This window comes from Pleurodeles waltl, chromosome 9 (assembly GCF_031143425.1).
Source record: "Pleurodeles waltl isolate 20211129_DDA chromosome 9, aPleWal1.hap1.20221129, whole genome shotgun sequence".
NCBI lineage: Eukaryota > Metazoa > Chordata > Amphibia > Caudata > Salamandridae > Pleurodeles > Pleurodeles waltl.
In genome coordinates, this window is record NC_090448.1 from 680,204,864 (window position 1) to 680,276,952 (window position 72,089).

Sequence of the window (72,089 nt, forward strand, 5' to 3'; positions counted from 1 at the left end):
AAACATGGCCTTGGATGGTTCTACTTTAATCTCCCTATCAGATGCACATTGCTAATGTAGTTGTCCACATAGCAATGTATGGACATTTTGTCTGGCAAGTCCAGACAGGATGTAAGGATTTCTACCTCAGTGCAGACAGAATAGGTATGGCTAGATGGGGCACTTGTCAGCAGTCCACACAGCGTAATGCCGTTAAAGGTCTGCCTCATGCTGTCATAGACCCCATGTACCATGTCTGACATATGCTGATATCTCTGAGGTGTTTTGTTAGAAAAATGGCCAATATGTAAAGGACCACATGCATGTCTGCACTGTGTTGTCACCATACAGCCCATTACACAGTCCACCTAATGGTGGCATTACCTATAATGGCTCCCAAAAAAGCTATCACCCTTGATTCAATTTTGGGAAAGACCTGCAAGATACAGCACATGATGCTTGTACATAAGAGATCTACAGCTTGCATGCACACGCTCATCACATGTATATGGCTTGAGGTGATGTGCATCAAGGTGACATTACTTGCTGACATGTATGGACAGACACTAGGATATATAAAGGGCCACATGCTACTGCTTGAATTACATGAAATGAGCCATGTAATTGTCTCCCTGGTATTCCCAATAGTCAATATAGAGTGACCAACAGGTCTGTTTGATGTGTGGCAGCTGGACACCCTCGATCCATGTTTCAACTACCTCACACAGAGTCAGTCTATGTAGCAATGTGTGTGGCCTTGTGTTTTTGCCATATCAGTTATGCAATGCTGAGGCACAATACATGTACTTGCTAGACATTACTCATTTCACATAGGTTAATGGCCATGGATTTTACCCCGCTGTATGCAGTATAATAGGCCCCAGTGAGCCCTAGAAGGAACATGTGTTCCATTCCATGTGGACACAAGCGCACAGCTCCTAATCAGCCTCAGTATTAATATGGTTCCACATTGATTTGAGCAGAGACTGCAATTTCATATACCTACAATGGCAACACCTGAGTACCATTGCTTTGTTACATTAGGTTAAATATATGTTTATTATGATGGATGGGCATTTTTCAATCAAAACATAATTGTTTTGGATACAGATGCCACATGTGATGTTCTCAAACATTTAAGCCTAATATTGATTAAAACAAGTTCTAGTTCTGCTTTTTCTGATACATATTTCCTACCTCTCCAACAGACATGACACCTGACCAGCAAAAAGCCCACATGACACATTTGGAGAGATAGCTCCACACCAGGCACGTTGCATGGGCCTATTGGCACATGGTTCATCAGTACTTAGAACGGAAGGCAGATGGGGCTTGGAAGTCTACATCTCAGGGCCCACAAGACAGGACAAGGCAGGCACCAGCCAGGATGTACCAGTAGACCATGGTGATGGATCTGTTCCTGTTCCTGTTCCTGCCCCTGACTGCTCAGTCAGCTGTAGCACCACAGCCCGTGCCCACAACCACCGGTCAGTCTAGAGAATTTGAGAAGCAGACCCTTTGACCCTGAAGGACTTCTCAGACTTAAAACTTAGTGTGGCAGGATTGGAACTCCAGGTTGCCAATCTTATGTGGATGGTCCAGACATTGCAGCAGTCAGTGGACAGGATTGCGTGCCAAATATAGGCCTCCCCCTGACTTTCTGTCCTACCCCTGTTTTTTAGATATTGTTATTATGGAGTAGTATTTTAGCATAGGTTAGAATAGGTTTTAGTGTAGGCTTAGGTTAGTTTAGTTTAAGTAATCTGTACATTTAATGAGTGAATTGTTAGTTGGGGATGTGGGTGGATAGGTTTTTAAGTAGGTGAGGGGGTTGATGTGTAGGATATGCATTCTTAAAAAGAAAAAAAAAATATTATATACATTTGTTTCACTTTCAGTGTTTAGGCAGTTTGTGTACAGGTGTAGTTTATGTTATTATTGTGTACAAATGTGTATTAATGGTGGTAGGGGTTGATGTTTAACATGACTGTTGTGTTATATGTGTAGAGTAGTATACGTTAAGGTTAGGTAGGTTAAGATAGATTTTAGTTAAGGCATGTAGTCATAGTTTAGATTATATAAGTAAGGCAGTGTAGTGTAATTAGTTTTAGGTTTGATAGATTTTCTGTAGCCATTGGTAAACAATGTTTTCTACTTACACAACTGCTTCATGATTTACTGCATAGGAGTAGTCATATATGCTTAGGTTGTGTCAAGCACATGCAGGATTCCCAGGCAGTACTTGTCTACATGTGTAACTAGGTGAAACACCTATGGAGAAGATCCTATCAAGTTTTCCATGGGGTCATTTAAGGGATCTTCAAAGATGATTGTGCACTGAAATCCACTCTTGGTTAGAATGGATACATGGCCCGAAACAGGTATTCGCATACTGTTGCACTATGCGTAAGGTATGCTACATTCATTGAATGGATGTTTATGTAAAAAAAGGCACTATTCAAGGATATGTTTGGTCACACACTGATGCCAGCCACTTACACACTTACCCATGCACTATTTTATTTTCACAGCAGTGTTGTTTGCTGGTTAGTATCCATGGAGGTGCTCCCCACATGTGCTGTAGCTTCATTCACCCTTACCATTGACTGAATGCTATTTGTTGCACTTCATGCTTGTGACCTTGGGTAACTACTTGCTAGTTTAGATGCACATAGGGTTCACATAAACTATTCCCCTTGGTTTGTGTAGATCTGTTTATGGCTATATGAAATACAATTTCCTTTAGGTAGTAGGCAGTGCCTTTAGGGTCAGAACATCCACCATGGTCTACTTAGTCAAATCATCAACAGACATACAACACACAGATTGAACATAGTGCATTTATTCACATGTGTGTAAATATGTAGGATCATAGTTGCAGTTATTTCAGCAACAACCCCAAATTGTTTTAGAGCTAAAGGATGTCCAGACAGAGTCCATAGGGGAGATATGACATGAGACAAGTATAGGAGAGGAGTATTCCAGTGAGTAGGAGATCCAAATTGCGGTTAGAGAAGGGAGGCCACATTGACAGTACACAAATGGATAAAAGCAACAGGTGGGCAACCACAAAGTCCACAGTGCCAGATGACAAGGACGATGGCATGTTACTCAACACAGTTCCAATGAGAAACTGGCTAAGGGCAACAGACCAATGTTGCTGGGAAGATATCTGCCTGAAAGTGGGGAAATCCACTTCTTCCTCCACTGAGAAGGGCATGCTGGCTTGTCAGCACAGCAACAACGTCATGGTGGAAGGCACCCATTGTTGTAATATAGGAGTCTTGCTTCCGCTCCATGGATTGAAGGATGTTACGTATAGCCCCCAGCTGGGTAGCAACCTCACTGGTGTCACACTGGCAGGGCTGTTGTTGCCTCTGCCTCATGACCCCAGTGATATCAGCAAGGGACTATTCCAATCTCTGGAGTGGAGGGTAGGTGCCTCTAATTGCCTCAGAGGTGTCCTTATAGAGACTGAGGCACCTACGGACTCCTTCTAGGGTGCCCTCAATGGTCTCCATCCCTGCCCGCACCTCATCCAACATCTGCCGCTGGACTCCTACCGCTTGGCTTTGAAATACACCTGTGGGTCCTTGGCGTCCAGAGCTGGCCTGGGGTTTGCTGATGGGGCAGGTTGGGTTGTAGTTGGTTCCTCTGGAGAACTGATAATGCTGTCAGCCCTTTCCACTCCTGGAGAAGGTGAGACAATGTTATCCAGGATTTGCTGGAAGGTGTCATCATCCATGGGAGGCAGGATGTCTTTGGCAGCAGGTTGGTCTTCCTGGACAGGCAGCTAGTCAGGAGAAGTTGTTTCTTCCCCTGCAATAAAATGGATATATGTCAATGTTGTTCAATGCTTAATGTTGACGTCAGTTATCCTGCTGACATACAGTATTTAAACACATTCACTTTCAACTTAACATTGATGTGTGGTACCTATGTGACGTGTATGTATTCAGGGGAAGTAGCAATATATATCTGCCTTTCAGATGGCAGTATTTTTGCATTGTTCACATGCCACTGTGTGACAAGGGTGTTTTGTTTGTGCCATACCACACATTGCAACACAGTTACACAGCTTGCTGGCCTGCCCTGCCAGTGCGGATATTGTGAGTTAAGGTAGACATTCAGATTGGTGATGGGCACTTCTTTTCATGTTGGCTATGTCTATTTTATTGTGTATTCACAGCACTACTGTGCACATTTCACAAACACTGTCCCAAGTCAGCAGTGTACCTAGCATTCCCTGTGGCCACTACTCAGGCCACAGCTTCTGTGAAAGTCAACAGTGCTTGTTGATATATTCAATTTGATCCTGCTCTCAGCCTTACACAAGCTCCATCATGGCAGTCTGCCTTGCTGTGCTATCGGGCCTGTACATTGTGCATACATGTGGCCAAGGTTCATATTGATCAGGCATCCACAATACTCTACACAGCTAGCAACCAGCTACACTGCTGAAATGTACGTGCATTTACTTGTCATTGGGGTGCGACTGTCGAAACAGTGGCCACTATGTGTGAAATTTGAGGGGATATATACAGTGAAACTAGATAGACAGCTAGCACTAACACTCAGCCCATTTCATCATTGCAAGAGTTGATTATCTGCTGAGTATCACACATTGATAGACTCATCCACACTCACCAGAACGTGTACATGATTCCTCTAGCAATCCACATTTAGGCCCAGTGACTCAGCTTACTGTCACACACAGATGGAAGCCTGATCATACATTGACTCACATGTGACGCCAAAGCCTAAATTTACATCCACCACTTTTGATTGCCTAACATGACTGTGTGTATGTGTGAGCTATGTATCAGGCTGGACACACACATGCTAGTATGTTTGATAATCTTGGTGTGCATCTACCCTGATTGGCCACACAACTTTACCCATATTTCAAAGCCTGAAACCATCACAGCTTCATGCCAATAGTTATGGCACCCTAGCTGATCCTGTCACTTCTAAAGTAATTGTTTGTCATCCTCCTGCTTTGACACATGTATCCTGGTTAGATTTTTCTTCTTCCGTCCCCTTCCTGGCACATGCTATATTTTACCTCTGGTGCACATCACATGTTTGATGTAGTATACCTATGCCCTCTTCTATGTCATCACTTTCCAGCTGGAACAGATGCGTGTCAATATCAAACACAGCAATGCGTATGTATAGCTCAGGCTACCTTGCAGTACACACATGCCATTTCTTACCTCCTTGCTATGCAATGTGCCTCCATTCAAACACAGTGACAGTTCAATGTGCTCAGCCACACTTACATTAAAAAGCACTACAGGGAACAACATATCATACACACCATCTACTATTTGACAAAACACACAGCTCACTATTCTATGCAACTCTTGCTTCAGTTCCCTGAGATATTTTATATACCAGGATTGACTATCATGGTAAGCTACCCCTGTGTGCGTACACCCACACATCATGACATCTGTGTGCAAAGCAGTTTAATACTAGGAACTAAGGGACATATTTACAACCTGCATGCACCACAAGTGCAACACTTGTGTCACACACACCAGCAGTACAGATTGCAGGCCCATATGTATGAGGCCAAGCAAAGGCTATTTGCATGCCTTTGGATGGCCTCATAGATCTGAGTATAGCAAGGCTTTGAAAAATTGCTTAGTTGCCTTAGGTTGTGTCAGGTGGTCATTCCATGGGTGCTGTGTTGGGTTTTCCAATGCAACCCCTATGGCTTTTGACTAATTCCCAGATTTTCAAAAACGGGTAAACATGAAATTGCGTAAAAACATATGCCTACCAAGGGCAGGCATGACAAGGAGAAATAACTTTGTTTCTCCTCCTTTTTTCCCCTTTTTTCCCCTTTACATGTGTGCTGCATTCTGTTGCACAGATGGGAAGAGGGAAATGCCTTCATGGATAGTTATTGTGAAGGAAGGTATGCCTTCCTGCACAAAGACAATCCTGCATGCAACACAGGCACCCTTGCAACATGTTGCAATTGTTCCTGTGTTGACTCTAGGCAGCCGTAAGGGCATCAGCACTGGGGGAAGGAACAGGAATGCACTGTTTTTTTAACATGCATAGCATTTCTGCCCCTTCACTTTGGCGCAGGGCAGCACTGCATGGTCACTTGCCGTGCTGCCCTGGGCCAGTATTGTTGTGCTTATGCCCTTCTGGACATGGCTCTGCATATGGTCCTATGTGGTGGCATTTCACATGCCCAACACGGAACACTCCTCTCAGGTGAGGAATTGATCTTCTAACACCCACATTCCAATCCTTTGCTTTGCAGTCCAGATTTGGCTGCATGGCCCTATGAGAAACCCACTAACCTCATGGTGCAAGGGGGCATGCATTATCCAAATCAAGGTGGTCAGGGTTCCTGTGTCCTGCCATGTTGAAGTTTTTCAGTCCAGATCATTTGCTTGGTATTGTGGGACATGTAGTCCTGGACACTGATGTTATACATTGCACAAAAATGACAAAGACCCAACGTTGAAGCTGAACTAGTGCAGCACATCACACATGGACTGAACAAACTAGACGGATGTGGATTGGGCTGTGCAACATGTGAGTGTTTTTCTTAAGTTGCATTTCTATGATATGCGACTAGACATGTGGCCATTTCCAGCCCTTTCCCTTGCACTCAGCGAAGACATACTGCGCTGCAGAACCTCACATATTTGGTGCAATTGTTCCTTCTTACCCCGGGTGTCTTGTTGGGCCTCATAGGCTTCACTGTCATGTCCGTCCACTCCTGCCACTAACTCGGCTGGGATGACTGATGCCACCTGCTCCTACAAGGAAGTCAGCTCTTTCTGGACTTCAGGTCCTCTTCCTCCGGTGTGCATGGCTGCCTTCAAGTTGCTGGACAATTTCTTCTTGGTCCTGCGCTTGTAATCATGCCATCTCTTCTGGCAGTCTGTCACAGTCCTCGTCTTGCCTTACTCTGTTGATTTTATACCCTATGGACTTCCATATGACCTCTTTCTTCCCTAGTGGAAATTTAAAGGTGACAAAGAATTGATGCTCATGCTTTGTCACCTCTATTATTAGTATTTGATTGTCCTCTTTGGTAAAATTCATCTTCCTCTTCCCCTGGGACTCTCCCTGGACATCCTGGCTGGTGCTGGGGTTGTTGGGGTTACCCTGGATGCTGCTGTCTGCTCCATATTTTCCTTTCTGTGAATGGGGAAAACTTTTTTTTTTAAATGCGTCACTTTTTGAAGGATTTCTAAAGCATTACGCACTCAAAAGTGCTGCACGGCGGAATTGCTGTGCTTTACCTGCCACAAGTCAATTGTGCGTCAATTCTGCAGCACATGCATCAGTTTTCCTTTCAACATCCCTCCAACTAAATGTGTCATTTTTTTTAACGGTGCATGGTGCACTGTGTTGTAAATACAACGCATTCATGGCGTAAGAAACTGTTGTACCAAAGCACATGTTATTTTGACGCATTGCTGATGCAACACACCGATGGGTCACTTCTTGTAAATATGTCCCTAAGTATTGTAAGCAGCCTATAGTTTCTAAACAGAATTGTCGTAGCATGTCAATTTCAACAGATGACTGTGTGCACCATGTACTAATCCATGTATGTGTGCTTGTTTAGCTTTAAAAGATGGGCTACCTGTAACTTTATCTCCACAGTATGATGGCTGTAGGTAGTATGGCCTTTGGCATCTTCAGACCTTGGGTATTTCTTAAGGAATAGTGTTTCTTTGGACACATTTAGCATAGGGTGTACACTGTTCTAAGGAGATACTTTTTGGTAGTCTGTGGTGTATTCTCATGAGAGTTTCATTGTCGGAAAACAGTGTGGTCATGAGCAAACTCTCCCCATAGAGTAAGTTAAACAGGTAGGTAGGTGACTGTGAAGGGTTTGACATAGATAAAGGTTGTTGTAGTAGGACATTAGTTATATAACAGAAGTTCAGTATCTGGAGGAATTTGGCTTTCTCTGAACAGATTAAACACTGTGTGCATAAGGGGTCTATATGTATTTGATTGTTAATGTGGACTCGGCTACCCATGAAGTGTATGGTATAGGGTCAATGTGGCACATGACGCAGACTTGCTACACTTAAGGGATCTGTATGCATGATGGCATTACTGGTGCTTCACATTACTTATTTTTATTAGTTGCTTACTTTTAGACCTCTAATGCCACGCTCTGTTATAGAGTAATGTGTTCAAAAGCTTAGATTATGTCATCAGTGTTGTTATCAGTGAAATGTAATTTTGGACCTCAAGAGGGATGTCATAAATGATGTCACAGAACATGTCATGAGTGATGTAATATGAGAGGTCATTAGCAATGTATGGCAGGTCGTAAATTATTGTAAGTCAGAAAACTATAACGTTAATCTGTTTTTTCAGTGTTTATATATATATATATATATACATATATATATATATATATATATATATATATATATATATATATATATATATATATATATATATATTCACTTTAAAAAACAAAAGTTACAGGAACGTTATAGTTAGGTTCTGAATTCAATCATACAAAACCTTAGAAATTCATAGAATGTAAATCTGTTCAGTACTTTTTGAGATATTAAAGGAAAAAGAAATATAGATATCTATAGGAGCGAAGGGTTTGCGAACAATAATGAGCTTGTGCAAGGAAATGCAGAGCTCTGATTGGCTGCCAATACTTCAACCAGGAAAAAGGTCACACAAAAAAAGAAAAAAAAAGAAAAGGGACCAGGATAGGGACACTCTGACCCTTGAGTTCTGGTGCTGGGGTCCCAGAGGAAACCCCCCAAGGCAAAAAAGCATTTTTTGGATCTACAAATCAGCAGCAACCTTTTTTTGAAAAAAACAAGAGTGGGTTCCTGCACTTATTTTAAATAAAGCCCCCGGTTGAGCCATTTGCAAGCAGACAGAGACAGGGTAGAACAAGAGATTTCTGGTTATGGTCATAGGATTTACATTCGACTAACAAAGGACTGTGAAAATATGGAAATCTCATTAAATTGGGAAACACCGGATTTAATATTTAGACGCATTTTACACACTAACTTCTAGACAAGAACATTTAGCTCCTACTTGACTTTCATTTGTTGATGGAAGATATGTCAAACTAATATCAGTGGCTAGTCGTTCAAACGGTACGAATCGCAGAATTCAGCCGTTTGCGAATGCAAAAATGCCTTTTATGATGCATGAAAAGCATTCGCTGTGCAATTTTAAGGAATCGCTAAAATAGCAATTCCTTAAAATTGCGACCCCGCTTAGAGAATCCTAAATTGCGATTCTCTAAATAAGAAATCGCAAATAAGTATTCCTTATTTGCGATTTCTTAAGCACATGTATCAAGCTTTTCCTTAATGCGAATTATGCATTAAGGAATCGCAATTACACCAAATTCAATTTGGTGGTAACCATCTGCAAATTTAAAAAATGCATTATAAATGCATTTTTAAAATTGACATGTAACGCACACATGCCCCTTTGGCATGTGTGCGCCTTACATGTTCTCAAATATTTTTTTGGGGGTGCAGCAGTGGGGGCCTTAGGCCCCCAGCACCCTGAGGTTTGCATTTCCTAATTTGCGAATTCCTAACTGGAATTCGCAATTTGGGAAATGCAAAAAATTTGCACCTATGGGCCTACAGGCCCTTAGGTGCGAATGGGGTCAAAATGGCTATTTGCGATTCGGTTATAGCTTTTGCGATTTTTAAGAAATAGCTATTACAGAATCGCAAATATGATACATACCACTTTGCATTTCTTAAATAGCGATTTCTTAAAAATCGCTATTTGAGAATCGCAAAACGGATCCTTGATACATCTGGCCCATGGTCCTAACTATCACTACCTACTGTGTATTTATATATATATAAATATATATATATATATATATATATATATATTCACAAAAAAACTAAGATTACAGTGATGTTATAGTTAGGTTCAGAAGTTGACACACACAAAAGCACAGAAATTCAGCTTTTATAGTTAGTTATTTCAAATAACTATAACTTGTGCCCTAAAGTAACTATAACCAACGCCCACACCATGCATAGTTTTCTCATCAATAATTTTACTGCACGTGTAGGAGGCTGGTCTGGTTTGTATTGGGTACCTTGGGTACTTACACCTAACACCAGGTCCAGTTATCCCTTATTAGTGAAATGTAGTAGTGTTCTAGAAACTTAGGAGGATAGAGGTAGCTATAGCAGAGCAGCTTAGGCTGAACTATGAGACATGCAAAGCTCCTGCAATACCACTTATAGTTACACAGTACTTATACACAAGTAAAGACAATACTCAGTGTTACCAAAAATAAAGGTTGTTTATAGGGTGACAAAGTACCAAAAATATCTTAGAGGCAATACTCCTTCTGGAGGTAAGTATTATATACAATATATACACTAGACACCAAAATAAGGTAAGTAATTAGACATAGGATAGTGAATGTAATGGGAAAAAATAGGTCTAGGGACAACACAAACCATAGACTAAGAAAGTGGAATGCGAATCACGAATTCCTCCCTAGACAAGTGTACTGTGTAGAGAATCACTAGGAGAGTAAGAATACAGTAAAGGTAAGTAAATTACCCCACCCCAGAGTCCAGAAAAGCAGAAGTAAACTACTGCAAGTTTCCTTAGGACACACTACAAGTTGTGATTAGAGTTATTGCAAGAACCAAGCAAGACTGCAAACAACAAATGATGGATTCCTGGACCTGAAGACCTGCAAAGGATGGAGACTAAGGGGGTCATTCTGAGTCTGGCGGGCGGCGGAGGCCGCCCGCCAGGCTTCCCCCCTCCAAAATACCGCTCCGCGGTCGAAAGACCTCTGAGGGTATTTTGGCTTTTGCACTGTGCTGGCGGGCGACCGCCAAAAGGCCGCCCGCCAGCCCAGTGCAAAAGACCCTTCCCACGAGGACGCCGGCTCAGAATTGAGCCGGCGGAGTGGGAAGGTGCGACGGGTGCAGTGGCACCCGTCGCGTATTTCAGTGTCTGCAATGCAGACACTGAAATACAAAGTGGGGCCCTCTTACGGGGGCCCCTGCAGTGCCCATGCCATTGGCATGGGCACTGCAGGGGCCCCCAGGGGCCCCACGACAACCCATACCGCCAGGAACAGGATGGCGGTATGGGCTGTCAGAATCCCCCATGGCGGCGCAGCAAGCTGCTCCGCCATGGGGGATTCCCAGGGCAGCGGAAAACCGGCGGGAGACCGCCGGTTTTCCGCATCTGACCGCGGCCAAACCGCCGCGGTCAGAATGCCCTGCGGGGCACCGCCAGCCTGTTGGCGGTGCTCCAGCCGACCCTGGCCCCGGCGGTCAAGAACCGCCGGGGTCAGAATCACCCCCTAAGTCCAGAAGTCGGAAGAAGTTCCAGGAAGGACAAGAGCCCCTGCCAACCTAGAAGAGGATGCAAAGGAAGAGACCCCGGTTGGACGAAGACTGCAGAAATGCACCGAAGGAAGATGTCAGCGGGTTCCTGCATGATGCTCTGGATGTCCCACGAAGAGGAGTTGGATGCAGGTGAGTTTTGGTGCTGGATTTCTCCAACAAGCCATGAGTCCGGCAAAGTCGCATTTTGCAATCAAAATGGCGCTGTCTGGACCCATGAGCAACCTGGGGGCCTCAATTCCTTGTGAGGAGGAAGAGGGGGCTCTCAGCACTTCAGATAGCCCTCAGAACACCAGATAGCACTCTCTGGAGTCCCAGGTCATGGGGACAAAGGAGGTGCAAAATGCAGTTGGTGCTGCACTACAAAGTAAGGTCCCACGCCACTGGAGAACAAGTCAGCGAGTTGAGCGTTGCAGGAGAGAGTCCTGGGGACTGGGGCCAGGCTGTGCACGAAGGAATTTTGCAAAGAATGCACAGAGGCCCCAGGAGGTGAAGAAGATGCAGTGCACAGCAGTACTGTGGTTCTCAGGGAATGCAAAATCTTACCTCCTCCAAATGGGGACAGCAGGACCTCAGGACAGTTGGTGTCGATAGGGTCCACCCTCTCTGTTCCAAGGAGCACGTTCATCGCCAGGAGAGGAGTCCAAGAGAACCAGTCGTCGACTTAGAAGGTGCCTGCTTGAGCAGGGAGGGGACTCTGTCACTCCACAGAAGATTTCTTCTATCCTTCTGGTGCAGGGTGAAGACTGGGAGTCCCCAGTGCGTGCACACCGGGGAAACTGTTGCAGTTGCTGGCTGGAGATGAAGTTGCAGATGAAAAGTAGCCCATCTGGATACTTTGTTGCAGTTACAGCGGTTCCTGGAGCAGTCTGCGTTCGATCCGAGGTCAGGCAATGAAGTAGTAGTTGTAGAGGATTCCTGATGGAAACTTGCAAGCAGAATCTGAAGAGAAAACCACACCAGAGAGGGGGATTAGCTACCTTTATCAGGTATGGACCTATCAGGAGGGGTCTCTGACGTCATCTGCTGGCACTGGCCACTCAGAGGCCTCCAGAGTTTCCCCCACACCTTGCAAAGCAAGATAGCAGAAGTCTGGGACACACTGGAGAAGCTCTGTGCACCACCCCTGGGGTGGTGATGGACAGGGGAGTGGTGTAGGAAAGTACCATCTTGCCTGGCATGTTACCCCCATTTTTACTTGTGTGTCAGTTTGTTTTTGCCTGTCTCACTGGGTTCCTGCTAGCCAGGACCCCAACTGCTCATAGTTGTGGCCTGAATGTGTTCCCTGTGTGGTGCCTAACTGTGTCACTGAGGCTCTGCTAATCAGAACCTCAGTGCTTATGCTCTCTCTGCCTTTAAAATTGTCACTGCAGGCTAGTGACCATTTTTACCAATTCTGATTGGCACACTGGAACACCCTTATAATTCCCTAGTATATGTGTCCTAGGTACCCAGGGTATTGGGGTTCCAGGAGATCCATATGGGCTGCAGCATTTCTTTTGCCACCCATAGGGACCTCAGACAATTCTTACACAGGACTGCCACTGCAGCCTGAGTGATATAACGTCCACTTTATTTCACAGCCATTTTACACGGCACTTAAGTAACTTATAAGTCACCTATATGTCTAACCCTCACTTGGTGAAGGTTAGGTGCAAAGTTACTAAGTATGAGGGCAACCGGGCACTAGCCAAGGTGCCCCCACATTGTTCAGGGCAATTTCTCCAGACTTTCTGAGTGCAGGGACACCATTACACGTGTGCACTACATATAGGTCAATACCTATATGTAGCTTCACAACGGTAACTCGGAATATGGCCATGTAACATGTCTATGATCATGGAATTGCCCCCTCTATGCCATCCTGGCATTGTTGGCACAATCCCATGATCCCACGGGTCTGTAGCACAGACCCGGGTACTGCCAAACTGCCTTTTCAGGGGTTTCACTGTAGCTGCTGCCAACCCCTCAGACAGGTTTCTGCCCTCCTGGTGTGCAGCCAGGCTTGGCCCACGATGGCAGAACAAAGGACTTCCTCAGAGAGAGGGTGTTACACCCTCTCCCTTTGGAAAAAGGTGTTAAGGCAGGGGATGAGTAGCCTCCCCCAGCCTCTGGAAATGCTTTCATGGGCACAGATGGTGCCCATTTCTGCATAAGCCAGTCTACACCGGTTCAGGGACCCCTCAGCCCTGCTCTGGCGCGAAACTGGACAAAGGAAAGGGGAGTGACCACTCCCCTGACCTGCACCTCCCCTGGGAGGTGTCCAGAGCTCCTCCAGTGTGCTCCAGACCTCTGCCATATTGGCAACAGAGGTGCTGCTGGCACACCGGACTGCTCTGAGTGGCCAGGGCCAGCACGTGATGTCAGAGACTCCTTCTGATAGGCTCCTTCAGGTGTTGCTAGCCTATCTTCTCTCCTAAGTAGCCAAACCCTCTTTTCTGGCTATTTAGGGTCTCTGCTTTGGGGATTTCCTTAGATAACGAATGCAAGAGCTCATCCGAGTTCCTCTGCATCTCTCTCTTCACCTTCTGCCAAGGAATCGACAGCTGACCACGCTGGAAGCATGCAAAACTGCAATAAAGTAGCAACGACGACTACTGCGACACTATAACGCTGATCCAGCCGCCTTCTCGACTGTTTTCCTGGTGGTGCATGCTGTGGGGGTAGTCTGCCTCCTCTCTGCACTAGAAGCTCCGAAGAAATCTTCTGTGGGTCGACGGAATCGTCCCCCTGCAACCGCAGGCACCAAAGAACTGCATCACTGGTCCTCTGGGTCTCCTCTCAGCACGACGAGGGAGGTCCCTGGAACTCAGAAACTCTGTCCAAGTGACTCCCACAGTCCAGTGACTCTTCAGTCCAAGTTTGGTGGAGGTAAGTCCTTGCCTCCCCACGCCAGCCTGCATTGCTGGGAACCGCGTGTTTTGCAGCTACTCCGGCTCCTGTGCACTTTCCGAGGAAATCCTTTGTGCACAGCCAAGCCTGGGTCCACGGCACTCTAACCTGCATTGCACGACCTCCTGAGTTGTCCTCCGGCGGCGTGGGACTCTCTTGTGCAACTTCGGGTGAGCACTGTTTCACTCCACTTCGTAGTGCCTGTTCCAGCACTTCTGCAGGTGCTGCCTGCTTCTGAGAGGGCTCCTTGTCTTGCTGGGTGCCCTCTCTGTCCCCTGACGCAATTGGCAACATCCTGGTCCCTCCTGGGCCACAGCAGCACCCAAAAAACCCAACTGCGAGCTTTGCAGCTAGCAAGGCTTGTTTACGGTCTTTCCGCAGGAAAACACTTCTGCACGACTCTCCACGGCGTGGGACATCTATCCTCCAAAGGGGAAGTTTCTAGCCCTTGTCGTTCTTGCAGAATCCTCAGCTTCTACTGTCCAGTAGCAGCTTCCTTGCACCCACAGCTGGCATTTCCTGGGCATCTGCCCACTCTCGACTTGATCGTGACTTTTGGACTTGGTCCCCTTGTTCCACAGGTACCCTCGTCTGGAAATCCATCGTTGTTGCATTGCTGGTTTTGGTCTTTCCTGCAGAATTCCCCTATCATGACTTCTGTGCTCTTTGGGGAACTTTAGTGCAATTTGCACTCACTTTTCAGGGTCTTGGGTTGGGCTATTTTTCCAACCCTCACTGTTTTCTTACAGTCCCAGCGACCCTCTACAAGGTCACATAGGTTTGGGGTCCATTCGTGGTTCGCATTCCACTTTTGGAGTATATGGTTTGTGTTGCCCCGATCCCTATGTGTCCCCATTGCATCCTATTGTAACTATACATTGTTTGCACTGTTTTCTAATACTATACTGCATATTTTTGGTATTGTGTACATATATCTTGTGTATATTTGCTATCCTCATACTGAGGGTACTCACTGAGATACTTTGGCATATTGTCATAAAAATAAAGTACCTTTATTTTTAGTATATCTGTGTATTGTGTTTTCTTATGATATTGTGCATATGACACTAGTGGTACTGTAGGAGCTTCACTTGTCTCCTAGTTCAGCCTAAGCTGCTCTGCTAAGCTACCATTATCTATCAGCCTAAGCTGCTAGACACCCTATACACTAATAAGGGATACCTGGGCCTGGTGCAAGGTGTAAGTATCCCTTGGTACTCACTACAAGCCAGTCCAGCCTCCTACATTGGTTGTGCAGCGGTGGGATAAGTACTTTGCAACTACTTACCACTTTTGTCATTGTACTTTTCATAAGAGAAAAATATACAAAACAAGTTCAGTGTATGTACACCTAACCAAAACGTTTTGCTTTTCTTCTCTCACTTCTTTTCTAATGCTGAAAAGTACCTCTAAAACTTTCAAAAAGTTCTTTAAAAGTTTTAAATGTTTTTTTCCTGTTCTTTAAAAAGTTCTAAAAACTTTTTCTCATTTTTTCTATCACTTAAACACTTTCTAAAAATGTCTGGCACAGGCCAAACTGTTGATCTGTCCAAACTTGCTTATGATCATCTTAGCTGGAAAGGAGCAAGGAGTATCTGCATAGAAAGAGGTTTAAGTGTAGGGAAGAATCCCTCTAGAGAACTGTTGGTTAATATGCTTGTTGAACAGGATAAGGCCAGAGGTGGCACTTCTGTTGAGAAATTAGCTGATGGTTCCCAATCTGACCCTGGGGCACCCCTAGCAAAAGATTTAGAAAGGAAACTTCCTAGCCTGCCCATTATCAGACAACCTAGCATAGCTGGTACTGATGTAGAGTCACATCATACTGATAGTGTTGTCTCACATCACAGTAAGAGTATTCCTTCTCATCATAGTAGAAGTGATGTTTCTGTTAGCCAAGCTGTTAGGGTGCCATTTGTTAGGGACAGGTCTCCTTCTGTTCATTCTCACCATACTTCTGTTTCAAGGCATGCCCCACCCACCCACCCTGATGACAGAGTGTTAGAAAGGGAGCTCAATAGATTGAGAGTGGAACAAACCAGGCTGAAGCTCAAGAAGCAACAGCTGGATTTAGATAGGCAGTCCTTAGAAGTGGAAAGAGAAAGACAGAAATTGGGTTTAGAAACCCATGGTGGCAGCAGCAGTATTCCCCATAGTCATCCTGCAAAAGAGCATGATTCTAGGAATCTGCACAAGATAGTTCCCCCTTATAAGGAGGGGGATGACATTAACAAGTGGTTTGCTGCACTTGAGAGGGCCTGTGTTGTACAGGATGTCCCTCAAAGGCAGTGGGCTGCTCTCCTATGGCTATCATTTAGTGGAAAGGGTAGGGATAGGCTCCTTACTGTGAAAGAAAGTGAAGCCAATGATTTCAAAGTTCTTAAGAATGCACTCCTAGATGGTTATGGCTTAACCACTGAACAGTACAGGATGAAGTTCAGAGAAACCAAAAAGGAGTCTCCACAAGACTGGGTAGACTTTTTTGACCATTCAGTGAAGGCCTTGGAGGGGTGGTTACATGGCAGTAAAGTTACTGATTATGAAAGCCTGTATAACTTAATCCTGAGAGAGCATATTCTTAATAATTGTGTGTCTGATTTGTTGCACCAGTACCTGGTGGACTCTGATCTGACCTCTCCCCAAGAATTGGGAAAGAAGGCAGACAAATGGGTCAGAACAAGGGTGAACAGAAAAGTTCATACAGGGGGTGACAAAGATGGCAACAAGAAGAAGGATGGTAAGTCTTCTGACAAGGGTGGGGACAAATCTAAAAATGAGTCTTCATCAGGCCCACAAAAACACTCTGGTGGGGGTGGTGTGCCCAAATCCTCTTCTAATCAAAACAAAGAAAAGAAACCATGGTGCTATTTATGTAAAATAAAAGGCCATTGGACAACAGATCCCAGTTGTCCAAAGAAAAGCACCAAGCCTCCTACCACTACAACCCCTGCTGCTACACCTAGTGCCCCTAGTAATAGCAGAGGTGGTGGGAGCAAACCTACTAATAGCCAATCCAAGGGAGTAGCTGGGCTCACTTTTGGTAACTTAGTTGGGGTTGGTCTTGTTAGGGAGACCACAGAGGCTGTGTTAGTCTCTGAGGGGGCTATTGATTTAGCCACCTTAGTTGCTTGTCCCCTTAACATGGATAAGTACAAGCAACTACCCCTAATAAATGGTGTTGAGGTTCAGGCCTACAGGGACACAGGTGCCAGTGTTACAATGGTAATAGAGAAACTGGTCCACCCTGAACAACACCTACTTGGTCACCAGTACCAAGTAACCGATGCTCACAACAACACACTTAGCCACCCCATGGCTTTTGTAAATCTCAACTGGGGGGGGGGGTTACTGGTCCAAAGAAAGTTGTGGTTGCCTCAGATTTACCTGTAGACTGTCTACTAGGGAATGATTTAGAGACATCAGCTTGGTCAGATGTGGAGTTGGAGGCCCATGCAGCAATGCTGGGCATTCCAGGGCATATTTTTGCTTTAACCAGGGCTCAGGCCAAAAAGCAAAAAGGACAGGGTGACTTGGATCCTGGAAGAATGGACCAAGTGCTCCCTAAAGCTAGGGTTAGTAGAAGTAAAGCACGACCTACTATCCCTCCCTCTACAGTGGATTCGACTTCTGAGGAAGAAGAATTTCCACCCTGTGCAGAACCTACACCAGAGGAGCTGGAAGCAGACACTGCTGAGCTTTTGGGTGAAGGGGGGCCTGCCAGGGAGGTGCTGAGTGTGGCACAGCATACCTGTCCCACACTAGAGGGTCTAAGGCAGCAAGCTGTCAAACAAGCAAATGGGGATGTCAGTGACTCTCACAGAGTTTACTGGGAGGACAACCTCTTGTACACTGAAGCAAGGGATCCAAAACCTGGAACTGCCAGGAGATTGGTGATTCCTCAGGAGTACAGAAAGTTCCTCCTAACTCTAGCCCACGACATTCCCTTAGCTGGACATTTGGGGCAAATGAAAACTTGTGACAGGCTTGTCCCCTTGTTTCATTGGCCTAGAATGTCAGAGGACACAAAGGAATTTTGTAAGTCCGGTGAAACCTGTCAAGCCAGTGGCAAGACAGGTGGCACTCCAAAGGCACCCCTTATCCCACTGCCTGTGGTTGGGGTTCCCTTTGAAAGGGTAGGGGTTGACATAGTTGGCCCCCTTGACCCTCCTACTGCTTCAGGCAATAGCTTTATCTTGGTGGTAGTGGACCATGCCACCAGATATCCTGAAGCAATTCCTCTAAGGACCACTACAGCTCCTGCAGTGGCAAAGGCACTCCTGGGAATCTTTTCCAGGGTGGGCTTCCCAAAAGAGGTGGTATCAGACAGGGGAAGCAATTTCATGTCTGCTTACTTAAAGGCCATGTGGAAGGAGTGTGGTGTTACATACAAGTTCACTACACCCTATCATCCACAATCAAATGGACTGGTGGAGAGATTTAACAAAACTCTCAAAGGCATGATTATGGGACTCCCTGAAAAACTCCGCAGGAGATGGGATATCCTGTTACCTTGCCTCCTTTTTGCTTACAGTGAGGTACCCCAAAAAGGAGTGGGCTTCAGCCCCTTTGAACTCCTATTTGGACACCCTGTGAGAGGTCCTCTAACACTTGTTAAGGAGGGTTGGGAACAACCTTTAAAAGCTCCAAAGCAAGATATAGTGGACTATGTACTTGGCCTCAGATCAAGGATGGCTGAGTACATGAAAAAGGCCAGTAAAAACCTTCAGGCCAGCCAAGAGCTCCAAAAGCAATGGCATGACCAGAAGGCTGTTTTGGTTCAGTACCAACCAGGGCAAAAAGTGTGGGTCTTGGAGCCTGTGGCCCCAAGAGCACTCCAAGATAAATGGAGTGGACCCCACATAATTGTTGAGAAGAAGGGTGAAGTCACCTACTTAGTTGACTTAGGCACTGCCAGGAGTCCCCTTAGGGTGCTCCATGTCAATCACCTGAAACCCTACTATGACAGGGCTGATCTCACCCTGCTCATGGCAACTGATGAGGGACAGGAAGAAGAGAGTGACCCTCTCCCTGATCTCTTCTCTTCCACAGAACAAGATGCTCTAGTGGAAGGTGTAGTTTTGGCAGATTGTCTTACTGCTGAGCAGAAAGACCACTGCATAAATCTCCTAGGTCAGTTTTCTGAACTCTTCTCTACTGTGCCAGGTACCACTTCTTGGTGTGAGCACACTATAGATACTGGAGACAGCTTGCCTGTCAAAAGTAAGATCTATAGGCAGCCTGACCATGTCAGAGACTGCATAAAGCAAGAGGTGCAGAAAATGCTTGAACTGGGAGTGGTTGAGCACTCTGAAAGTCCATGGGCCTCTCCTGTGGTACTTGTACCAAAACCACATTCCAAGGATGGAAAGAAGGAAATGCGGTTTTGTGTAGACTATAGAGGTCTCAACCAGGTAACCAAAACTGATGTTCACCCTATACCCAGGGCAGATGAGCTAATAGATACACTGGCATCTACCAAGTATCTAAGCACTTTTGATTTGACTGCAGGGTATTGGCAGATCAAATTATCAGAAGATGCAAAAGCAAAAACTGCATTTTCAACCATTGGAGGCCATTACCCATTCACAGTAATGCCTTTTGGATTGAAAAATGCACCTGCCACTTTTCAGAGGTTGGTGAACACAGTCCTGCAAGGGCTGGAAGCTTTTAGTGCAGCATATCTAGATAATATAGCTGTCTTTAGCTCCAGCTGGGATGATCACCTGGTCCACCTATGGAAAGTTTTGGAGGCCCTGCAAAAGGCAGGCCTCACTATCAAGGCTTCAAAGTGCCAGATAGGGCAGGGGAAAGTGGTTTATATGGGACACCTGGTAGGTGGAGAACAGATTGCACCACTTCAAGGGAAAATCCAAACTATTATAGATTGGGTTCCCCCTACAACTCAGACCCAGGTGAGAGCCTTCTTAGGCCTCACTGGGTATTACAGGAGGTTCATAAAGAACTATGGCTCCATTGCAGCCCCTCTTAATGACCTCACCTCTAAGAAAATGCCTAAAAAGGTATTGTGGACAGCTAGCTGTCAGAAAGCTTTTGAGGAGCTGAAGCAGGCCATGTGCTCTGCACCTGTCCTGAAAAGCCCCTGTTACTCCAAAAAATTAATTGTCCAAACTGATGCATCTGAATTAGGGGTAGGGGCAGTCTTATCACAACTTAATTCTGAGGGCTAGGATCAACCTGTTGCTTTTATCAGCAGGAGGTTGACCCCTAGAGAAAAGCGTTGGTCTGCCATAGAGAGGGAGGCCTTTGCTGTGGTCTGGGCACTGAAGAAGTTGAGGCCATACCTGTTTGGCATTCACTTCATTGTTCAGACAGACCACAAACCTCTACTTTGGCTAAAACAAATGAAAGGTGAAAACCCTAAATTATTGAGGTGGTCCATATCCCTACAGGGAATGGTTTATACAGTGGAACATAGACTTGGGAGTACCCACTCCAATGCAGATGGACTCTCCAGATATTTCCACTTAGACAATGAAGACTCATCAGGTCATGGCTAGTCTTATTGTCCTTTGTTTGGGGGGGCGGTTGTGTAGGAAAGTACCATCTTGCCTGGCATGTTACCCCCATATTTCACTGTATATATGTTGTTTTAGTTGTATGTGTCACTGGGACCCTGCCAGCCAGGGCCCCAGTGCTCATACGTGTGCCCTGTATGTGTTACCTGTGTTGTGACTAACTGTCTCACTGAGGCTCTGCTATCCAGAACCTCAGTGGTTATGCTCTCTCATTTCTTTCCAAATTGTCAGGCTAGTGACCAATTTCACCAACTTACATTGGCATACTGGAACACCCTTATAATTCCCTAGTATATGGTACTGAGGTACCCAGGGTATTGGGGTTCCAGGAGATCCCTATGGGCTGCAGCATTTCTTTTGCCACCCTAGGGAGCTCTGACAATTCTTGCACAGGCCTGCCACTGCAGCCTGAGTGAAATAACGTCCACGTTATTTCACAGCCATTTACCACTGCACTTAAGTAACTTATGAGTCACCTATATGTCTAACCTTTACCTGGTAAAGGTTGGGTGCTAAGTTACTTAGTGTGTGGGCACCCTGGCACTAGCCAAGGTGCCCCCACATTGTTCAGGGCAAATTCCCCGGACTTTGTGAGTGCGGGGACACCATTACACGCGTGCACTACACATAGGTCAATACCTATGTGTAGCTTCACAATGGTAACTCCGAATATGGCCATGTAACATGTCTATGATCATGGAATTGCCCCCTCTATGCCATCCTGGCATTGTTGGCACAATCCCATGATCCCACGGGTCTGTAGCACAGACCCTGGTACTGCCAAACTGCCTTTTCAGGGGTTTCACTGCAGCTGCTGACAACCCCTCAGATAGGTTTCTACCCTCCTGGGGTCCAGCCAGGCTTGGCCCAGGATGCCAGAACAAAGGACTTCCTCAGAGAGAGGGTGCTACACCCTCTCCCTTTGGAAAAAGGTGTTAAGGCAGGGGAGGAGTAGCCTCCCCCAGCCTCTGGAAATGCTTTCATGGGCACAGATGGTGCCCATTTCTGCATAAGCCAGTCTACACCGGTTCAGGGACCCCTCAGCCCTGCTCTGGCGCGAAACTGGACAAAGGAAAGGGGAGTGACCACTCCCCTGACCTGCACCTCCCCTGGGAGGTGCCCAGAGCTCCTCCAGTGTGCTCCAGACCTCTGCCATCTTGGAAACAGAGGTGCTGCTGGCACACTGGACTGCTCTGAGTGGCCAGGGCCAGCAGGTGACGTCAGAGACTCCTTCTGATAGGCTCCTTCAGGTGTTGCTAGCCTATCTTCTCTCCTAAGTAGCCAAACCCTCTTTTCTGGCTATTTAGGGTCTCTGCTTTGGGGATTTCCTTAGATAACGAATGCAAGAGCTCATCCGAGTTCCTCTGCATCTCTCTCTTCACCTTCTGCCAAGGAATCGACTGCTGACCGCGCTGGAAGCCTGCAAAGTAGCAACATTGACTACTGCGACACTGTAACGCTGATCTAGCCGCCTTCTCGACTGTTTTCCTGGTGGTGCATGCTGTGGGGTAGTCTGCCTCCTCTCTGCACTAGAAGCTCCGAAGAAATCTCCCGTGGGTCGACGGAATCGTCCCCCTGCAACCGCAGGCACCAAAGAACTGCATCACCGGTCCTCTGGGTCTCCTCTCAGCACAACGAGCGAGGTCCCTTAAACTCAGCAACTCTGTCCAAGTGACTCCCACAGTCCAGTGACTCTTCAGTCCAAGTTTGGTGGAGGTAAGTCCTTGCCTCCCCACGCTAGACTGCATTGCTGGGAACCGCATGTTTTGCAGCTACTCCGGCTCCTGTGCACTTTCTGAGAAATCCTTTGTGCACAGCCAAGCCTGGGTCCACGGCACTCTAACCTGAATTGCACGACCTCCTGAGTTGTCCTCCGGCGGCGTGGGACTCTCTTGTGCAACTTCGGATGAGCACTGTTTCATTCCACTTCGTAGTGCCTGTTCTGGCACTTCTGCAGGTGCTGCCTGCTTCTGAGAGGGCTCCTTTTCTTGCTGGGCGCCCCCTCTGTCCCCTGATGCAATTGGCGACATCCTGGTCCCTCCTGGGCTACAGCAGCACCCAAAAACCCCAAAGGCGAGCTTTGCAGCTAGCAAGGCTTGTTTACGGTCTTTCCACAGGAAAGCACTTCTGCACGACTCTCCACGGCGTGGGACATCTATCCTCCAAAGGGGAAGTTTCTAGCCCTTGTCGTTCTTGCAGAATCCTCAGCTCTACTGTCCAGTAGCAGCTTCTTTGCACCCACAGCTGGCATTTCCTGGGCATCTGCCCACTCTCGACTTGATCGTGACTTTTGGACTTGGTCCCCTTGTTCCACAGGTACCCTCGTCTGTAAAACCATTGTTGTTGCATTGCTGGTTTTGGTCTTTCCTGCAGAATTCCCCTATCACGACTTCTGTACTCTTTGGAGAACTTTAGTGCACTTTGAACTCACTTTTCAGGGTCTTGGGGTGGGCTATTTTTCCAACCCTCACTGTTTTCTTACAGTCCCAGCGACCCTCTACAAGGTCACATAGGTTTGGGGTCCATTCGTGGTTCGCATTCCACTTTTGGAGTATATGGTTTGTGTTGCCCCGATCCCTATGTGTCCCCATTGCATCCTATTGTAACTATACATTGTTTGCACTGCTTTCTAATACTATACTGCATATTTTTGGTATTGTGTACATATATCTTGTGTATATTTGCTATCCTCATACTGAGGGTATTCACTGAGATACTTTGGCATATTGTCATAAAAATAAAGTACCTTTATTTTGAGTATATCTGTGTATTGTGTTTTCTTATGATATTGTGCATAAGACACTAGTGGTACTGTAGGAGCTTCACTCGTCTCCTAGTTCAGCCTAAGCTGCTCTGCTAAGCTACCATTATCTATCAGCCTAAGCTGCTAGACACCCTATACACTAATAAGGGATACCTGGGCCTGGTGCAAGATGTAAGTACCCCTTGGTACTCACTACAAGCCAGTCCAGCCTCCTACATTACCTGACTAGGTGGCCAATCCTCCTCTGAGGGCTATTTAGGGTCTCTCCTGTGGGCTTCTCTTCAGATAACAAATGCAAGAGCTCACCAGAGTTCCTCTGCATCTCCTGCTTCGATTTCTGCCAACGATCGACCGCTGACTGCTCCAGGACGCATGCAAAACTGCAACAAAGTAGCAAGAAGACTACCAGCAACATTGTAGCGCCTAATCCTGCCGGCTTTCTCCACTGTTTCCTGGTGGTGCATGCTCTGAGGGCTGTCTGCCTTCACCCTGCACTGGAAGTCAAGACGAAATCGCCTGTGGGTCGACGGAATCTTCCTCCTGCTAAACTTCTGCTTCACTGGTTCTCCGGGTCCTCTCTCATCGTGACGAGCATGGTCCCTGGAACACAGGAGCTGCATCCAAGTGACACTGACAGTCCAGTGGTCCATCTGTCCAAATTTGGCAGAGGTAAGTCTTTGCCTCCCCTCACCAGACAGTAATCCTGTGTACTGCGTGAACTGCAGCTGCTAGGGCTTCTGTGCACTTTTGAAAGGAATCCTTCGTGCACAGCACAGCCCAGGTCCCCAACACTCCGTCCTGTATTGCTCAACTCGCTGAGTTGACCACCGGCTTCGTGGGACCCTCCTTTGTAGTGTTGAGACAACCGCCGTGCTCAGTTGTCTTGAACCCATGTTCAAGTACTTCTGCGGATGCTGCCTTCTTCTGCATGGGTTCTCTGTGTTGCTGAGCGCCCCCTCTGTCTCCTCTTCCAAGTGGCGACCTCCTAGTCCTTCCTGGGCCCAGACAGCACCCATTTTCTTCAAACGCCACCTTTGCAGTTAGCAAGGCTTGTTTGTGGTCTTTCTGCAAGAAAACAACTCTGCATCCTCCAGCCCTCCCTGGGACATCTTCTGTGCAAAGGAGAAGTTCCTGGCATATTCCGTTGTTGCAGAATCTTCAGCTTCTTCCACCTGAAGGCAGCCATTTTGCACCTTCATCTGGGGTTTAGTGGGCTCCTGCCCCCCAGACACTTTCGTGACTCTTGGACTTGGTCCCCTTCCTTTATAGGCCCAGGAATCCGTCTTCAGTGCCTTGCAGTCAGTTGTGGTCTTTGCAGAATCTCCTATCACGACTTTAGTGTGTTTCTAGGAAAGTAGGGTCTCTTTACTCCTACTTTTCAGGGTCTTGGGGTGGGGTATCTTGGACACCCTTATTGTTTTCTTACACTCCCAGCGACCCTCTATACACTACACTAGGCCTGGGGTCCCTAAGTGGTTCGCATTCCACTTTCTTAGTATGTGGTTTGTGTTGCCCCTAGGCCTATTGCATTCTATTGTATTCGACAGCGTTTGTACTGCTTTTCTTACTGTTTACTAATCTGATTTTGGTTTGTGTGTATATTTTGTGTATTTTACTTACCTCCTAAGGGAGTATATCGTCTGAGATATTTCTGACACATTGTCACTAAAATAAAGTTCCTTTATTTTTAGTAACTCTGAGTATTGTGATTCTTATGATATAGTGCTATATGATGTAAGTGGTATGGAAGGAGCTTTGCATGCCTCCTAGTTGAGCCTAAGCCGCTCTGCTATAGCTACCTCTATCAGCCTAAGCTGCTGGAACACTACTAATCTACTAATAAGGGATAACTGGACCTGGCACAAAGTGTAAGTACCATCAGGTACCCACTATAAGCCAGGCCAGCCTCCTACATTGGTGGTGCAGCGGTGGGATAAGTACTTGTAACTGCTTTACCACTTTGTCATTTGTGCTTTTCATAAGAAAAACATATTCCAAATACTTAAAAATATACACAGTTAACCTAAACAGTTTAACTCTCTTTCTAAAAACTTTCTACAAAGTTTCTAAAACGTTTTCAAAAGTTTTGAAAAGTTTGAAAAGTTTTTCTCTTTTCTTTAGAAAGTTTCTAAACTTTTTTCTCTCTGTCTTAAACCCTTTCTTACAACTATGTCTGCAGTAGAGCTCACTCCCACAGTTGTTCAGGCAACCTATGGTAGTTTAAACTTTAAAAGTTTGAGCGGGCTCTGCATAGAAAGAGGTTTAAGCATTGGTAAGAACCCTACCAAAGATCTTCTCCTTAGCCTTCTCCTAGAAAGTGACCAGAACCAGTCTCGCCCATCCCAGGATCAGGAGGTAGAGGAGGGGGGTACCCAGCAAGAATCAAGGGAGAGCCCTGAGGACTCTGGGGAGGGTTCCTCCAAAGACCTGTCAGCTAACAGGCCATCTCGTGAAGCTGGTAATGGGAGTGGGTCACACATCAGTAGGGTACCTTTCACTCCAAAAGGCCAGGTAACTGGAGTCCAGCCAGTTAGAGACAGGTCCACTTCTGCCAATTCCCACATTTCCTCTCTGTCTCAGAATTCCCAAGCCTCCCACCCTGAGGATAACACCCTAGACAGGGAACTCAGAAAGCTAAGGTTGGAAGAGGCCAGACTGAAGCTGAGACAGGAGCAGTTGGCCTTAGACAGGGAATCTCTAGCTGTAGAGAGGGAAAGGCAGAGGTTGGGGTTAGTTCCCCATGGTGGCAGCAGCAGTGTTCTTGATAGTAATCCTGTGACAGAACAAGATTCTAGGAACCTGCCCAAGAGTTCCCCCCCTTACAAGGAGGGGGATGACATCAACAAGTGGTTTGCTGCACTCGAGAGGGCCTGTATGGTACAGTTCGTCCCTCAAAGGCAGTGGGCTGCTATCTTGTGGTTATCATTCACTGGAAAGGGTAGGGACAGGCTCCTTACTGTTGGAGAAAGTGATGCCAATAACTACAAAGTTTTGAAAGATGCACTCTTAGATGGATTTGACTTAACCACTGAACAACACAGGATAAAGTTCAGAGCTACCATACAAGAGTCCTCTCAAGACTGGACAGACTTTGTAGACTGTTCAGTGAAGGTCTTGGAGGGATGGTTACATTGCAGTAAGGTGAATGACTATGAAAGCCTATATAATCTAATCCTGAGAGAGCATATTTTGAATAATTGTGTGTCTGACTTGTTGCATCAGTACTTGGTAGACTCAGATCTGACCTCTCCCCAAGAATTGGGAAAGAAGGCAGACAAATGGGTCAGAACAAGAATGAACAGAAATGTTCATACAGGTGGTGACAAGGATGGCAAGAAGAAGGATGGTAAGTCTTCTGACAAGTGTGGGGACAAAGATAAAAAGCATTCTGAGTCTTCATCAGGCCCACAAAAATCATCCTCTGGGGGTGGTGGGTCCAAATCCTATTCACACAATCAAAAGAAGCCACGGTGTTATTTATGTAAAAGTAAAGGCCATTGGGCAAGTGATTCCACCTGCCCAAAGAAAACACCAAGGCTCCCACTACCACAACCCCAACTGCGTCCTCTAGTGTCCCTAGTAATAGCAGTGGTGGTGGGAAGTCTACTACAAATAGCCAAAGGGTGTAGCAGGGCTCACCATTGGTAGTGTAGTTGGGGTTGGTCTTGTTAGGGAGACCACGAGGCTGTTTTAGTCTCTGATGGTGGTATTGACTTTGCCACCTTGGTTGCTTGTCCCCTCAATATGGGTAAGTACAAGCAACTTCCCCTAATAAATGGTGTTGAGGTTGAGGCCTACAGGGATACAGGAGCCAGTGTCACTATGGTGATTGAGAAACTGGTTCACCCTGATCAACACCTACTTGGTCGCAGTACCAAGTGACTGATGCCCATAACAACACTCTTAGCCACCCCAGGGCTGTTGTGCATCTCAACTGGGGGGGGGGGTACTGGTCCAAAGGAAGTTGTGGTTGCCACTGATTTATTTACCTGTAGACTGCTTACTAGGCAATGACTTGGAGACATCAACTTGGGCTGAAGTGGAGTTGGAGGCTGGGCATTCCAGGGCATATCTTTGCTCTCACAAGGGCTCTGGCCCAGAAGCAAAGAGGACAGGGAAGCTTGGATCATGAAACAATGGACCAAGTGCTCCCAAAAGCTAGGGGTAGAAAGGGTAAATCTTTGTCCACTGTCCCCCCCTCTTCAGAAGATTCCCCTTTTGAGGAAGAGGAATCTCCTCCCTGTGCAGAACCTACACCAGATGAGCTGACAGCAGACACTGCTGAGCTTTTGGGTGCAGGGGGGCCTGCTATGGAAGAGCGGAATGTGGCACAGCAAACCTGTCCCACACTAGAGGGTTGAGACAGCAAGCTGTCAAACAGAAGAATGGGGATATCACTGATAGCAATAAGGTCTATTGGGAAGATAACCTCCTTTATACTGAGTCAAGGGACCCTAAACCTGGAGCTGCTAGAAGATTGGTCATCCCTTTGCAGTATAGGGAGTTTTTTCTGACCTTGGCACATGATATTCCTTTGACTGGGCATTTTGGCCAGAGTAAAACTTGGGACAGACTTGTTCCATTGTATCACTGGTCTGACATGTCAGAGGACACTAAGTAGTTTTGTCGCTCCTGTGTGACCTGCCAAGCCAGTGGCAAGACTGGTGGCACACCTAAGGCCCCCTTAATTCCACTTCCTGTGGTTAGGGTGCCCTTTGAAAGGGCATGGGTTGACATAGTTGGTCCCCTTGACCCTCCAACAGCTTCAGGCAATAGGTTGATCCATGTGGTAGTGGACCATGCCACTAGGTATCCTGAAGCCATACCCTTAAGGACCACTACAGCTCCTCCAGTGGCAAAGGTCCTCCTGGGAATCGTTTCCAGAGTGGGTTTCCCTAAGGAAGTAGTGTCAGACAGAGGTAGTAACTTCATGTCTGCATACCTCAAAGCTATGAGGAAGGAGTGTGGTGTAACTTATAAGTTCACTACTCCTTATCATCCACAGACAAATGGTCTGGTTGACAGGTTTAATAAAACTCTCACAAGTATTATTATGGGACTCCCTGAAAAACTCAGAAGGAGATGGGATGTCCTGTTTCCATGCCTTCTTTTTGCTTATAGGGAGGTCCCCCAAAAAGGAGTGGGCTTTAGCCCCTTTGAACTTCTCTTTGGGCACCCTGTAAGAGGTCCCCTTGCACTTCTGAAGGAGGGTTGGGAACAACCTTTAAAAGTTCCAAAGCAAGACAATGTGGACTATGTACTTGGCCTAAGATCCAGAATGGCTGAGTACATGAAAAAGGCCAGTAAAAACCTTCAGGCCAGCCAAGAGCTTCAGAAGCAATGGCATGACCAGAAGGCTGTCCTGACCCAGTACCACCCAGGACAGAAGGTGTGGGTATTGGAGCCTGTGGCCCCCAAGAGCACTCCAAGACAAATGGAGTGGACCCCATCTCATTGTTGAAAAGAAGGGTGAGGTCACCTACTTGGTAGACCTGGGCACTGCCAGGAGTCCCCTTAGGGTGCTCCATGTCAATCGCCTGAAAAAGTACTATGACAGGGCTGACTTAACCCTGCTTATGGCAACTGATGAGGGGCAGGAAGAAGAGATTGACCCTCTCCCTGACCTCTTCTCCACCACTAAAGCTGATGGCTTAGTGGAGGGAGTGGTGCTTGCAGATTGCCTTACTGCTGAGCAGAAGGACAACTGTATAATTCTCCTAGGCCAATTATCTGACCACTTCTCACTGATACCAGGTACCACTACCAGGTACCACTACCTTGGCACGCAATCAACACTGAAGACAGTTTGCCTGTCAAAAGTAAGATTTATAGGCAGCCTGACCATGTCAGAGATTGCATAAAATAAGAGGTACAGAAAATGCTGGACCTGGGAGTGATTGAGCCTTCAGAGAGCTGATGGGCTACTTGTCCCAAACCCTCACAGTAAAGATGGTAAAAGAGAAATGAGGTTTTGTGTTGACTACAGAGGTCTCAATCAAGTAACCAAAACTGATGTTCACCCTATACCCAGGGCAGATGACCTAATAGATACACGGGCTTCTGCCAAGAATCTAAGCACTTTTGACTTAACTGCAGGGTATTGGCAGATTAAGTTGTCAGAAGATGCTAAACCCAAAACAGCATTTTCCACCATTGGGGGGCACTATCAGTTCACTGTTATGCCCTTTGGTTTGAAAAATGCACCTGCCACTTTTCAGAGGTTGGTGAACACAGTCCTGCAAGGTTTGGAAACTTTTAGTGCAGCATATCTGGATGATATAGCTGTCGTTAGCTCCACCTGGGATGAGCACCTGGTACACCTATAGAAAGTTTTGGAGGCCCTGCAAAAGCCAGGCATCACTATCAAGGCTTCAAAGTGCCAGCTAGGGCAGGGGAAAGTGGTTTATCTGGACCACCTGGTAGGTGGGGAACAGATTGCACCACTGCAGGGGAAGATCCAGACCATTATGGAATGAGCTCCCCCTACAACTCAAACCAGGTGAGAGCCTTCTTAGGCCTCACAAGGTACTATAGGAGGTTCATTAAGAACTATGGCTCCTTTGCAGCTCCTCTTAATGATCTCACTAGTAAGAAGATGCCTAAAAAGGTATTGTGGACAGCTAGCTGTCAAAAGGTTTTTGATGAGCTAAAACAGGCCATGTGCTCTGCACCTGTCCTAAAAAGCCCTTGTTACTCCAAGAAATTGATAGTCAGGACTGATGCTTCTGAATTAGGGGTAGGGGCAGTTCTATCACAGCTTAACACTGAGGGCCAGGATCAACTGTTGCTTTTATCAGCCGGAGGTTGACCCCTAGAGAGAACTATTGGTCTGACATAGAGAGGGAGGCCTTTGCTGTGGTCTGGGTACTGAAAAAGTTGAGACCATACCTGTTTGGTACTCACTTTATTGTTCAGACAGACCACAAACCTCCAGTATGGCTTAAACAAATGAAAGGTGAAAACCCTAAATTGTTGAGGTGGTCCATCTCCCTACAGGTAATGGACTATACAGTGAAACATAGACCTGGGAGTACCCACTCCAATGCAGATGGACTCTCTAGATATTTCCACTTAGACAATGAAGACTCATCTGGACAAGGTTAGCCTTATTGTCCCTCGTTTGAGGGGGGGGGGTTGTGTAGGAAAGTACCATCTTCCTTGGCATGTTACCCCCATTTTTACCTGTATGTCAGCATGTTTTTGCCTGTCTCACTGGGATCCTGCCGGTCAGGATCCCAGTGCTCATAGTTTATGGCCTAATGTGTGTGTCTGTATAGTGCTTGACTGTGTCACTGAGGCTCTGCTAATCAGAACCTCAGTGCTTAGGCTGTCTCTGCGTTTAAATTTGTCACTGTAGGCTAATGACTTCATTTACCAATTTCAATTGGCACACTGGACCCCCCCTTATAAGTCCCTATCATATGGTACCTAGGTACCCAGGGCATTGGGGTTCCAGGAGATCCTTATGGGCTGCAGCATTTCTTTTGCCACCCATGAGGAGCTCAGACAAACCCTTCCACAGGCCTGCCATTGCAGCCTGCGTGAAATAGTGCACACACTATTTCACAACCATTTTCACTTTACTTAAGTAACTTATAAGTCACCTATATGTCTAACCTTCACTTGCTGAAGGTTAGGTGCAAAGTTACTAAGTGTGAGGTCACCCTTGCACTAGCAAAGGTGCCCCCACATAGTTCAGGGCCATTTCCCGGGACTTTGTGAGTGCGGGGACGCCATTACACGTGTGCACTACTTATAGGTCAATACCTATATGTAGCTTCACAATGGTAACTCCGAAAATCTGTCTGAACAATGAAGTGAGTCCTAAACAAGTAGGTTCTCAGCTTCTTCAGTGCCCACACCACAGCAAAGGCCTCCCTCTCTATGGCAGACCAATGCTTTTCTCTAGGGGTCAACCTCCTGCTAATGAAATCAACAGGTTTATCCTGGCCCTCTGAGTTCAGTTGTGACAGTACAGCCCCTGCCCCTAATTCAGAAGCCTCTGTTTGAACAATAAGTCTTTTGGAGTAGTTTGGGCTCTTTAAGACAGGTGCAGAGCACATTGCCTGCTTAACCTCCTCCGGAAGCTAGCTGTCCACAATACCTTTTCAGGCAGTTTCTTGTTGGTAAGGTCATTAAGAGGGGCAACAATGGAACCATAGTTCTTAATGAACCTCCTGTAATACCCAGTGAGACCTAAGAAGGCTCTGACCTGGGTCTGTGTAGTAGGGGGAGCTCAGTCCATAATGGTCTGAATTTCCCCCTCTAGTGGTTCAATCTGTTCTCCATCTACCAGGTGGCCAAGATAAACCACTTTCCCCTGCCCTATCTGGCACTTTGAAGCCTTGATAGTTAGGCCTGCCTTTTGCAGGGCCTCCAAAACTTTCCAGAGGTGGACCAGGTGGTCATCCCAGGTGGAGCTAAATACAGCAATATCATCTAAGTATGCTGCACTGAAAGCTTCCAAACCTTGGAGGACTGTATTCACCAGCCTTTGAAAAGTGGCAGGTGCATTTTTCAAACCAAAGGGCATAACAGTGAATTGATAATGCCCTCCTATCGTAGAAAATGCAGTTTTTGTTTTAGCATCCTCTGACAATTTGATCTGCCAATACCCTGCAGTCAAATCAAAGGTGCTTAGATACTTGGCAGATGCCAGTGTATCTATTAGCTCATCTGCCCTGGGTATAGGGTGAGCATCAGTTTTGGTTACAGTATTAAGACCCCTATAGTCCACACAAAACCACATTTCTTTCTTTCCTCCTTTGCTATGTGGTTTGGGAACAAGCACCCCTGGGCTGACTCAGGGGCTATCAGAAGCCTCAATAACTCCTAGATGTAACATTTTCTGGGCCTCAGTTTCTATGCAATCTCTGATATGGTCAGGTTGCCTGTAAATTTTACTTTTTTGTTAAACTGTTTTTGTTGACATTTTTTGTTTACTAAAACAATGAAACAAGCAACTCAGATCACAAACAGCATTGAGTAATACACCAGGTGTGTCGGCTCCCCCCCACCCCATGTCTGATCATTTCAATTCTCAACAGGAGGGAGAGCTGCACGTCCGTAAATCTCAAAGATTCCCACCTGGAAAAGTTGCAGCACCTCACTGAATTGTGATACTTTATACAGAAAAAGAAAAAAAACAATACTAACTACCAAATTATGGGCCTGATTACAACATTGGTAACCGCTGGGCGGCCGCCAATGCGGCCGCACTCCTGCAGTGCCCATTTGGACATCCCTGCTGGGCCGGCTGGCGGAAACAAAGTTTCTGCCCGCCGGCCCAGCGGGGATGTGGGCCGCAACATGGGAGCCAGCTCCAAATGGAGCCGGCGGTGTTGCGGATGTGCGACGGGTACAGTTGCACCCGTCGCGCTTTTCACTGTCTTCACAGCAGACAGTGAAAAGCCGCATGGGGCCCTGTCAGGGGGCCCCTGCACTGCCCATGCCAGGGGCCCCACGACTCCCCGTACCACCAGCCTTTTCCTGGCGGTTCAGACCGCCAGAAAAAGGCTGGCGGTCGGGGACTCGTAATCCCCTGGGCAGCGCTGCAAGCAGCGCTGCCCTGGCGGATTACAACCGCCGGGGCCATTGTGGCGGAAAACCGCCGGCCCCGGCGGTGCAACAGCGGCGCTTCCACCGCGGTCGTAATACGCCTGGAAGCACCGCCAGCCTGTTGACGGTGCTTCCGTCGTTTTAGCCCTGGCGGTCCCGTACCGCCAGGGTCAAAATGACCCCCTATGTGTCCTGTCCCTCTCAGCACGTTGTATGAAGTCTGAGAATATAGCAGTTAAGCACAAATGTCACACTCACCCAAGTAGCTACACACCCAATCCTTCCCAATGCCCCTCCCAGTGAGCTGGTTCCTACACATGAAAAAGATGCAAAGCCCTAAGACGCGGGCTACAGGTTGTGAGCGGTATGCCCCTGGAGAGGAACCTCACCAGTGGGTCCCAAATATAGTCAAAGCTTCTCATAGAGTCGTCCAACTTATCAGATAATCACTCCATGGCGAGGCCGCGCCATAGTCTAGTAAACCATAATGCTATTGGGGGTGGTTCTCTATTTTTCCAATATGACGCTAAGGCTGTCTTAGCTGCACCTAATGCCAGCCACATAATAGAACGATCGCCCGGTGTTTGATGTTGCAGTTCCGGAGCACATAGGCCCAGTAAAATATGTGACAAGATTTCGTTCCAGTATGGGCGAATAACAGGACAGTTCCACCAGATGTGTCTAAATCTCCCAACATCCCACAGTCCCGCCAACACCTGTCGGACACTTGGGGATAGATTTTTCTAAAGTTTCTCTGGGTAGAGGTACCAATTGTAGAGAATTTTATAATGTGCTTCCCTGGCCCCCACGGAGCGATTATATTTGACTATGTCCTAAAACAGGTGGTGCCAGAGACCCTCCCCCACCTGGGAATCCAGAACCTGCTCCCAGAAAGGAAGATGCTGGGGGATATAAGCACGCTGTGCCAACGCCAACATCCTATATAGTGTGGAAATACTACCCCTCGCTACCCCTCCCTGCTGGACAAACCTCTTAATGGGAAGAAGATCCTTGGTAGCTGCCGCTCACATTTGAGTAAACCAGTGGATTAATTGATTGTAATGAAAGCGCTCAGAGAGGGGTAGATGAAAGCCTCTACAGCAATTTTTGGATGTACGTACATTTTCCCCATGGTATAGATCAGCGATCGTCAAGCAGCCTCCCTCCCTCCACCTGTCAAAAGGCCCTGGGGTAACTCCCATAGTAAAGGCCGTATTATAGTGGATTGAGGTATGTGGTGAGGGAAAATTTGGGAGCTTGTAGACTCTTGTCACAGTGTCCCATACCTTAAGGGCGGTAGCAGTGGGGGTGCTGAGATAAGCGTTTTTCGGTTGGTCTCCTTTGGGTTTCCAAAGCACATCCCATAGTGTCTGCCCGTCACTGCCCTGTCCATATGTAGCCACAGCTTGTCTGACTCTCGGAGTGACCACTCAGCGATGATGCGAAGCCGCTCTGTAATATAGTCGGGGATCCGGGAGGGCCAAACTGCCATTGTCTCTGGGGCACGTAGCAATTTATTGGAGAGCCGGGATCTAGTGCCTTGCCAAATGAAGCGGGTGAACATCGTACGGAGCTCTATGTAAAAGTCATTGGGAATGTCGATGGGCAGGCTTTGGAACAGATATAGAAACCGTGGAAGTACAGTCATCCTAATGGTGTTTATACGACCTAACTATGAAAGCCGGAGAGTCAACCATCTCTTAAAGTCCACTCGTAACATCCTAAGTAGGGGCCGGAAGTTGGCCTTAAACAAGTCGGCAACCGTGGGGGTGAGCCTGACTCCCAGGTACAGAATTTCTTTCTTGGCCCATACAAATGGAGAAGTGGAGCCTAGCACTCCCATCTCAGTGGTAGGAACTGTTAAGTTAAGGATATATGATTTCCCCCTGTTCACTTTGAAGCCTGCTACCTGCTCGAAAAGACCCAACTCCTCCTGGATGGTCAGAAGGGTGGTACATGGTTTAGTAACAAAAAGCAAGATATCGTTGGCAAACAGTGATATATTGTGTTGGTTGGGACCAAATTGGATTCCTTGAAAATTCGGATTTTCCCTTATCCGGGTTGCCAGAGGTTCCACGCTAAGTGCAAAGAACAATGGGGAAAGGGGACATCCCTGTCTTGTTCCCCTGGACAGGTCAAAGAAGACGGAAATCACCCTGTTAACTCGTATTCGTGACCAGGGACACAAGTAGTTGCTCATTACCATGGTTATGAACTGTTCCCCGAACCCAAATTGCCATATGGTCGATACCAAGAAGGATAATTCCACCCAGTCAAAAGCTTTTTCGGCGTCCAGTGCCAAAAGCATTGCCGGGACCTGCTTCTTTGCTACCTTTTCCATCAGGTGAACGACCCTTCTCAAATTATCATGTGTTTGCAGACCTTTGATAAAGCCCGATTGATCAGGATGAATCAGATCTGGTAACACCCCCTCAAGTCTCCGGGCTAAGATTTTGGAATATAATTTTGCAACGAGATTAAGCAGGGCGATAGGCCCATAAGAGGCACAGAGCTGAGGGTCTTTCCTCTCCTTAGAAATAAGTGTGATCAGGGCTTCTCCCATAGTGGGGGATAGTGTGTGCTCGGTTCTTATGAAATTGAACAGGTCAGCTAGGTGATGTATGAGCTCTGCCCCAAAGGTTTTGTAGAAAGGCGCAGTGTATCCATCGGGACCCGGCGCTTTGTGTAGTGGAAGGGAGTCGATGGCCTCATGCACTTCGTCCGTGGTCAATGGGGCTGCCAGGAAATCGTTAGAATTCCGAGAAACCTGCAGGACATGAGTGTGTCGCAGGTAGCCCTCCTGGGCGTGTGCGCTCGGATTATCTGATTTATATAGTCAGGAATAGAATTTCCTAAAAGCTTGCGCTTTCTCCTCATCTGAATAATATTCCCCTGACTCATCACGTACTTGCGCTATATAGTCCTTAGTTTCCTTAGTGCGTAATTGCCTGGCAAGGAGTGTGCCCATTTTGTTCCCACTTTCATAATGCGACTTCTGGAGCCTCAACAATGCGACTTCTGCCCCTGTTCGTGTAAATAGATTGCAATTTGCCTTTATGGAAGTTACTTTCTTCTGAGTCTGCCAGGTAGGGGAAAGCTTATGGGCCTGTTCAGCTACCTTCAGTGCACTCTCCAGGCCCTGTCTTTCTTTGGCTTTCAATCGGTAAAGTGAAGACGCTAATGAAATGCATATGCCCTGAGGACAGCTTTAAACACATCCCAGGTAGTGGGGAGGGGAGTGTCCCCTGCTTTATTGTTCTGGAAAAATTCTCTGATAGCTCTCCGCAACTCATCTTGAGTCATTGGGTCACGGGTTAAGATGTTTGGAAAGTACCCCCATCTGCCTCTTGAACACAGGAGTGTCCACTCCAAACCCATCTCCACCGGGGCATGATCAGAGATAATAATCAGGTGAATAGTTGCCGATCAGAGAGATTGCCGGGGCTGACTTAAAAATATGTAGTCAATCCTGGAGTAGGATCTATGAGAGTGGGAGAAGAAGCTATAATCCTTCACAGTAGGGTGATACGTGCGACAAGATTCAAAGAGCCACAGTCTGTTAAGGAATGTCTTCTCTGATTTTGCAAAGACACTTTTAAGCAGTCTCTGGGGGGGTGTTGTGTCTTGAGCGGCATCCCAGATCAAGTTAAAGTCTCCCAGCAGCACTATCTCACCCTCTGCAAAACCCCCCAACATGTCAAGGCAGCTCAGTAGAAACTGCGTTTGACCACTATTGGGCGCATATAGTGTGGCCACCGTACAAGTCTGCCCCCCTCCCCCCGGGTGCTCTTGGTAAAATTTACTTTTGAAAGGTAAACTGTCTCCAGTGTCAATTGTATGTTCACACCAGGTAGTTGTAGTTGTACCAAGTATGAAAAAAAAGAGGTCAGAAAAATGTCCTAGGAGATTTTTGAAGTCTTCCTTCTGCTCAGCAGTAAGGCAGTCTGCCAGAACCACTCCTTCCACTAAGCCATCAGCGTCAGGGTTGGAGAAGGCGATTGACATGATGCACCCTAAGGGGGCTTCTGGCAGTGCCCAGGTCCACCAGAGAGGTGACCTCACCTTTCTTTTCCACAATGAGATGGGGTCCACTCCGTTTGTCCTGAGTGCTCTTGGGGCCACAGTCTCCAATACCCACACCTTCTGTCCTGGGTGGTACTCTGTTAGGACAGCCTTCTGGTCATGCCATTGTTTTTGGAGCTCTTGGCTGGCCTGAAGGTTTTTAGTGGCCTTTTCATGTACTCAGCCATTCTAGATCATAGGACAAGTACATAGTCCACAATGTCTTGCTTTGGAGGTTTTGAAGGTTGTTCCCAACCCTCCTTAACAAAAGCAAGGGGACCCCTAACAGGGTGACCAAATAGGAGTTCAAAGGGGCTGTAGCCCACTCCTTTTTGGGGTACCTCCCTGTAGGCAAAAAGGAGGCATGGCAAGAGGACATCCCATCTCCTTCTGAGTTTTTCAGAGAGTCCCATGATCATGCCTTTGACAGTTTTATTAAACCTCTCAAACAATCCATTTGTTTGTAGATGATAAGTGGTGGTGAACCTGTAGATAACACCACACTCCTTCCACATTGCCTTGAGGTATGCAGACATGACGTTACTACCTCTGTCTGATACAACTTCCTTAGGGAAACCCACCCTGGAAAATATTCCCAGGAGGGCTTTTGCCATGGCAGGTGATGTAGTGGTCCTTAAGGGGATAGCTTCTGGATACCTTGTGGCATGGTCCACCACCACAAGGATGAATCTATTGCTAAAACCTCTAGGAGGGTCAAGGGGGCCAACAATGTCAACCCCTACCCTTTCAAAGGGCACCCCATGGAGGCATGGCAAGAGCACATCCCATCTCCTTCTGAGTTTTTCAGAGAGTCCCATGATCATGCCTTTGACAGTTTTATTAAACCTCTCAAACAATCCATTTGTTTGTAGATGATAAGTGGTGGTGAACCTGTGGATATCACCACACTCCTTCCACATTGCCTTGAGGTATGCAGACATGACGTTACTACCTCTGTCTGATACAACTTCCTTAGGGAAACCCACCCTGGAAAAGATTCCCAGGAGGGCTTTTGCCATGGCAGGTGATGTAGTCGTCCTTAAGGGGATAGCTTCTGGATACCTTGTGGCATGGTCCACCACCACAAGGATGAATCTATTGCTAGAACCTCTAGGAGGGTCAAGGGGGCCAACAATGTCAACCCCTACCCTTTCAAAGGGCACCCCAACCACTCGCAGTGGGATTAAGGGGGCCTTTGGGTGCCACCAGTCTTGCAACTGGCTTTGCAGGTGACACAGGAGCGACAAAACTCCTTTATGTCTTCTGATATATGGGGCCAGTGAAAATGTGGAACTAGTCTATCCCATGTTTTAATGTGGCCTAAATGCCCAGCCAAGGGAATGTCATGAGCAAGAGTTAGGAGGAATTCCCTGTTCTGAAGGTGGATGACCAGTCTCCTGGTGCACCAGGTTTAGGGTACCTTGCTTCAGTATAGAGGAGATTATTCTCCCAGTAAACTCTGTGTCTGTCATTGACATCCCCATTCTGCTGTTTGACCGCTTGCTGTCTGAGACCCTCCAGTGTGGGGCAGGTTTTCTGTGCCACACTCAGCTCTTCCCTAGCAGGCCCCCCTGCACCCAAAAGCTCAGCTATATCAGCTTCCAGGTCCTTTGATGTAGGTTCTGCACAGGGAGAGGAATCCTCTTCCTCAAAAAGGGAATCATCTGTGGAGGGTGGGATAGTGGACAAGGGTTGCCCTTCTTACTCCTAGTTTGTGTGAGCACTTGGTCCATTATTCCAGGATTCAAGTTTCCCGGTCCTGTTTGCTTCTTGGCCTGCGATCTGGTAAGAGCAAAGATATGCCCAGGAATGCCCAGCATTGCTGCATGGGCTTCCAACTCCACTTCAGCCCAAGCTGAAGTCTCCAACTCATTTCCTAATAGACATTCTACAGGTAGGTCAGTGGCTACCACAAATTTCTTTGGAACAGTAACCCCCACCCCAGTTGAGATTCAAAACAGCCATGGGGTAGCTAACAGTGTTGCTATGGACGCCTGTCACTTGGTACTGATGACCAAGTAGGTGCTGCTCAGGGGCAACCAGTTCCTCCATCACCATTGTGACACTGGCACCTGAGTCCATGTAGGCCTCCACCTGAACACCATTAATCAGGGGTAGTTGCTTGTACTTATCCATATTAAGGGGACAAGCAACTAAGGTGGCAAGGTCAATGCCACCATCAGAGACTAAAACAGCCTCAGTGATCTCCCTAACTAGACCAACCCGGACTACATTACCAATGGTGAGACCAGCTACACCCTTTGACTGGCTATTAGTAGTGCTCTTCCCACCACCACTGCTATTACTAGGGGGAACTGATGGAAGCAGTAGGGGTTGTGGTGGTGGGAGGTTCGGTGTTTCTTTTTGTACAATGAGGATCAGTTGCCCAATGACTTTTGGCTTTACACAGATAACACCATGATTTTTTATTATTGTGGGGAGAGGATTTGTACCCACCACTCCCAGAGGAGTTTTGTGCACCTGATGAAGGCTGAAGATTTTTCCTCTTTGTCCCAACCCTTGTCGTGAGACTTACCATCCTTCCTCTTGCTGTCTTTGTCACCCCCTGTATGAAAGTTTTTGTTCACCCTTGTTCTGACCCATTTGTCTGCCTTCTTTCCCAATTCTTGGGGAGAGTTCAGATCTGAGTCCACAAGATACTGATGCAACAAATCAGACACACAATTATTCAATAAATGCTCTCTCAGAATTAAGTTATATAGGCTTTCATAGTCAGTCACCTTACTGCCATTTAACCAACCTTCTAGGGCCTTCACTGAACAGTCTACAAAGCCTGTCCAGTCCTGTGATTACTCCTTTCTGGTCTCTCTGAACTTTATCCTGTATTGTTCAGTGGTTAAGCCCAGACCATCCAAGAGTGCACGTTTGAGTGTATGGTAGTTCTCTGCATCATCCTCCCTGACAATAAGGAGTCTGTCTCTCCCCTTGCCAGTGTAAGATAGCCACAGGATAGCAGCCCACTGAACTTGAGGGACCCTCTGAACTTTACAGGCCATCTCAAGTGCAGCAAACCACTTGTATATGTCATCTCCATCCTTATAAGGAGGGCCAACATTATACAGATTTCTGGAATCAAATGAGAGTTCCCTAACATTAGAACTCCTAAAACTGCTGCTGCCACCATGGGGAACTAACCCAAACCCTGCCTTTCCTTTTCCACAGCCAGGGATTCCCTGTATAAGGCCAACTGCTGCTGCTGTAGCCTCAGTCAGGCCTCCTCTAGCCTCAGCTTTCTGAGTTCCCTATCTAGTGACTGGTCTTCAGGTTAGAATTGTCGGATACTTCTGAGACAGAAGTTACATGGGAATGTGCAGAGGCTGATCTTTCTCTAACTGGAGTCACTCTAGTGACTTGGCCTCTAGAAGTGAACGGAGCCCTCCTTCTGTGTGAACCCTTCCCACTCCCAGTTATACTAGGGGGCCTGTTAACAGAAGGATCAGTGGAAGGACCCTCCCCAGGATTATCGGTGTGCTCCTCTGAGCCTGTCTGGTTAGAATCTTCCTCTACCTCCCCCGTCTGATCTGGACCAGTGCTGAGTCCCTGGTCATCTTGGAGGAGAAGATTTAAAAGGAACTCCTTATTGGGGTTCTTCCCAATCCCCAAACGTCTTTCAATACAGAGACCCCTCAAATGTTTAAACTTTAGATTCTCATAGGTAGTTTTTACAACTCTAGGGGTAGCTTCTACAGAAGATATATTAAAAGAGAAAAAGTTTAGGCAAGTGAGTAAAAAGTTAGTAGACTAACAGAGCTAACTTTTTAGAGTAAAGAAGAAAACTTTTCAAAAACTTTGTAAAACTTTTGCAAAGTTAATAGAACTTTTTAGAAAGTTAGAAATGACTTCTAGGCATATATTGTGTATGCTCTAAGTATTGGGGCAAGTATTTCTTCTGAAAAGCACTAGTAACAAAGTGGTAAAGCAATTGCAAGTACTTATCCCACTGCTGCACCACCAATGTAGGAGGATGGCCCGGTTTGCAGTGGGTACCTTGGTACGTACACCTTACACCAGGTCCAGTTATCCCATATTAGTGAAATGTAGTAGTGCTCTAGCAGCTTAGGCTGATAGAGGTAGCTTTAGCAGAGCAGCTTAGGCTGAACTAGGAGACATGCAAAGCTCCTGCAATACCACTTATAGTTACACAGTACTTATACACAAGTGAAGACAATACTCAGTGTTACCAAAAATTAAGGTAGTTTATTTGGGTAACACAAGGCCAAAAATATCTTAGAGGCAACACTCTTTCTGGATGTCACACAAAGAGAAGTTAGAAGCAGGCGAGTTTTGGTACTGGATTCCTCCAACAAGCCTTGGTACCAGCAAAGTCATGTTTTGCATCAAAGTGGTGCTATCTGGAACCAGGAGGGACCTTGGGGCCTCAACTCTGTGTGAGGTGGAAGAGGGGGCTCTCAGCACTTTAGAGAGCCTTCAGAACACCAGATAGCACCCATGGGAGTCCCAAGACATGGGGACAAAGGAGGAGCAGAATGCGGTTGGTGCAGCACTACAAAGGAAGGTCCCATGCCGCTGGAGAACAACTCAGCGAGTTGAGCATCGCAGGACAGAGTGCTGAGGACCTGGGCCAGGCTGTACATGAAGGAAGTTTGTAAATAATGCACAGAGGCCCCATGAGGTGAAGAAGACGTGGTCCACAGGGGTACTGTAGTTCTCGGGAAGGCAAGGTCTTACCTACTCCAAATTGGAACTGCAGGACCTCTGGACAGTCTGTGTCGATGAGGTCCATGCTCTGTGTTCCAAGGAGCACGCTCGTCGCCAGGAGAGGAGTCCAAGAGAACCGGTCATCGACTTAGAAGGTGCCTGCATGAGCAGGGAAGTGACTCTGTCACTTCACAGGAGATTTCTACGGTCCTTCTGGTGCAGGGTGAAGACAGGGAGTCCCAGGAGCGTGCACATCGTGGAAACTGTTGCAGTTGCTGGCTGGAGCTGAAATTTCAGCGGAAAAGTAGCTCTTCTGGATACTTTGTTGCTGTTACAGTGCTTCCTGGAGCAGGCTGCGGTTGATTCGAGGTCAGAGGATGAAGTAGTAGTTGCAGAGGCTTCCTGATGGAAACTTGCAAATAGAATCTGAAGATAAACCCACAGGAGAGACCCTAAATAGACCTGAGAGGGGGATTGGCTACCTTTTCAGGTATGGACCTATCAGGAGGAGTCTCTGATGTCACCTGCTGGCACTGGCCACTCAGAAGCCTCCAGAGAGTCCCCACACCTTGGAAAACAAGATGGCTGAAGTCTGCGACACACTGGAGGAGCTCTGGGCACCACCCCTGGGGTGGTGATGGGCAGGGGAGTTGTAATTCCTCTTTCTTTTGTCCAGTTTCAGGCCAGAGCAGGGACTGGGGGTCTCTGAACCTGTGTAGACTGGCTGATGCAAGGAGGGCACCATCTGTGCCCTTCAAAGCATTTCCAGAGGCAGGGGGAGGCTATCCCTCCCCAGCCTGTTACACCTATTTCCAACGGGAGAGGGTGTAACACCCTCCTCCCAAAGGAAATGCTTTGTTCTGCCTTCCTGGGACTGAGCTGCTCAGACCCCAGGAGGGCAGAACCCTGTCTGTGAGGTGGCAGCAGCTGTAGCTGCATTGAAAGCCTCAGAGAGCTGGTATGGCAGCACTGGGGGTCCATAGTGGAGCCCCGAGAATGCATGGAATTGGCTCCTCAATACCAGATTTGGAATGCAGGGACAATTCCATGATCTTGGACACCTTTTATGGCCATATTCGGAGTTACCATTGTGAAGCTACATATAGGTATTGACCTATATGTAGTGCACTCGAGTAATGGTGTCCCCGCACTCACAAAGTCCCGGGAATTGGCCCTGAACTATGTGGAGGCACCTTTGCTAGTGCAAGGGTGCCCTCACACTTAGTAACGTTGCACCTAACCATCAGCAAGTGAATGTTAGACATATAGATGACTTATAAGTTACTTAAGTGCAATGAAAATGGCTGTGAAATAGTGTGCACTATTTCACGTAGGCTGCAATGGCAGGACTGTGGAAGGGTTTGCCTGAGCTGCTTATGGGTGGCAAAAGAAATTCTGCAGCCCATATGGATCTCCTGGAACCCCACTGCCCTGGGTACCTTGGTACCATATACTAGGGACTTATAAGGGGTGTCCAGTGTACCAATTGAAATTGGTAAATGAAGTCACTAGGCTATAGTGACAAATTTAAAAGCAGAGAGAGCATAAGCATTGAGGTTCTGGTTAGCAGAGCCTCAGTGACACAGTCAAGCACTATACACAACACACATATTAGGCCAAAAAGTATGAGCACCGGGGCCCTGACCAGCAGGATCCCAGTGAGACAGGCAAAAACATACTGACATACAGGTAACAATAGGGGTACCATGCCAAGAAAGATGGTACTTTCCTACAAAATGTTACAGTAATATTATTGATGATGTCAGAGAAGATGTAATATCTCTGGTAATTAGCAGTGCATGGTGAGGGCACCGGGGCTATATTTAAATAATATGGGGGATCCACTGAAACCCTCATGCACCCACACATAGACCGGCGCACACACTGGCACACCCACTAAAACACTAATGTACGCGCTCTCACACCCAGACACAAAGTCTCACAGCCACTCTCACCCCCATATACACCCTTTCACACCTATTCTCACACCCAGAGAGGTCACGGCCAACTCCCGCCGTGCACGACCAAAGGGCTGTGTGCAGTGTTGGGCTGGGTGGTTAGGGGGTTTGGTCGCAGTGTAGGAGGCTGGCTCTGGTCTAAAACTAGAGAAAAACTATATGGGGATACCCTAATGGAGTAACAGTAGCTCAATCAGGGAAAAATACAGTTAAGAGAAACTGCAACGTGAGCTACCTAAATGATATAATATCTGAAGTAACAGATACACTTCAGAGAAAAAGCCTTATAAGGACTGATAAATATCCATTGATAATTCAAAGTCGTATAAGAAAACAATAAGCGGCTGCTGAAAGAATTAAAGGAATGACAAAAGATAACAGGGAACTAAATCTCAACTGAACACATTTTAATGAAGCGATATAACAAAACACAAGGAATCAAGAAATATAAAACATGAATGGAAATATATATAACGTTAAACTTCTAAATCAGGCACACCACAATCAAACTAGACGACAGAAAATGGATAAGAAAGACATATGAGGTAGATGAAAAAACAATTAACGTATAAATCTACATAAATACACTAACGTGTCTAAAATACAGTACATACAAACATGTAAAGATTGTTTCCAACAATACATAAATGTACATTGATATCATACTGATAAATAAATATATATATATATATAGAGATTGATGTTTAGAAAAAATTAAATTAGAGTGGTGTCGAAACAGGGATACTCTTAGGGAACCAAAGGCCTACGCGCGTTTCGGTGTTCCTATTGGTTATAGGTCACCTTCTTCAGGGCCAATCCCCTTAATAACAAACAACAAAGTTCATTTCAGCAACCAATGTTCTAATTATTTTTTCATTAAATACTTGGTACGCTGGAATCTTGTAGTCATGTCATTGAAGTAATATATAGTGGTAAATCGAGCAATGTTCAAAGCTCATGGTATGTCCAATCCTTGAGATGGACGTGATAACATCAATTGGACAGGAAGGACGATCTAACGGGGCTAGAAAAAGTTGCAGGAACACCGAAACGCGCGTAGGCCTTTGGTTCCCTAAGAGTATCCCTGTTTCGACACCACTCTAATTTAATTTTTTCTAAACATCAATCTCTATATATATATATATATTTATTTATCAGTATGATATCAATGTACATTTATGTATTGTTGGAAACAATCTTTACATGTTTGTATGTACTGTATTTTAGACACGTTAGTGTATTTATGTAGATTTATACGTTAATTGTTTTTTCATCTACCTCATATGTCTTTCTTATCCATTTTCTGTCGTCTAGTTTGATTGTGGTGTGCCTGATTTAGAAGTTTAACGTTATATATATTTCCATTCATGTTTTATATTTCTTGATTCCTTGTGTTTTGTTATATCGCTTCATTAAAATGTGTTCAGTTGAGATTTAGTTCCCTGTTATCTTTTGTCATTCCTTTAATTCTTTCAGCAGCCGCTTATTGTTTTCTTATACGACTTTGAATTATCAATGGATATTTATCAGTCCTTATAAGGCTTTTTCTCTGAAGTGTATCTGTTACTTCAGATATTATATCATTTAGGTAGCTCACGTTGTAGTTTCTCTTATCTGGTCTAAAACTAGGCATACTGTGCAGATTCCAGACAACCACATGTTGGTTTACATGTGTAAAAACTCGACCACCTAATGCTCGAATTTTTTTGGTAGCTTGGACGAGCAGTTAGGCCAATCTTGGAGAAGTGCAAAGCATTTGTTATACTCACAGCATCAATCTTGCAACTCACACACTCAAAGGTATAACTCAGGACCAATTTATAGAAATACTTCAGATTTATATGAATATTTTAAGACTAAGATCATCAAAATTGAATAGGTACTTTTCAAGATATTAATTTTTGAAGTAATAAAAATAGTCTTTTGTGTGTAATTATGTACCATAGGACTCAATGGAGGATAACCTTTAAAAATGCATATAAAATCATACAATAGGTTTAACAAGTTCTTATTTTGCAGGTTGGTTGAGGCCTTCAGTGGGCACAGTGTGTCAGCTGGCGAAGTTCGGGCAGCTCCCGGTTCCAGCGGGAGCAGTGGGGAGCGGTCTCTGGAGCTTGTGCAGGGCCACTGTGGGGGACCATCTGGAAAAGCACTACACAGGTATGTTTAAAGGTGAATCCTAGGGGTCCCCTTGGAGTGTCAAGGCCAAAAGTGTTGGGGGACCCTTACAACACAGCTGGATCTTCAGTGCAGGGCACAGGGCGGCAGGGTGCAGAGCAAATAGGTGAGCCATGAGCTGTGTGCAAGGATGCCCTCAGAAGCAGGAGGTAGGCACGGTTCAAGGGTTGATTGCAGAACAGCGGGGACACTCTGGTGGAAGGTCCAAATTGTTTCATAAGTCCATCGACAGGGGCTTCATCCTGGTCTTTTTACAGTCCCGCGTGGGCTGTTTCTCTGGATGTCCGAAGTCAGGTGACCAATACCCAGGAAATTGGTATGGTTCAGCAGCTGGAGGGCACAGTACCACCAAACATGTACACTGGCAGAGTTTATCCTTGTGGTCCTTGGTGTGTAGTTTGGTCCGGCTGCAGCATCCGGTTTCGGTGTTAGCGTCCAGTCAGTGATGTGGTTCCTTGTGGATTTAGAGTGGTACCTCTACTCTGGTGGGAGTTCTCTGGTAATTTGCGAAGCCTGGAGGTAATCTGGGGATCTTTAGAGTTTTTTCAGTTGTCCAGCAGCTTCCAAGCAGCAATTGTTGCTTCCTGGGTGTAGCAGGCAGGGTTTGGCGCCTTTTATTTGTGCAGGAGGTCCACGGTTCTTGTGCCTTTGGATCTTCTTGCTGCTGGTCTTCTTCTGTCCATCAAATCTGATTTCTTGATCTAGGCATGCCCACTAAATACTGTATTTAGAGGTAACCTGGTAGTGACCAATGGGTCATCTACCTTAGGGTGGCTATACCCACTAAGTGACCACATCCTGTGGGCAGAGGTCACTTTCCTACACCTGATTAGCTATTTTCCTTCCATTCAAGATGGAGGAAAATGAAATGGAGAGGTCACTTTGCATGCAACACCTTGAGGGTGGTGCAGGCTAGGTGGGGCCACTCCCCCCACCCTTTATTTGGTTTTCGCACTGTTGCTCCCATCAAAAGTGGGCGTTTGCTACAGGGGTGGCCGTCTGCTGCTAGCGCAGTTAAGCCTGGAGTTAAGCAGTAAGCCCTTTAAAGCTCACCATCAGGGCAGTGCACATTCCTGAGGGTGTAAGGGAGGGGGTGTTAGCACCTCCACCCAGGATGGGTTTTTTCTGAATCTCAGAAAGCAGGATCTCTCACCCCAGGGATTCAGACTTGTGTCTGGAGGTAGCAGGCTGCTTGGGACCATCCAGCTATCATGCCAGGGTAATTAGTTTTTGCAGCGGGCACCTCTGAGGTGACCCCTTGGTACATTTTATAATAAACCCAACACTGGTACAAGTTTGGATTTATCATTCTGAGTTCTTCGATACTAAACAACCCAGGTTCAGAATGGCCATCATGTAGCTGACCAGTGTCCAGCACATGCATTTAAAATGGCTGCTCTGTTCACTCACTAAGTCCCAGGTTTGGCAACAACACAGTGGGGGTATATTGCTCATGCAGCTATGGCCTCACATACAGTATAGTGCACCCTGCCTTAGGGCTGGAAGGCCTGCCAGAGGGGCAACCTATCTATATTGCAAGCAGTGTGTAGTGGATACGGCAAACAGGTAGTGTGCCATTTTGAGTTTGCATTTTAGGATTGCACCAGGACACTCAGCCTGCAATGTCAGTGCTGGGTGGATCTGGATGTATGGCCCTAGAGGGCGGAACAATCAGTGCTGCTGCCCTCAGAGGCCTAACCTTAGTACCCCTTGACCTGGGTACCTAAGTGCCATTTAATAGGGACTTATAGAGGCAGCTAAAGGTATTACTAATAACCTTTGCAAATTTTTGAGAAGGAAAAGGACACTGGCACTGGCAACCTGGTTAGCAGGATTCCAGTGCACTCCAGTCCAAGTTGCATCCAGAAACCAGGAAACATGGGGGTACTGCAACAAAGTGCCACTTTCTCACAGATAGGGTCTGGCTGCAGGCCAAGTCTTGCAGGCAACCCGTCTGCTGCGCATGGGCAAAGGACGTGCACAGGTCAAGGTTGGGTGCTTCTAGCGGGTTGGCGTCAGGGCCAGTCCGCAGGCCAGGCCCTGTGGCCAACCGCCACCATGGACGGCTAGGGGGTTGGATTAAGTATAGTAATGAAAATTACTATATGTTAAAAAAAACATACAATTTCACTGAAAAAAGGTTACAGGGACGTTATAGTTAGGCTCTTTTTAAAAGTACAAAACCATAGAAATTCACCTATTATAGTTAGTTATCTCAAGTAATTATAACTTGTGCCCTAAGGTAACTATAACTCATGCCCTCGCCATGCATTGCTAATTATCCCACAAATTACAGCACTCATGACATATTTGATAACATCATTGGTAATATCAATGTAATATTTGCTGTAACATTTTTGACGAAAGAACTGTGCACGGTGGGGTGCAAGTTATAGTTACCTTAGGGCACGAGTTATAGTTACTTGAGATAACTAACTTTAACTGGGGAATTTCTATCACTGCATTTTTGCGTTAAAATTATTGCTGAGAAAACTGTGATTGGTGGGATTGCGAGTTATAGTTACCTTAGAGTACAAATTTATTTTTAGTGACTATATATATATATATATATATATATATATATATATATATATATATATACATATATATATGTACATATATATATACACATACATAGATATACATATATATATATATACATATATATATACACACATATATATGTATACATATATATATATATATATATATATATATATATATATATATATCTACAATAATATATATATCTACATATATATGCACACACACACACACATATATATATATATATACATATATATATATATTCCAAAACAACGTTCGGTTGAGCACTCCACCAAGAATGGTAATTCAATTATTTATTGACTGTGAAAAAAGAAAAGAACAACGCGTTTCGACCGTTACGGTCTTTGTCAAGTTCAAACAGTTCATGATTCCATTCCCATTCTATTTATAGCCAATTACATTTGTACTCAAGCAATGCAAGCTGGGACTCGTAGTATTAACTAAGCAAAGGAGGAAAGGAAAAACAAAAAGTGCCAAACTACAAAAGATTTACTAGCTGAAATCAGCAAAGGAACATATATCTATTTCCTGCAAACTCTTTGACATAAATCTAATTATAATAAAAACTAGAAATTAAAATTTAGAAATTAAAAATTTAGAAATTAAAAATTAAAAGTTTAGTACTTCTGCTATCACATGCAATGTTGACTCATTATCCACATCAATTAATCAATACTCAAAACCTTTTTCATATAAATCTAAGTCTCCCAAAATTATATTAAATTAGGTGTTATTTCATACTATTCCTTATGTGTTAGAACATCGTACAATATATAAATAAAGAAATGCTTACTAACCACAGTAGCTAATTCATCATCAAAATTTCTCAAAATTCCAATATTACATTGATATATTTTATAAATGTACATGAAGTTCCTCATCGTAATTTATTCCATACGGAATTCTCGTTCGCATTTGAATTATGTACCTAGACTCCAGCTGTCGTAACTTTTTAGTACGGTCACCTCCTCTTTCCTGGTCTGGAATGTGATCTATTCCATAATATCTCAAACTTCTCCAATCATTCAATGTATATGTCTGCATATGTTTTGCTGTTGCATAAGTCATGTCTTTATTAGTTATTGCTCTCATGTGTTCTAATATTCTTTTCTTAAGTTTGCAAATGGTACTCCCAATGTATTTATGACCACAATGGCATTCAATAATATAAATTACAAATTTGGTATTGCAAGTGGTTCTGTATTTAATTTTCCTCACCTGCCCATTTGCAAATAGAATATTTTTCATAGATTGACCTATTTTACACGCTTTACAGCTATTACACTTGAAAAAACCTTTTTGTTCCACTTACAACCAATTTGAGTCTTTATTAAGAGTGAAGTGACTTCTCACCACTAAGTCTCTGATACTGGGTGCCTTTCTAAATGAAAACTGAGGTTTGGAACCCACTAATGGCCCCAACTCCCAATCCTTTTCAATTATTTTCCAATGTTTCTCAATTATGTTCTTTATACAGCCGCTTTCTTTTGTGTATTTCATAATCATTCTCACTGGTTCCTTCAGATTAGATTCTTTTTTCTTAAATAAAATTTCCTCTCGTTTTTTTTATTTGATTAAGGTCATATTTTTCTTTAATGTGTTTTCATTGTATTCTCGATTCTTAAACCTTTCATAAGTTTCTAGACATTTTATGGATAACTCTTTATCATTAGAACAGATTCGCCTCATTCTAAGAAATTCTCCCATGGGTATACTCCTCATCAAGGGTTTAGGATGGAAGCTTTGACCGTGTAATACACTATTGCAAGCTGTTTCTTTGCGATATACTGTTGTTTCTATTTTGTTGTTCTCAATATAAATAGTGATATCTAAAAAATTGATCAATGTTGTGCTTGTTTCACATGTAAATTTTAAGCCTACCTGATTATTATTAAGGATAGTGAAGTACTCCATAAATTCAGCTTTGGACCCATTCCAAATAATAAAAAGGTCATCAATAAAGCGGACCCACAATAGTACTCTCTCAACATATTGATCATTCATTCTAGACCATGCTATTTCTCTTTCCCACCACCCCATTACTAGGTTCGCATAATTTGGGGAAAGAGAAATGCCCATAGCTGTGCCGTACAATTGGTGAAAAATTTCGTAATTAAAAATGAAAATATTATTCTTTAAACACATATCAATCATAGATAGTAACATGTTAGAATGTTCTAATTCAGAAATATTCTGTTGTTTCAAAAAATATTCTATTGCTTTCAGTCCAACTGCATGATTGATAGATGTGTAAAGGGAGACTGCATCAATTGCAACCAGTAGATATTCTTCCTGCCAATCGGTATCTAACAAATTTTTTAGTAAGTCTCCTGAATCCTGAATATATGAACTTAAAGTCCTAACCATAGGAGCTAAATAAATATCAACGTAATCCGACAATCTTTCAAATAATGAGTCACATGCCGAGACAATTGGTCTTCCTGGTGGTGATATTAATGATTTGTGAATTTTTGGTAGAAAGTAAATTGTCGGTAAGGTTGGATTTTCTTTTCTCAAATAGATATGTTCTTCACGATTCAATAATCCCTGTTGAAACCATTCATCCAATTTAAAATGTAAATGTGCAGTCATCTCTTTTAAATGATTTTTCGTCAGTTTTTTGTAATCATGTGGGTTGTTCAATTGTCTATAGGCTTCTTTCATATAGTCAGATGTGTTGAGAATCACTATGTTTACTCCCTTATCCGCAGATTTTATTACTATCTGATTATTTAGCATCAGGTTTTTCAAAGCTAAACGTTCCTTTTTTGTCAAATTTTCCAAGTGCCTGGTTTGTTTTTTATTGCACAACCGTTCTATATCTTCCAATACCAATTCAGAAAATAATTCCACTTTGTTTCCAGGCGAAAGTATTGGACAGAACTTAGATTTTTCTTTTAATCCAGAAGGTTTGTGAACTTTTGTGTCAATATCTAGTTGTTGTAAAATTTCCTTTTCTGTGTACATCTCGCTGTGTAGATTATGTGATAAATCAAACAAGGTTTTTAAATCAGATACTTGGTCAATCCTTAATTGAATTGCTTCCGGTTCTTCAATAATTCGATTCATCATACTAGATGTTACCTTTTTGGTTTGCTGTGCATGAAATTTCAGTAATTTTAATTTCCTTACAAATTTGTAAATGTCAATTCGAGTATCAGCATAATCAAAATGAATCTCAGGACAAAATGACAATCCTTTATTCAAAATATTCATTTCCGTGTCAGTTAGTTGATAGTTTGAAAGGTTCACTACTAGATTTGGTCTGATAACTATTTCTTTTGGCTTCGCAGGGGATATTGTCTTGTTTCTGCCTCTTTTGGCTCTCCTGGTTTTCCTCTTATTGATCCTGTTTGGTTTTGCCTGAAACCCACACCCCGACCTCTGCTCCTGCCTCTTCCTCTTGATAACTGTTGGTCCAGATAAAGGACCTGCATTTCCTCTAAAAAAGTAGTGTTGCCATTACCTGATCCTTCTTCTTCACTTGATTCTACTTCTGATTCAATTGAAGTCTCTTCATCATTGCGGGTCAATAATGACTTATTATACCTCGACTCTTGTTTCAAATGTTCAAATCTTTTTGCAAATGTGTACACTCTGCCACATTTATAATCCCGTTCAGCCCTTAAATATTTATTTATTTTTCTCTCTTGAATTTCATCCTCATAAACATTGAGACGTTTCTCCATCGTTTGACGTAGAGGACTCTGTTCACTCTTGTCCTCATGACTAGTTAATGTATCTTCTAATTCTTTTATTTTAATTTGAATATCCTCTACATCCAATTTGGCATGTTTAATAAGAATCCTCATCATATTTAAGGAACATTGCGTGTTATTTTCTGCCCATACATATATATAAAGCTCACCTCAAATGTCTGTTTTTTTAGCAAAGTTTTTAAGCATGGGATTAGCACAGTGCCATCCATGCCAAGCTAGAAAGGAACAAAAGGCCTGATTTAGAACTCGGCGGACAGGTTACTCCAGCACAATGGAGGCGTAGATCCCGTCCACCCACATCTAAATCCCATTATATCCTATTCGATTTAGATTTCGCTGTCCATTGAGTTCCAAATCAGACCCAAAGTCTTTTGCCTTTTTCCATTTGTATAGCAAGATCTATAAGCACAGGACTGGCACAGTGCCATTCAAGCTGAGTTGTAAAATGACAAGTCTTTCACCACTCCAGGCACAGTATTACAGCTTTGGTTTGATAATATACAATACAGTCCGACCTGGAATGAGCAAACACAACCCCTGACATGTGTTTTGCTACCATTATAGCTCTTCAGAGAGGTTTAGCTTTGTCCAGACACAAGGAAGAACCCAGTATTAAGTAAAACAAAACCCATTCAGGGTTAGAGTGACACATAAATTATTCAAAAAAGAAGAGAGAACTCTGGGTAGGTCCCAAGTTTAGGTGGAGAGCAGCTCCAATATAGAGCACCCTGCAACACCAGCGACACTCTAAATTTGCTCACCTCAAATGTCTGTTTTTTTAGCAAAGTTTTTAAGCATAGGATTAGCATAGTGCCATTTAGTATGAGCTAGAAAGGGAAAAAGTTTTTTTGCCACGGAAGCTCACCTTCTCGTTTATCCAACAAGAATTCACATTTTGCACAAACTGTCTATCAAAATGGAGCATTTTCTACTGTTAGTTAGTAAGTGCTACCTCATTGGCTAAATGTTCACTGTGAGGGAGGGGGGGAGGGAGGGGGACCACGCAGCCCCCCTCCCTGGCCGATTCTGGTCCTGGTGTTGTGGGTCCATTTTAGCTTAGTCGCTCGGGCACAGGGATGGCTTAGCTTAGGTTTGAGGCCTGTGCCCTTCTAACCACTTAACATCCACTGTCATTTTTAGACATTTTATTTTCATTGTCTTTAGCGCCAATGTTTTAATTTCATTATTAGCCTCTATTCTACTAAAGCGTCATTATCAGTGCTATGGATGACATATTTTGCATCATGTTCTTTCTTCAGAATCAAAAGAACAGAATGCGAGGCACACAGAATAATATTTTGTATAGCTGGCCCCAAGATTGTGTAAACAGTCCTCAGCTTAGGTACATACCCTAATGAGAAAACTGGGCTGATTACAGAAGCCCCCTAACTTTTTGCCCCCATTTTTCACTTTTTGCTCGTGTTTTCCTGACTCTGATGGTGCCCTAGGTACTGCTAACCAGTCCCAGGACCTGTGCTCTGATTAAAATGAGTATGCAAATTAGGTGAATTATAAATGGCAGTATTACCCTACCTATAAGTCCCTAGCATATGGTAGGGCATGTAGGTTTAGGGACCCCAGCATAGGTAGTGCCCACAAAGGTGCACTGCTGAAGTGCCCAGTGTCATTTTAAAGGCAGGCCTGCCTTCCTGGCTGCTTTTAAACTAAACTTGTATGCAAATTCGACTTTGAAATTAAAAGTACTTCCAAAGTCTTAAACTACCTTATTGTTACATATAGGTTACCCCTAAGGTATGCCCTAGGGGCCGCCAGGGTTTGGTGCAGTGTAACTATAAGCAGTGACTTTATAAAATATGTTTTATAAGCCCTGGTGAGGAACAATAGGCAAATTCGTTTTCCCTCATTGTAGTGAATAAGCTCCATAGGCAAAAATGGGGAGACTTTGTTTTGATGAATAAAGTCACCAAAGAAGCTAGATATGGCAAAGTCGGTCTCAAACTGATTGTTATAATAAATGCAACAACTTGCCATTGTTGGATTTAATGCAACTAGTTCAGGGAAAGAGTTGTAGAACTCTTCCTAAAAGTTACCAGTTTCAGCTCTATAGTGCCCTTCTCTGATTGGCCAGTCTCTGGCAGCTTGGCCAGGCTGCCTTGATGAGGTGTGAAGTGGCCTGGGCTGAACACAAAGGTAGTGCCTGGGGGAGGATGTAAGAAAGTACCATCTTGCCTGGCATGTTACCCCCATATTTCACTGTATATATGTTGTTTTAGTTGTATGTGTCACTGGGACCCTGCCAGCCAGGGCCCCAGTGCTCATAAGTGTGCCCTGTATGTGTTACCTGTGTTATGACTAACTGTCTCACTGAGGCATTGCTATCCAGAACCTCAGTGGTTATGCTCTCTCATTTCTTTCCAAATTGTCACTAACAGGCTAGTGACCAATTTCACCAGTTTACATTGGCATACTGGAACACCCTTATAATTCCCTAGTACATGGTACTGAGGTACCCAGGGTATTGGGGTTCCAGGAGATCCCTATGGGCTGCAGCATTTCTTGTGCCACCCATAGGGAGATCTGACAATTCTTACACAGGCCTGCCAGTGCAGCCTGAGTGAAATAACGTCCACGTTATTTCACAGCCATTTACCACTGCACTTAAGTAACTTATAAGTCACCTATATGTCTAACCTTTACCTGGTAAAGGTTGGGTGCTAAGTTACTTAGTGTGTGGGCACCCTGGCACTAGCCAGGGTGCTCCCACATTGTTCAGGGCAAATTCCCCGGACTTTGTGAGTGCGGGGACACCATTACACGTGTGCACTATACCTATGTCACGACATATGTATAGCGTCACAATCATAACTCTGAATATGGCCATGTAACATGTCTAGGATCATGGAATTGTCACCCCAATGCCATTCTGGCATTGGGGAGACAATTCCATGATCCCACGAGTCTCTAGCTCAGACCCGGGTACTGCCAAACTACCTTTCCCGGGGTTTCGCTGCAGCTGCTGCCAACCCCTCAGACAGGTTTCTTCCCTTCTGGGGTCCAGCCAGGCTTGGCCCAGGAAGGCAGAACAAAGGACTTCCTCAGAGAGACGGTGTTACACCCTCTCCCTTTGGAAAAAGGTGTCAGGGCTGGGGAGGAGTAGCCTCCTCCAGCCTCTTGAAATGCTTTGATGGGCACAGATGGGGCCCATCTCTGCATAAGCCAGTCTGCACCGGTTCAGGGATCCCTCAGCCCTGCTCTGGCGCGAAACTGGACAAAGGAAAGGGGAGTGACAACTCCCCTGACCTGCACCTCCCCTGGGAGGTGCCCAGAGTTCCTCCAGTGTGCTCCAGACCTCTGCCATCTTGGAAACAGAGGTGCTGCTGGCACACTGGACTGCTCTGAGTGGCCAGTGCCAGCAGGTGACGTCAGAGTCTCCTTCTGATAGGCTCCTTCAGGTGTTGCTAGCCTATCCTCTCTCCTAAGTAGCCAAACCTCCTTTTCTGGCTATGTAGGGTCTCTGCTTTGGGGAATTCCTTAGATAACGAATGCAAGAGCTCATCAGAGTTCCTCTGCATCTCTCTCTTCACCTTCTGCCAAGGAATCGACTGCTGACCGCGCTGGAAGCCTGCAAAACTGCAACAAAGTAGCAAAGACGACTACTGCGACCTTGTAACGCTGATCCTGCTGCCTTGTCGACTGTTTTCCTGGTGGTGCATGCTGTGGGGGTAGTCTGCCTCCTCTCTGCACTAGAAGCTCAGAAGAAATCTCCCGTGGGTCGACGGAATCTTCCCCCTGCAACCACAGGCACCAAAGAACTGCATCACCAGTCCTCTGGGTCTCCTCTCAGCACGACGAGCGAGGTCCCTTGAACTCAGCAACTCTGTCCAAGTGACTCCCACAGTCCAGTGACTCTTCAGTCCAAGTTTGGTGGAGGTAAGTCCTTGCCTCCCCACGCTAGACTGCATTGCTGGGAACCGCGTGTTTTGCAGCTACTCGGGCTCCTGTGCACTATTCGAGGATTTCCTTTGTGCACAGCCAAGCCTGGGTCCCCGGCACTCTAACCTGCATTGCACAACCTCCTGAGTTGTCCTCCGGCGTCGTGGGACTCTCTTGTGCAACTTCGGGTGAGCACTGATTCACTCCACTTCGTAGTGCCTGTTCCGGCACTTCTGCGGGTGCTGCTTGCTTCTGAGTGGGCTCTTTGTCTTGCTGGACGCCCCCTCTGTCTCCTCACGCAATTGGTGACATCCTGGTCCCTCCTGGGCCACAGCAGCATCCAAAAACCCTAACCGTGACCCTTGCAGCTAGCAAGGCTTGTTTGCGGTCTTTCTGCACGAAAACACTTCTGCATGACTCTTCACGACGTGGGACATCCATCCTCCAAAGGGGAAGTTTCTAGCCCTTGTCGTTCTTGCAGAATCCAGAGCTTCTACCATCCGGTGGCAGCTTCTTTGCACCAACAGCTGGCATTTCCTGGGCATCTGCCCACTCCCGACTTGATCGTGACTTTTGGACTTGGTCCCCTTGTTCCACAGGTACTCTCGTCTGGAGATCCATCGTTGTTGCATTGCTGGTGTTGGTCTTTCCTGCAGAATTCCCCTATCATGACTTCTGTGCTCTTTGGGGAACTTAGGTGCACTTTGCACGCACTTTTCAGGGTCTTCGGGTGGGCTATTTTTCTAACCCTCACTGTTTCCTTACAGTCCCAGCGACCCTCTACAAGGTCACATAGGTTTGGGGTCCATTCGTGGTTCGCATTCCACTTCTAGAGTATATGGTTTGTGTTGCCCCTATCCCTATGTGCCCCCATTGCATTCTATTGTGACTATACATTGTTTGCACTGTTTTCTATTGCTATTACTGCATATTTGGGTATTGTGTACATATATCTTGTGTATATTTGCTATCCTCATACTGAGGATACTCACTGAGATACTTTTGGCATATTGTCATAAAAATAAAGTACCTTTATTTTTAGTATATCTTTGTATTGTGTTTTCTTATGATATTGTGCAAGTGACACTAGTGGTACTGTAGGAGCTTCACTCGTCTCCTAGTTCAGCCTAAGCTGCTCTGCTAAGCTACCTTTTCTATCAGCCTAAGCTGCTAGACACCCCTCTACACTAATAAGGGATACCTGGGCCTGGTGCAAGGTGTAAGTACCCCTTGGTACTCACTACAAGCCAGTCCAACCTCCTACATTGGTTGTGCAGCGGTGGGATAAGTACTTTGCAACTACTTACCACTTTTGTCATATTGTACTTTTCATAAGAGAAAAATATACAAAACAAGTTCAGTGTATGTACACATAACCAAAAAGTTTTGCTTTTCTTCTATCACTTCTTTGCTAAGTGCTGAAAAGTACCTCTAAACTTTCAAAAAGTTCTTTAAAAGTTTTAAAAGGTTTTTTTTCTGTTCTTTAAAAAGTTCTGAAAACTTTTTTCTCACTTTTTCTGTCCCTTAAACACTTTCTATCATGTCTGGTACAGGCCCAACTCTTGATCTGTCCAACATAGCTTATGACAACCTTAGCTGGAAGGAAGCAAGGAGTCTCTGCATAGATAGAGATTTAGGGGTAGGGAAGAATCCCTCAAGACAACTGTTAGTTAATATGCTCATTGAACAAGATAAGACCTTAGGTGGCACTTCTGGTGAGAAATTAGCTGATGGTTCCCAATCTGATCCTGGGGCACCCCTAGCAAAAGATTTGGGAGGGAGTCTTTCCAACCTGCCCCTTAGCAAGCCACCTAGCATAGCTGGTACTGATCTGAATTCACATCACAGTAATAGTGTTGTTTCTCATCACAGTAGAAGTGTTACTTCTGTAGACCAGAATGTTAGAGTGTCATCTGTTAGGGCCAGGTCTCCTTCTGTTCATTCTCACCATACTTCTGTTTCAAAACATGCCTCACCCACCCACCCTGATGACAGAGTGTTAGAAAGGGAGCTCAATAGTTTGAGAGTGGAACAATCCAGGCTGAAGATCAAGAAGCAACAGCTGGATTTAGATAGGCAGTCCTTGGACATAGAAAGAGAAAGACAGAAATTGGGGTTAGAACCCCATGGTGGCAGCAGCAGTGTTACTGATAGTAATCCTGTAAAAGAGCATGATTCTAGGAATCTGCATAGGATAGTTCCCCTTTACAAGGAGGGGGATGACATTAACAAGTGGTTTGCTGCACTTGAGAGGGCCTGTAATGTACAGGGGGTCCCTCAAAGGCAGTGGGCTGCTATCCTATGGCTATCTTTCATTGGAAAGGGTAGGGATAGGCTCCTTACTGTGAAGAAAAGTGATGCCAATAATTTTGCAGTTCTTAAGAATGCACTCCTTGATGGTTATGGCGTAACCACTGAACAGTACAGGATGAAGTTCAGAGAAACCAAAAAGGAGTCTTCACAAGACTGGGTAGACTTTGTTGACCATTCAGTGAAGGCCTTGGAGGGGTGGTTACATGGCAGTAAAGTTTCTGACTATGAAAGCCTGTATAACCTAATCCTGAGAGAGCATATTCTTAATAATTGTGTGTCTGATTTGTTACACCAGTACCTGGTAGACTCTGATCTGACCTCTCCCCAAGAATTGGGAAAGAAGGCAGACAAATGGGTCAGAACAAGGGTGAACAAAAAAGTTCATACAGGGGGTGACAAAGATGGCAAGAAGGATGTTAAGTCTTCTGACAAGGGTGGGGACAAATCTAAAAATGAGTCTTCATCAGGCCCACAAAAACACTCTGGTGGGGGTGGTAGGCCCAAATCCTCTTCAAATCAAAACAAAGAAAAGAAACCATGGTGCTATTTATGTAAAATAAAAGGCCATTGGACAACAGATCCCAGTTGTCCAAAGAAAAGCACTAAGCCTCCTACCACTACAACCCCTGCTGCTACACCTAGTGCCCCTAGTAATAGCAGTGGTGGTGGGAGCAAACCTACTAATAGCCAATCCAAGGGAGTAGCTGGGCTCACTTTTGGTAACTTAGTTGGGGTTGGTCTGATTAGGGAGACCACAGAGGCTGTGTTAGTCTCTGAGGGGGCTATTGATTTAGCCACCTTGGTTGCTTGTCCCCTTAACATGGATAAGTACAAGCAACTACCCCTAATAAATGGTGTTGAGGTTCAGGCCTACAGGGACACAGGTGCCAGTGTTACAATGGTAATAGAGAAACTGGTCCACCCTGAACAACACCTACTTGGTCACCAGTACCAAGTAACCGATGCTCATAACAACACTCTTAGCCACCCCATGGCTGTTGTGAATCTCAACTGGGGGGGGGTTACTGGTCCAAAGAAATTTGTGGTTGCCTCAGATTTACCTGTAGACTGTCTATTAGGGAATTATTTAGAGACATCAGCTTGGGCAGAAGTGGAGTTGGAGGCTCATGCAGCAATGCTGGGCATTGCATGGCATATTTTTGCTTTGACCAGGGCTCAGGCCAAAAAGCAAAAAGTACAGGGTGACTTGGATCCTGGAAGAATGGACCGAGTGCTCCCTAAAGCTAGGGTTAGTAAAGGTAAAACACTACCTACTATCCGTCCCTCTACAGTGGATTCAACTTCTGAGGAAGAAGAATTTCCACCCGATGCAGAATCTACACCAGAGGAGCTGGAAGCAGACACTGCTGAGCTTTTGGGTGAAGGGGGGCCTGCCAGGGAGGAGCTGAGTGTGGCACAGCATACCTGTCCCACACTAGAGGGTCTAAGGCAGCAAGCTGTCAAACAAGCAAATGGGGATGTCAGTGACTCTCACAGAGTTTACTGGGAGGACAACCTCTTGTACACTAAAGCAAGGGATCCAAAACCTGGAGCTGCCAGGAGATTGGTGATTCCTCAGGAGTACAGAAAGTTCCTCCTAACTCTAGCCCACGACATTCCCTTAGCTGGACATTTGGGGCAAATGAAAACTTGGGACAGGCTTGTCCCCTTGTTTCATTGGCCTGGAATGTCAGAGGACACAAAGGAAGTTTGTAAGTCCTGTGAAACCTGTCAAGCCAGTGGCAAGACAGGTGGCACTCCAAAGGCACCCCTTATTCCACTGCCTGTGGTTGGGGTTCCCTTTGAAAGGGTAGGGGTTGACATAGTTGGCCCCCTTGACCCTCCTACTGCTTCAGGCAATAGGTTTATCTTGGTGGTAGTGGGCCATGCCACCAGATATCCTGAAGCAATTCCTCTAGGGACCACTACAGCTCCTGCAGTGGCAAAAGCCCTCCTGGGAATCTTTTCCAGGGTGGGCTTCCCAAAAGAGGTGGTATCAGACAGGGGAGCAATTTCATGTCTGCTTACTTAAAGGCCATGTGGAAGGAATGTGGTGTGACATACAAGTTCACCACACCCTATCATCCACAAACAAATGGACTGGTGGAGAGATTTAACAAAACTCTCAAAGGTATGATAATGGGACTCCCTGAAAAACTCCGCAGGAGATGGGATATCCTGTTACCTTGCCTCCTTTTTGCTTACAGGGAGGTACCCCAAAAAGGAGTGGGCTTCAGCCCCTTTGAACTCCTATTTGGACACCCTGTAAGAGGTCCTCTAACACTTGTTAAGGAGGGTTGGGAACAACCTTTAAAAGCTCCAAAGCAAGACATAGTGGACTATGTACTTGGCGTAAGATCTAGGATGGCTGAGTACATGAAAAAGGCCAGTAAAAACCTTCAGGTCAGCCAAGAGCTACAAAAGCAATGGCATGACCAGAAGGCTGTTTTGGTTCAGTACCAACCAGGGCAGAAAGTGTGGGTCTTGGAGCCTGTGGCCCCAAGAGCACTCCAAGACAAATGGAGTGGACCCCACATAATTGTTGAAAAGAAGGGTGAAGTCACCTACTTAGTTGACTTAGGCACTGCCAGAAGTCCCCTTAGGGTGTTCCATGTCAATCGCCTGAAACCCTACTATGACAGGGCTGATCTCACCCTGCTCATGGCAACAGATGAGGGACAGGAAGAAGAGAGTGACCCTCTCCCTGATCTCTTCTCTTCCACAGAACAAGATTCTCTAGTGGAAGGTGTAGTACTGGCAGATTGTCTTACTGCTGAGCAAAAAGGCCACTGCATAAATCTCCTGGGTCAGTTTTCTGAACTCTTCTCTACTGTGCCAGGCACCACTCCTTGGTGTGAGCACACTATAGATACTGGAGACAGCTTGCCTGTCAAAAGTAAGATCTATAGGCAGCCTGACCATGTAAGAGCCTGCATAAAGCAAGAAGTGCAGAAAATGCTTGAACTGGGAGTGGTTGAGCACTCTGAAAGTCCATGGGCCTCTCCAGGTAACCAAAACTGATGCTCACGCTATACCCATGGCAGATGAGCTAATAGATACACTGGCATCTGCCAAGTATCTAAGCACTTTTGATTTGACTGCAGGGTATTGGCAGATCAAGTTATCAGAAGATGCAAAAGCAAAAACTGCATTTTCAACCATTGGAGGCCATTACCAATTAACAGTAATGCCTTTTGGATTGAAAAATGCACCTGCCACTTTTCAAAGGTTGGTGAACACAGTCCTGCAAGGGCTGGAAGCTTTTAGTGCAGCATATCTAGATGATATAGCTGTCTTTAGCTCCAGCTGGGATGATCACCTGGTCCACCTATGGAAAGTTTTGGAGGCTCTGCAGAAGGCAGGCCTCACTATCAAGGCTTCAAAGTGCCAGATAGGGCAGGGGAAGGTGGTTTATCTGGGACACCTGGTAGGTGGAGAACAGATTGCACCACTTCAGGGGAAAATCCAAACTATTATAGATTGGGTTCCCCCTACAACTCAGACTCAGGTGAGAGCCTTTTTAGGCCTCACTGGGTACTACAGGAGGTTCATAAAGAACTATGGCTCCATTGCAGCCCCTCTTAATGACCTCACATCTAAGAAAATGCCTAAAAAGGTATTATGGACAGCAAACTGTCAGAAAGCTTTTGAGGAGCTGAAGCAGGCCATGTGCTCTGCACCTGTCCTGAAAAGCCCCTGTTACTCCCAAAAATTCATTGTCCAAACTGATGCATCTGAATTAGGGGTAGGGGCAGTCTTATCACAACTTAATTCTGAGGACCAGGATCAACCTGTTGCTTTTATCAGCAGGAGGTTGACCCCTAGAGAAAAGCGTTGGTCTGCCATAGAGAGGGAGGCCTTTGCTGTGGTCTGGGCACTGAAGAAGTTGAGGCCATACCTGTTTGGCACTCACTTCATTGTTCAGACAGACCACAAACCTCTACTTTGGCTAAAACAAATGAAAGGTGAAAACCCTAAATTGTTGAGGTGGTCCATATCCCTACAGGGAATGGACTATACAGTGGAACATAGACCTGGGAGTACCCACTCCAATGCAGATGGACTCTCCAGATATTTCCACTTAGACAATGAAGACTCATCAGGGCTTGGCTACTCTTATTGTCCTTCGTTTGGGGGGGGGGGGTTGTGTAGGAAAGTACCATCTTGCCTGGCATGTTACCCCCATATTTCACTGTATATATGTTGTTTTAGTTGTATGTGTCACTGGGACCCTGCCAGCCAGGGCCCCAGTGCTCATAAGTGTGCCATGTATGTGTTACCTGTGTTATGACTAACTGTCTCACTGAGGCTCTGCTATCCAGAACCTCAGTGGTTATGCTCTCTCATTTCTTTCCAAATTGTCACTAACAGGCTAGTGACCAATTTCACCAATTTACATTGGCATACTGGAACACCCTTATAATTCCCTAGTATATGGTACTGAGGTACCCAGGGTATTGGGGTTCCAGGAGATCCCTATGGGCTGCAGCATTTCTTGTGCCACCCATAGGGAGATCTGACAATTCTTACACAGGCCTGCCAGTGCAGCCTGAGTGAAATAACATCCACGTTATTTCACAGCCATTTACCACTGCACTTACGTAACTTATAAGTCACCTATATGTCTAACCTTTACCTGGTAAAGGTAGGGTGCTAAGTTACTTAGTGTGTGGGCACCCTGGCACTAGCCAGGGTGCTCCCACATTGTTCAGGGCAAATTCCCCGGACTTTGTGAGTGCGGGGACACCATTACACGCGTGCACTATACCTATGTCATGACATATGTATAGCGTCACAATGGTAACTCCGAACATGGCCATGTAACATGTCTAGGATCATGGAATTGTCACCCCAATGCCATTCTGGCATTGGGGAGACACTTCCATGATCCCGCGAGTCTCTAGCTCAGACCCGGGTACTGCCAAACTACCTTTCCCGGGGTTTCACTGCAGCTGCTGCTGCTGCCAACCCCTCAGACAGGTTTCTGCACTTCTGGGGTCCAGCCAGGCTTGTCCCAGGAAGGCAGAACAAAGGACTTCCTCAGAGAGAGGGTGTTACACCCTCTCCCTTTGGAAAAAGGTGTCAGGGCTGGGGAGGAGTAGCCTCCCCCAGCCTCTGGAAATGCTTTGATGGGCACAGATGGTGCCCATCTCTGCATAAGCCAGTCTGCACCGGTTCAGGGATCCCTCAGCCCTGCTCTGGCACGAAACTGGACAAAGGAAAGGGGAGTGACCACTCCCCTGACCTGCACCTCCCCTGGGAGGTGCCCAGAGCTCCTCCAGTGTGCTCCAGACCTCTGCCATCTTGGAAACAGAGGTGCTGCTGGCACACTGGACTGCTCTGAGTGGCCAGTGCCAGCAGGTGACGTCAGAGACTCCTTCTGATAGGCTCCTTCAGGTGTTGCTAGCCTATCCTCTCTCCTGAGTAGCCAAACCTCCTTTTCTGGCTATGTAGGGTCTCTGCTTTGGGGAATTCCTTAGATAACGAATGCAAGAGCTCATCAGAGTTCCTCTGCATCTCTCTCTTCACCTTCTGCCAAGGAATCGACTGCTGACCGCGCTGGAAGCCTGCAAAACTGCAACAAAGTAGCAAAGACGACTACTGCGACCTTGTAACGCTGATCCTGCCACCTTCTCTACTGTTTTCCTGGTGGTGCATGCTGTGGGGGTAGTCTGCCTCCTCTCTGCACTAGAAGCTCTGAAGAAATCTCCCGTGGGTCGACGGAATCTTCCCCCTGCAACCGCAGGCACCAAAGAACTGCATCACCGGTCCTCTGGGTCTCCTCTCAGCACGACAAGTGAGGTCCCTTGAACTCAGCAACTCTGTCCAAGTGACTCCCACAGTCCAGTGACTCTTCAGTCCTAGTTTGGTGGAGGTAAGTCCTTGCCTCCCCACGCTAGACTGCATTGCTGGGAACCGCGTGTTTTGCAGCTACTCCGGCTCCTGTGCACTCTTTGAGGATTTCCTTTGTGCACAGCCAAGCCTGGGTCCCCGGCACTCTAACCTGCATTGCACAACCTCCTGAGTTGTCCTCTGCTGTCGTGGGACTCTCTTGTGCAACGTCGGGTGAGCACCGATTCACTCCACTTCGTAGTGCCTGTTCCGGCACTTCTGCAGGTGCTGCTTGCTTCTGAGTGGGCTCTTTGTCTTGCTGGATGCCCCCTCTGTTTCCTCACGCAATTGGCGACATCCTGGTCCCTCCTGGGCCACAGCAGCATCCAAAAACCCTAACCGCGACCCTTGCAGCTAGCAAGGCTTGTTTGCGGTCTTTCTGCACGAAAACACTTCTGCACGACTCTTCACAACGTGGGACATCCATCCTCCAAAGGGGAAGTTTCTAGCCCTTGTCGTTCTTGCAGAATCCAGAGCTTCTACCATCCGGTGGCAGCTTCTTTGCACCCACAGCTGGCATTTCCTGGGCATCTGCCCACTCCCGACTTGATCGTGACTTTTGGACTTGGTCCCCTTGTTCCACAGGTACTCTCGTCTGGAAATCCATAGTTGTTGCATTGCTGGTGTTGGTCTTTCCTGCAGAATTCCCCTATCACGACTTCTGTGCTCTTTGGGGAACTTAGGTGCACTTTGCACCCACTTTTCAGGGTCTTGGGGTGGGCTATTTTTCTAACCCTCACTGTTTCCTTACAGTCCCAGCGACCCTCTACAAGGTCACATAGGTTTGGGGTCCATTCGTGGTTCGCATTCCACTTCTAGAGTATATGGTTTGTGTTGCCCCTATCCCTATGTGCCCCCATTGCATTCTATTGTGCCTATACATTGTTTGCACTGTTTTCTATTGCTATTACTGCATATTTTGGTATTGTGTACATATATCTTGTGTATATTTGCTATCCTCATACTGAGGATACTCACTGAGATACTTTTGGCATATTGTCATAAAAATAAAGTACCTTTATTTTTAGTATATCTGTGTATTGTGTTTTCTTATGATGTTGTGCAAGTGACACTAGTGGTACTGTAGGAGCTTCACTCGTCTCCTAGTTCAGCCTAAGCTGCTCTGCTAAACTACCTTTTCTATCAGCCTAAGCTGCTAGACACCCCTCTACACTAATAAGGGATACCTGGGCCTGGTGCAAGGTGTAAGTACCCCTTGGTACTCACTACAAGCCATTCCAGCCTCCTACAGAGGAGATCTGCCTCAGAAGATGGTGAAACAGGATGGGGGGAAAGCAGCCAAACTGGTCTTCAAAGGAGGAAAGGACATTGGGAGCAGCTCAGGACCTCCCCCGTTTCCTGCAAACCCTAACAACCAGGTGCCCTCTTGATTAGATTAGGAGAGGGCAGGAGAAGGGTGTGTTAAAGATTTGTAGTCACACCGGTGGGTGGGGTCAGCCCGACCAAACCTCCAAAATTCAGTTTCAGCCATTTAAAAGTTTTAAGGAATGTTGCTCCCTGGGATTGATTTTTGCCACACTTTCCAGGATTTGGCCATCCAAGAGAGTAATGGCCTTCCTGTGATTAGACAGTTGCCCCCCCTGCTTTTTACCCTATGAGCAAGGATAAATTTGAAAGAGGTGCACCCACACCACAGATCCCTACAAGGGACCAAGTCAGTAGAAGAAGGACTGCTCCGCTGGACCCCTGACCTGCACCTGGACACTGCACTCTGAAGGACTGCACCAGCTGCACACTTGGGCTTCACCACAAAAAGCACTCTGCCTAGCTTCAACTGGTTCAAGAAGGGACTTCCTGCTTGCTACAGGTGAAAAATAGCTAACCATAGTCCCCTACATAAACTCCTGAAGAAACTGACCTGCTGATCACTGTCCAGTGGTTATTTTGGAGTTTGAGCCAGGTGCATTCTAGAAGTTGGAGTCCTAGCCCTCAAGGAGCTCCTCAGAGCTTCGTAAACCTTGGGGTGAGCTGTGGACTCCTAGAGGACCTTCAAAGACCTTCTGGAAGAAGATCCAGGAGGTTGGAGAAGATTGGAGAACTTTTGGTAAAAATCTCCATAAAAGGACAGATCCGCCGTGGTGTCAAGCTGTCCTACCTCAGCCCCGACCTGGCCTGACTTGCAGGTTCGTCCCGCTGAAAAGGTCCGGAGCCTTAGACTTCCAGAATTTCACCGGGGGCTCCTGAAAAGGTAATCCGACGACCTTTCATCGAAACCGGCTTGCTGTGGAGGGTCGACCCACGTTGGAAGGAAAAAGCTCCAAAGTGACAAGGTCAGAACGTAAAAAGTTAACCAGGACTTCCTGGGATCCTGGTATCCGAGGAGGGCTCCAGGGACGTTGGATCAAGATTCAGCTTTCGCCCGGACAAAAATTTCCGTCCTAAAAAATCATCTAAGTCCGAAAGTAGAATTCTTCACTGAGGTCTCCTGAGATGTGTATATGAAGAGGGCTCCAGGGAGGCTGGATCAGATTGGTGATTTTGACCCGCTGAAGAAAATCTTCAAGAAAATGACTAAGGGGGTCATTACCATGTTGGTGCTTCCATGATTGCCATGTTGGCAGTGGCGGTCGTACCGCCAACATCCTGGCGGAGAAGACCGCCAAATTATGACCATGGAGGAATTCAAAACAAAATACAGCCAATCCACCACCAGTGTGGTCAGACCGCCATGGACCCCGGGAGGCACCTTCAGGCCGGCAGAGACCATGTTACCACCAGACATATTACAAAGTTGTACACCGCCAAGGTTTCCGCCGTGGTCACACCACCACAGAAACCCTGGCGGAAACCAGCTGTATAAATGGAAACACCCACCTTCAGGAAGCCACACCGTCTGAAGCTGCAATGGAACCTGAACTACATGTCTTTCCACTGCTCCTACTCCGAAACCAATGAGTGCACACACTTACCTGTCACTGTTGCTTAATGGCAAGGTTGCGACGCACAGACAACATACACATCCGGAATTGGGTGTGAGGGCGACATATACATGTACTCCTACACTTACACTTCCATTCACACAGCCATATACTACACGCACAGACTCAGGACACACATCACAACCAACACACACTACCAAAACACATACCGATCTGCAGACACAAAAGCACCGGCACTGTCAAACATAACAACATACAACACCAGCAAACTACACAACTGCAACATCTCAAACGGACCATCAGTATGCCACAACTCACACCCCACTTGACAATACATGTATACAATACAACATGACAACACCATTGTAGCAAGACATACAATCACACAGCCACACAACGAGGCATACGTCACACCATGCAAACACACCACACAGCGGTTTGGACATACCAATCACCATACACACACAGTACAACCACACAAGGGCACACCATACTCCAAATCACAATAGCCAACACAATCAATCCACACAATATCAACCTAAATGTATGTCCCACATACACACACGTGCCCAACACACCATATCCAGCCATCACTGTGGGAGAAATGTAAAGCACAGACCCACACAAGCAGCTCAGACACAACAGGTAGTACAACCACCACACACACATAACACAATCACACATAATATGAAGCAGGCAAGATCATAACAGCCATGAGGAATGAAAGGCAGGACAAAGATGATAACGTTGGAACCAACAACTGGTTGGCCCATATGTATGTACATAAATATTGTTAAAAACAGATTAGATATCAGTATTTACAAATATTAAAGACCTTAGACCAGCCCCAAAATCAAAAGTGCAACATGCACAGCTGGCATGTCAGACTTTCCTAACTTGATTCCTGACTGCTAAATAACTTCCACGGGTAGGGACATAAAGGGGACAGGCATGCACCTCAGGAACTGGGGGGAGCGGAGGTGAGTGTTTGGGTCTAGGTTTGGGGGTGGTCTTTGGGCATGGGAAGTGAGGGCCTCAGACGTGGCTTAGGTGAGGGCTGGGAACACTTAGGAGGGGTCAAATTCTTGGTGGGGGAGGTGCCTGGGAACTTGCAGGGTGGCAGGGAAGTACTTGGACATGGTAGGGCTGGACTTAGGGTGGGAAATTGATCTTCTGGGGATCACACGGGATAGGAGAGGAGTAGGGAAAAGGTTCAACTCCGAGAGGAAAAACTTTTTAGACACACGGGGACGGTCATGGCAAAAGCGTTTGGGAGTGGAAGGAGAGGGAGTGCTTATAGGAGGTGTCTTGGTAGATGTTTTGGGTGCAGGTGTGTGAGAGGAATGCTTGTGTGTGCTGGGTGTCTGTTGGGTGGTTGAGTGTGGGCGTTTATGTGTCTTGGGAGGAGGGTGGGTGGAGGAGCTGGGAGATGGCGTGCTAGATGGGTGAGTGTCTGTTGAGGTGGTGACTGCAGGTATGGTGGATGTGCTGCATGTGGGTGTGTCAGTGGTTGTGATGGCTGCGGATGTGGTGACTGGAGTGGACATCTGCAGGTCTGTTATTGTGCTGACTGTGGGTAAGATTGAAGTTGTGGCTGGATCTGTGAATGTTGGTGTGGTGTCTGCTGGTGTGTCAGGTGTAGTGTATGTGAAGGTAGGGGTTGTGGGGGAGTCTGTGCAGGTAGTGGGTGTTGGTGTGTCTGCAGGTGGGTGTTGTCTGTGTGCATGCTGGTGGTGGGCCTTATGGTGCTTGTGTTTGAATGCAGTATCCTTGTCTGTTGAGGTGGATGCATGCTTGTCTATCTGTGTGCTCTGGTTGGGACGGGGAAGAGGGGTGTGGGATTGGATAGAGGAAGACAAAGGGTGACTGGCTGCCATCAGTGAAGAGGTCAGAGCCTGAAAAGATCTCTGTAGGCCAGCCAGTGCACCGTGAATACCCTGCAGGAATGCATTGCTCTGTTAGACTTGAGTTGCAAGTCCCTGGATGGTATTCACAATGGTCAACTGATCCACAGAGATTTACCTCAAGAGGTCAATAGCCTCTTCACTGAGGGCACCAGGGCTGACTAGGGCAGGGGCAGAGGTGCCTGCGGCGAAGGAGATTCCCACCCTCCTGGGTGAGCAGGCACGAACAACTGGGTGGGGAGCTACAGGGAGGGTGGTGGTAGTAAGGAGAGTGGCGGACAAAGATGGTGCTGGGGTGGTCCCAGATGGGTCCGCCACTGCCAGGGAGTATGCCCTGGAGGAGGATTCCAAAGATGATGATAATGTTCCGGTCCCCCCATGGCACTCCCCTCCCCCACCTGGCCACTGGGTCCCTCACTGTTGCTTGTCGCAGCACTAAGAGTCCCGTGGCCAGCACCATCCCTGCTCGCCTGTTTCCTGTCTCCTTTGCCTGCCAATGCTGATGCACACAAATAGAGAGAGAGTGTCAGAGTACCTTGATTCGATTCCCTCAGGAGCAGAAGATAAATACGCAGTCCCAATACAGACTACTGGCAACGAAATAGAACCTCCGTTTTGAGCACCGTGGAGGGGGAAAGGGGAATGGGATATAGAGAGACTGCCTCAGAGATGGTGTTTCCTCAAATACTCAGTCTGCCATTCACTTCTTGTTTTAACTGGATAACAGCACCTGAAAGATCACAATTACAATTACTAGGGACACACTGTTTAACTACATCATCCTTTAACATTTACTAATGATTAATTTCACTTACAATTATATCACACTCTCTTACCCTGAGTTCCCCGAGGAATTTACCTCTCTCTTTCTCTGTTATTGTTAGATATTGAATTAATAGGAATTAATAAATTGCCTCAAAAAAAGTTTACCTCGCAACAAGCGCTCTCTCAATACATCTGGATTCCTGTCAGGTCACAGTTGAAGTGCGAAGCTCTCTAGTGGTGCACGTCTATCATAGTAACAAAAGTGAGTGCAACACTAGAACTACAACTTAACATTTGAACTTCTCATTGGCCATCTTCGATTCCTATCTTCTGCATTTTCTTTGCAACGTGTGTAGCACGACTCAGCAAACTTTCTTCCAATAAGGACGTTGCTTTTTCCACTGTGGATACTTCTTTACCAGCACTCCTATTGCTTTTATTTTACGTTTCGCTGTTAGTACATGCCAAGTTTGAGGGTTCTTGACAGTACTCCCCCTCAAGGAACTGTTCTCCAATTTAGGTTTGTTTGGATAGGTTCTGTGTAGTTATTTATTAATCTTGAGGCATGCACATTATTATGAGGTTCCCAAGATCGTTCTTCCGGACCATAACCTTTCCAGTCAATTAGATAGTATAACTTGCCCTTTCTTATCTTGGAATCTAAAATTTGATTGACCTCATACTCATCTGCAGAGCTAATCTAGATAGGACTCGGAGGAGTGTTTAAATGTAAATTTGGAGTACTGTTCTTTAGCAATGAAACATGAAAGACTGGATGTATTTTTAGATATGATGGTAACTGCAATTTAACTGCCACAGGATTGATCATCTTGTCTACCTAAAATGGACCAATGAATTGTGGCTGGAATTTTCGGTTTCCTTTGAGATGTAAATATTGAGTGGATAATCAGACTCTGTCCCCTCTTGTAAAAACTGGACTCTCTCATCTTTTCTTTTCTGCCTGAGCTTTATATGAGTTTTTTGCTCAAGTTATGTTTTTTCTAGTGCTAACTAAGGTGGTCTGTAATCTTTCTATTATTTCTTCTACTGCGGGAAATGTGTCTTCTTCTTTACCTAAAATTACATTAGGATGTCTGCCTTGATTTAGATAAAAAGGGGTGAACCCAGTGGAGGAATGCCCAGCATTATTATAAGCAAATTCATCTGCCCAAACCAACTCCGGCCATTCCTTCTCATGATCAGATAAATAGAGTCTGAAATATTATTCTAATTCTTGATTCACTCTCTCTTTTTGCCCATCTGTTTCTGGATGATAACTGGTAGAGAAACGTGACTCAATTCCTAATCGCTTAGTAAAAGCCTTCCAAAAGTAGGAAACAAATTGGGATCCCCTGTCAGAAACAAGAATTTTAGGAATCCCATGAGCTCGTACTATGGTAGTCATTATGAACATGGCGGTAAATGCCACCTTGCCGGCGGTGGCGGTAACTACCGCCAACATGCTGGTGGTCCGGACCGCCAAAAAATGAAGCTCATGAGAAACAAGAAGCGATCCATCCACACACTGCCATCTTTGTAGTCCCACGAGAGACCAAGCACAATTGCCCTCTTCCACACTCAGGTCACCTTTTTTATTAGAACTGGAGAGATAATGAAAGGGCCAAAAACAACTACAAAGGAGGGAAGAAATACCCATAAGGCCATCAGGCAGGCAAAACACAAACACAGACATGAACAGAAGACCGGAGGGCGTCACCACGCGTTCGACAACTCGCAATGCACAACAATGACTGACGAACGCGCTTCCATGAGACATACCCCTGATACCATTTCAATTGTCAACATATCGTCTGTGACTCTGAATCCCGACCAAACCAACATCCTCAAAAAAGGTCTAGGGTTTGTGCCCACTGCACTACCTGATTTTACACAACTCCATATTAGTCTTTTCAAGTTCATTCGCAAATGCAAACTCTATAAGTACTTCTATGACACAAATACCCCTTCCCAGGTTGCCACTGCTCTGTACCATACCCCAAGTACAATGTCCATTAAAGATGTCAAGGTCATTCAAACTTTGCTATCAATTGAGCACAAGGAGGGCCCCATCCCACCACTCTCAGAGATTCTTGCAGATTTGAACATAGCCTCCAATACTAGGATGCTTAGTGGCTTGAGAACA